Consider the following 70342-nt stretch of genomic DNA (forward strand, 5'->3'; position numbering starts at 1 on the left):
TAGCATACGGAAAACACACAATGGAACAGACAAACGAGTGTGCAGGAAGCTGCAGGTGCATTATTAAAAATCATGTGTGCGCACAGGCTTGTGGGTGTTCCAAGCACGCAGAGGATACATGCATGCATCCTCGAAAATCTCTGAACGAAGGACTCAGTAGGCCCAGAGCCCGTTTACGGACCTTTACTTTATTAGACATTCTCTGGTAGGCCTATACTTGATCGAATTGTAAAGCACCCTTGACATTGGAACAGTGCTTGGTGAGATTTGATGACGTTACGTCCTTGAAAGAGCGGCTTTGAAGGACCCATCCTTGACTTTGAGAAAAGCCCAAGAACAACAACAAGAAGAAACCAGACTTTGGTTACATACACAGCCTTAAGTGCGCACATACTCGACGCACCCGACCTGTAGCGCGACAATCGTCACAGAAGCGCCGTAACCATTTATACTCGCGCTAGTGGTCGCAACACTAGTTGCAATATTCTCCTGAACAGAGGTGTCGCTGTTGTGAAAAGATTAACGCTAACTACGTTACACAGCAGAAGAAGCTGCAGTAAGAAACAGTAGTAGCAGAGCCCGTCTACAACATTCTTATCCTTATTAGACATTCTCTGCTAGTAGCTAGCTTCTGTGATGATGGTGCTTCAGACTTTGGTTGCTACTATTCACAACTACCACCATCATTATCATCTAGTTTCCAAGGTGTGCGCACAGGTAGATAGATAGATAGATAGATAGATAGATGGATATATAGATAGATACTTTAGTCATCCCGAGGGAAATTTTAATAATTTAAACAGTTTAGTTAGCTGGCTAGCTACCTAGCAGCTGGCTGAGTTTGTGTAATTTCCTGAAGTGGAAAGAGATTTTGTTCAGGCCTTAATAGATATCCTTTGTTTGAAAATAAATCGTTTTTCTTTCCTCTTAATTCCATGTGTTGCAACTCTCGCTGGTAACTTTGTTAACTTATCCAGCAAACTATTAAAAATTCACGACTGTAACAAAACACTGCAACTCTAGCTTGCCCTCGAATTAGTCCATCTTCCTGTATCCGCTTTGTCACGCTCGTCTGAAAAAAAATGAGTGGTGCGCTACCTCACGCTACTTGGCTAAAATCCTGGCGCGCCAGCAAGATCTACGTCATTTTGACGTCACGTTGTCGCGCTACCGGTCCGGTGCATCGAGTATGTAGAACGTCTTAGGTGTATAAGCAAGGGGGTAGGCGAACGTTCGGAAAGTGGACCCCCTGTGGGAGGCTCTGAGGCTAATCGTGGACCACTTGGAGTTAGCATTCCATTGACCCGTTCATTTTGGCATCACTTTGACATCAAATAACTTTACATCTGGAGCGTTTTAAGCTTTTATATGACCAAAACGGTGGTCATATAGCTTTAGTCAGATTTTTTTTTTTCCGCATGAGCATGAGCAATTTTCCGTCAAGGATTCCCGGGACACAAAAGACCGGGGTGCACAGAACTTGGTTGGTGGGCATGTAGCCCCACAAGGATAGCATTGAACCATTGTTTTTCTGTGAATATCTCGAGAACCGTATTGTTTAGGAGGACCCCCTTCTTTTTGTATGTTGATCTTAAGGGTTCATGTCAACCCATTCCATAATCACTCATTTCATGTACAGCGCCACCTAGTTAAAAATGGAAAAGTAAAAATGAGGTGTTGTAATCACAGGTATCTGTGACCTGACATGGTCAAAACTGGACGAAATTAGATGTGTAGGATCATTATGACACCCTCTGAATGCATGCCAAGTTTAGTGGACCTTCGTTCATGGGGGGCCATACGATAAATTAATTTAGATTTAATTGAAATTTCATTTAAATTAATTAGTGTACATTTAGGGACTGTACACCAACAGAGTTTTCTGTGAATATCTTGAGAACCGTAGGGCCTAGGATGACCAATTTTTTGCGTATGTTTGTCTCCAGGGGTCATGTTAACCCATTCCATATGCACACATCAGTAGGACTCTGATGAAGATGTGACTACATCGAAACGTTAGTCAATGTTAATAATGTTCTGCACCTTTTAGTAAAGAATAAAGAAAATTAAGAAGACATCTAAGTATATATACTTTTTTGATCCCGTGAGGGAAATTTGGTCTCTGCATTTAACCCAATCGGTGAATTAGTGAAACACAAACAGCACACAGTGTACACACAGTGAGGTGAAGCACACACTAATCCCGACACAGTGAGCTGCCTGCTACAACTGCGACGCTCGGGGAGCAGTGAGGGTTTAGGTACCTTGCTCAAGGGCACTTCAGCCGCGGCCCACTGGTCGGGGCTCGAACTGGCAACCCTCCGGTTACAAGTCCAGAGTGCTAACCAGTGGGCCACGGCTGCCCACACATCTGAGCTGCACCGGTGTCTCTCCTCCACTTAATTATGAGTTATTTGTACACTATTAGCACTTGTGGTTTTGTGTCTTATTCCATATGAATAGACCATCTTTGATAAGTATTATTAGGGGTGAATAACTGTTCTTGTGGTACTACCACTTTACAAGCCCCATGCTAAGCCATGCATATTTAGGTCATAATTCATATGCAACAACTTAATAACTATGAATAAGGGGAACGAAAAACAATGGTTCCATGTCATCCTTGCAGGGCTACATGCCCACCCATGACAGAATAGTCTTTGAGCATAACATGTTTACCTTTAAACTCAAAGGTCCTCCTTCTGTCAAGATATTCACAGAAAACTGTGTCTGCCCTACCCTCCTTTCGGGGGTCCAGTCCAGCCGGGGGGCTACAGATCAAAACGAAAAACGATGGTTCCATGCTATCCATGTGGGGTTACATGCCCACCAAGTTTCGTGTACCCCGGTCTTTCAGTGTCCCGGGAATCATTGACGGAAATTTGGGCATGCGAAAAAGAAAAAAGAAAAAAAAATCTGACTAAACCTATATGACCGCCGCTTCGCTGCGCGGTGGTCATAATAACCAAACATCACACATTTCACACAGCGGTCAAATTCTAGCTACTTTAGGTAGCCGTTGGAAGATTTAGTTAGCACTAGTGAACATTTTTTGTGAATGCTACTTTGTTAATATTTGGGAAACTATGAGTAAGGGGCTGCTGAAGTGCCATGAGGGTGCAGCAAATGAACTTCAGAAACAAACGATATTCAGAATACCCCAAAACGTTAACGGCCCACCGGGAATCCTCCCGAAGCTCCCGATTAGCCACGTCGAGCCTCCATTCAAAACATTAAAGAATCAACAGATACTGCAACTGCATGCAATTAACAGTTAACTAGGCCTATATCATGGGGTTATTTAAAGCTAGTTCCGAATTAGTCATTGCATTAAAGACTTTACTTTGTTAGATAGAAGCTAACAACCTGTTAAAATGTACCAGAATTCAGGAAATTGCATCTAGTTCACACAATGTTCATCTGGACACGACATACATACACATATACCACAGAACACGACACATACATACACATATACCACAGGACACGACACATACACCACTGAACACGACACATACACACACATACACCACAGGACACGACACATACATACATACACCACAGGACACGACACATACACCACTGGACACGACACATACACCACAGGACACGACACATACAAACATACATACACCACAGGACACGACACATACAGTACATACACATACACCACAGGACACAACACGTTACATGGGCACCATGGAGATATTTAGGAATATGTATAGATGGTTATGTGTAGGTCAGATTAACAGGCTAACACTGCCTTTCTACAGGACCTTTTTATTTATTTGGTCAGCACACACCATGCTGCGTTTAGAAATATACCACATATACCATGAGGCCAATCTTCATCAGATGGCATATGAATGGAAAAGTGATCCACATACTTCAGAGAGCCGCCAGAAACGTTTGCATAGACTACTCAAACTGACAGGGACAAAACAGTAAAAGTAAAAAAAGTATCTCTTTTTTTTTGCCCAAGGGGAGAATAGTTACATGGTGTAATTTATTTTATTGTTCTTCAGTTTGAGATTGTGGATTGGTGGCATGCCAAACTTCTCCCTCAGGATGTCCTGGGCCTCGGCATCTGTGATCTTACGCATCTCCATCAGGTCAAACTCTTCCTGGTAGCAAAACGTGACCTCACAGTAAATCAAGCCAATCAGAGCTCTGTATCCCGTGGCCGTGGGCAGAGAGCAGATTGATTTGTTGGTATAGAGCGAGTCGGAGGCAGTCTGGAGGAAGTGGGCGGCGGCATGAAAGTCACCCGGCTGTCGGGGCTCCAGGGTGAAGCAGAACACAGGGCTGGTCAGACTGCGGTCCAGGAGGCTGGACTTGGCGAAGGCCTCGTTGGGGATCAGTGGCGTGCGAGACGTTTTCTCCAGAACCCACGTGCCACCGTCCTCCTTCAGGCGGAACGTTCCGGCCGGCTGGGGCTGGTCCTTCCCTGACACCAGCTCCAGGGGCTCCCAGATCTGGTCTGCCAGACCGAAGCTGACGTCAGCAAGGTAGGAGCGTCCGGCCACGTCCACCCTGTTGATGAGGTGTCCCTCGCGGGCACTGAAGTCCTGCTGCTGTGGGTGGTAAACGCGGGCGCCCAGCGCGGTGTGTGCGTATCCCATCTGCCCCAGCGCCCAGGAGAAGAGCAGGTTGCTCTCGCAGCACCAGCCCCCACGCCGCTGATGCACCAGCTTGTTGAAGACCAGCGGCAGCTCCATGCTATTCTGCTGGCCGCTGTGCAGGCTCAGGTTCTCAAAGGGGATGCTCAGCACGTGCAGGCGGTGCACCAGCTGCAGAGAGGCCAGGTCCGGCTTCTCAAACGGACCGCTGAAGCCGATCCTCTGGAAGTACTCCTGCAGGTCCATTCTACACCTATAGCACATGCACACACACACACACACACACACACATCATCAATGGCTTGCTCGCTGGCTCTGCTAGTTTGCCCAGGACTTTTTGCATATCATCTTTACTCTCCTAATGTCCACCATTAGTTGTTCATTGTGTCAGTGTGAATGAATGTTGAGAGTGTGGTCCTTTTGACTTATTTAACTGTTAGCCTATTGTATCAGTTTTGCATCTGAATGAACGCAGAGCCATTATTTTCCCTGTATCAGGTGAAAAACTTTTATACGGGTCAATGCCCTAAAACTTATACCACTTGCCACAATGTAATAATATATTTAGAAATATATTGTATGCATTTCAAGATGTTTACTATAAAATCCATCAAGTTATTGCAGCATATGTGGAGCAAATATAAAATACAGAATTGTCTGACAGCAAACACATTCAATACACACCGCGAGTCAAACTTCAAACTTCCACACAGACACACAAATTCTCGTTAAGAGAAGCAGACATACATGTACATAGATAGATACATAGATAGATGTACAATAGATGGAGATTTTACTACAGAAAACAGCTCTTCTTACCACGAGAAAAGAACAAGAATCAAGTCGTCTGTCTGTTGGTCTTGATAGAAAGTTTCAGTCTAAATGAACTCAGTTTAAATCAACTCTGGGTGAGTTCCTCATTCTGTTATTTAGAATCACTGGTTCCTTAATATAATCTTGTGATTCAGCTGCTCTTGCAATAGCAATCCCAACCGACTGTGACGTACACATTCTTCAATAACATTAGTGAAAATGCACATCCCAAAAGAAATAGTTAATTGGATCCATCTGTCTTGTGAGTCCGCTCACATAAGGATTTTTATACAGAAGGCAGAAGGTCACCATATCTCAGTCCTCCAACATCCGAATTCTTAAGCTAAGTTGTTTCCAACACATGTTAAATACTCTCACAAACAGAAGAATCTCAGCCACTCAGCAACTAAAGTAGCTTCTTCATGTATAACATTTGTCAAGTCAAGTCGGCTTTATTGTCAATTTCTTTACATGCACTGGTCATACAAAGAATTGAAATTTCGTTTCTTACTTTCCCATGCAGACATAGACATACGTTAAATACAGACATAGACATACTTTAGACATAGACATAGCCATAGACAATAAAAAATAGAAATATACAGACATACCACATACAGACATTAAAGTGCGAGACTGAAATATAGAACATATATCAAAATATAAAAAAATAGAATATATATAACAAAATAGAGGTAGTTGTGTTGTATATTTACATAGTCCTAGCGTAACCTTCTGACAGAGTAGTAGTAGCAGCAGCATTGTGGCAGAGTGATAAATAACATTTACATGAAGTTTAAACTTGTGCTTGTGTGTACTGTATATTTACATTGATATGCAGTCATTTCAAGTATATCAGGCTTGATATGAAGCAGCAACACGTTAGGCTGCGCAATCACAGTGCAGTTCCACAGGGCGGTCCTGGGGAAGTGTTGGGGGGGTTTAGGGTAGACAGGATCCTACTGTAGGTTCCTAGGTTCCTGGCTGGGTGGGGGGGCTGTCAGTGATGGGAGAGTGGGTAGAGTGTTCAGCATCCTGATTGCTTGGTGGATGAAGCTACTTGCAAGTCTGGTGGTGCGGGAGCGGAGGCTCCTGTACCTCTTTCCAGAGGGCAGGAGTGAAGTTTGTGTGCAGGGTGGGTTGTGTCCTTGACAATCATTAGTGCTTTGCGGGTGAGGCGGGTGGTGTAAATGTCCTGCAGGGAGGGGAGTGGTGCTCCAATGATCCTCTTAGCTGTGTTAACAATGCGCTGGAGGGTCTTCCTGTTCTGATCTGTGCAGCTTCCGCCCCACACTGTGATGCAGCTGGACACGATGCTCTCGATGGTCCCTCTGTAGAATGTGGTCATGACGGGAGGCGTGGCACTTGCCTTCTTCAATTTGTGCAAGAAGTAGAGGCGCTGCTGGGCTTTCTTCGCCAGTGATGCTGTGTTGGTGGTCCAGGAGAGGTCGTCGCTGATGTGCACCCCCAGGAATTTTGTGCTGCTCACTCTCTTCACAGCATCTCCGTCGATGGACAGTGGTGGCAGTTGTTTGTGGCCTCTCTTAAAAGTTGACAACAATCTCCTTGGTCTTGCTGACATTCAGCAGGAGGTTGTTGTCTTTGCACCATTTGGCCAGCAGGTCTACTTCTTCTCTGTAGTGAGCCTCATCGCCCTTAGTGATGAGGCCCACCAGTGTTGTGTCGTCCGCAAACTTCACCAGATGGTTGGAGCTGTGAGTGGTTGTACAGTCATGTGTTAGCAGTGTGAAGAGCAGGGGGCTGAGCACACACAGTGCTTGAGGTGTTGTTCCCGACACGTACTGCTTGTGGTCTCAACAGGAAGTCCAGCAGCCAGTTGCAGAGGGAGGTGCTGAGTCCTAGCTTGTCCAGTTTGCTGACGAGTTGTTGTGGTATTATGGTATTGAATGCTGAACTGAAGTCTATGAACAGCATTCTCATATATGAGTCTTTATTGTCCAAGTGGGTGAGGGCTGGATGGAGGGCAGAGCAGATTGCATCCTCCGTGGATCGTTTGGCTTGGTATGCAAACTGGAAGGGGTCCAGGGTGGGGGGTAGGGTGGCTTTGATGTGTGACATGACTAGCCGTTCGAAGCACTTTATGATTATGGGCGTGAGTGCTACAGGACTGTAGTCATTGAAGCATGATGGTGATGATTTCTTTGGCACGGGTATGATGGTGGCAGCTTTGAAAAGTGATGGGATGACTGCTTGCTCCAGAGAGGTGTTGAAAATGTCTGTAAAAACATCCTTCAGCTCTTCTGCACAGTCCTTCAACACTCGGCCTGGAATGTTGTCTGGGCCTGCTGCTTTGCGTGGGTTAATGGTGGCTAGTGTCCTCTTAACGCTGGCAGAGGACAGGTACAGTTGTTGGTCGTGGGGGGGAGGTAGGGTTTTCTGTGGGTGAGTGTCATTTTGTGTTTCAAAACGGGCGAAAAAACTGTTCAGGTCATTGAGCAGAGAGGTGTTGTTCTCACAGCTCCGTGGCGCAGGCTTGTAGTCAGTGATGGCCTGTATGCCCTGCCACAGGCTCTGTGCATCTCTGCACAGCAAATTCACGGGTGTTATATTTCTGGTGTTATGACAAATAAACACTGTTGCAGTGATAGATGTTAAACTCTCAACACTTTTGGTGTAGATATGATACAAAAGCCAGTGTTAATTTGCGGCGTTCCGATTAATAAACACCAATTGGGTGTAACAAGTTCCATCCGGGATATTTTGCAAATTGCTCAAACTTCCAGCGCAGTCCGCCATTTCTCAACCCCCCCTGCAGGATAGCAGACTTCTCTTCAAGCTGTGGACAATTCTGTGTGGTAAGTTATTAAATTAATCTATTTTTGGCATTCGTTGATAAAATATGTATATTAGACGTTGTGTCTCAGACCTTCTTTATGAAACTGTAGACTTAGAAGTTGCTTTCCCGCCCGTTGTCAACGTACTGTATAGCTACCTTAGCATTGAGTGAGACATTGTCCAAACTTTTAGCTGATAACACAAAATTACATTATGTGTGTTTGACTTAGTGTGGTGTAATGTGTTGTCCTTGTTTTATTTATTTTATTTATTTATTTGATTTTGCGATGTCTACCTACGTTTAATCTAATCTACATCACCATCCTTGTTGGTTAAGCTTACAGGCTGCTAACGTTATTAGCTGTAACGTTATGGTGTGCTAAACTAGGTAACGTTAGCTAACCAGTTATTGAAATGACATTCACGTGGTCAGTCAGCTAACGTCAACGTTACCGACGTAGTTGCTAGTAGCTAAGATAGATAATTTAGCTAGCGAACAAAGTTACCTAAAATGAAGAATGTGAAATTGTTTGCCTTTTCCATCAACAGATGTAACATTACCTAGAAGTGGATGCGATGATTGTCAGGATATGTGAGCCATGCTTGGATAATGTTCATCATGGGGTAAGTTTGATAGTAACGTTACCAGAGCCCGTTTAGCTGCTACGTTTATTAGACATTCTCTGATAGTACCATGCTAGCCTACTAGCGAGTAAGCCTCAGGTAGGCAAACGTTATCGTACGACTACGAGGTGACAACATGATTTAAAGTGAAATGGTAGACTGAAGGGGATGATGTTAGCTGAAATTATCTAACGTTACTGTCCTAGATGTGCAGCATAGTAGGCTACGTTTCACGACTGTCTCTACAAAAACAGAATGTGAGCGAGTGTCTGCACAGCTCCTTAAAAGGGGGAAAAGACAGCAGTTTTTCATTTCCCAATTTCGCCGTCTGTTCGTTAATAAATGTAACTTTATGCAGAATCCATCCATCCATGCGGAAAGAACGACAACGACGTCCATTCATTTTTATGTTTGGGATCTATTCAAAGGAAATTAAAATTTTCACATTAGTGTTCCATTGAATCACAAAATGATTTGCATCGTATGGTATTTATATGTGTACTAACATTTACTTTTTTAAATTGATAGTGTTTGTTGTTAAATGCTTCTAGGCAAACAATATTGGAGTTGGGCAGAGAAATGTCAATGCTGATTTCTATGTAGTATGTGCTCTACAACAGTATATTTTGGATAATACTAATATATTTATTTATTTATGTTGTAGCCTTGGCAAAGTTCTCCATAAATGAAGACAAAACCTTGACAGTGACTGAGGAACGGAAGTGGATGCTGATGTGTTTCCAGAGCTGGTTACCAAGGACATGTGCTTAGTCATCCATGATTCTGATAAAGGTATTTTGCTTGGTTTGGGGTTTTATACAGTTGCCTTGCAAAGGCACAGAAGAAATTGTGGAGCTTTTGTTTATTTTTGCAAATGTACATGAATGTGTTGCATTTTCCCTCTTTGCTAGAGTCGCCTATCCCTGAGATTTAATCTAGCCTAACGGATGTGTGTGTGTGTAATTGCTGACAAGGTTGTCAATTTCAACAGTGTTCTGCTTTTCGCCCCATTCTAAGTTGTACTGTGTGTTCTTTAATGTTTCAGGTTCTTCAAGACTTCAGCCTTCTCGTTGGATCTGAAACATCTGCAAGACATCTGGAAAGATGGCCCTCATACAAACCCAAGCTGATAAAAGAAAGACCTGCACTACAAGCTACCAACACCATTGCTGCAACACCTATTGCAGTCTGCCAGGGACAAATGGACTTGTCTGTAGACAACTTACAAGGTAATTGTATGGAGTAATGGAGTTTAACATTTTAGTTGCCATTTTAGGAAATTACCGGTATTTCTGGATATTAATTTGAAGTTAAGTTGTCAAAATACCTTTTTTATGCATGACTGTTCAATCTGAATAATTAAATAGTTATTTTATGACTCTCCTCCAAACCCCATCCTAACCCAGGCTGGGACAGTGATATATCCACTTTACTCCTGCTGATGCACATCCTGTCACCTGTCATCTGGTAGAAAGATGAGGACTCGATTATAATCCTTTCTCTTATGTTTCCTCCAGTCATGCCAGAGTCTTGATGAGCACTTGAATGAAGATGAACATCGGCAGCCATATCTGCTAGCTTTGGGAACCTCCAAGCGAGCCATCAACAGTTTCTACATAGCCATGGATAAGAAGCCCATTCCATGCCAAGGAAACACCTCTCTGGCAGCATTCGACAAGCTTTTCAAGGTTCATTTTGTTTTCAGTTTGAGTTGCAACAAATCTCTTCGCAACTTTTTTACATTCCTGCAGACCACCAAAGAGAGCCCAAAAGTAAAGGCATTGCGAGCAAAGTTGATGAATGATGTATAGGTGTTACGTTTATGGGACACTGCATGGCAATAACTGGTGCCAATAATTTTACAAAAACACAACATGCATTATATTCTGATAGATATGGAGACCGTTTATTCTGATGGATATGGAGACTGTTTATGTCCAGCATCTTTACGCTTTTGAGGTTTAAAGAACTTAATTTCATCATTTTTATATTGTTAAAAAAGATGATTTGCAGCATTACAAACCGTTTGAACTTTAGATATCATACAGCTGTGATTTGTCGTTTTATATAGTGCCTGACTGTTGCATTTTGTAATGAACTGAAGAATGTTTTGCTGTTTAATAAATAAATGTACTACATTTTTACATATAGTGCATCTGAATGTTGTTTTTTTATTCAGTTTAACAGCAATTCTAAAAACTACTGTATATAACTGTATACAACACCTCCTTTACTCTTCTAGAGATTAAAACAAGAAGCATTATTTGGCAATAAAGTAATAATATACATGCAATCATCACTATACTAGTGTCAGTTTAACACTGGGCTTAAGTTAAATAGCAACACTTTTGGAGTTGTTTTCAAGAAAGAATTAACAGTCCTCTGGTGTTAAAAATACTCCAACCTGGTGTTTCTGTGTAACTCTCTCAGTGTAAAATGGTAACACCTTGTTAGTGTTGTAACTTTTAACACTTACAGAAGTGTTAATTTAACACTTTTGTGGTGGTCCCCATATATACACCCATATAGTGTTAGATTTAAATCTATCAGTGTTAAAATTCCGATTTCAAATTTGCTGTGTGCTGTCTTTGAAGTGTGTTGTTATTTGGTCTGTGTAATCCTTTTTTGCCTTCCTGATGCCCTGGGACAGGTTAGCCCTCGCTGTTCTTAGGCCAGCTACATCTCCAGCTCTGAAGGCTTTGTCTCTGGCCCTCAGCAGTCTGTGGACGTCTCCTGTCAGCCATTGCTTCTGTTAGGCCCGAGTGGTGATGTGTTTTATTTCTGTAACATCATCGATGCATTTGGTGATGTAGGAGGTCACAGTGTCTGTATATTCCTCAATGTCAACGTGGTTGTTGGCTATAGATGTCACTTGAAAACTCTTCTTATTCTCAGTGGTAGGGGACTTGATTACTAGAGGGAAGCACCACATTTTTAGCTTGGTTTTATGACTCATCAGCACAAACCTTGGAAAAGTTTGAATACGGAACTATACAAAGTGAAGTATCACATGATTCAAAATGACTCATGTAATTCAGATCATTGCGCCGTTGTCTTAATGTTTCACACACATACACACACACACACATACATAGCCTAGAGAGAGAGCAAGAGAGTCTTTCTTTTACACACACACACATACACTAACACACACACAAGTGTATGTGTTGTGTTCTTGGTAATGGTTTTAATCTACAGCGTTCAGAAGACTTATGCCTCTCCCCACTTCTGAGGAGAACCAGGATGGGCATTTAAAATACATTATTAAAAAAAATAGTATTATGAAATGTGTATTGTATTGGGTTGAAGTAAATGGCATCGTATTTTGTATCAAAATACTTCGTAGGTTTGTATTTTTGTAGTTTAAAAATACTACCAAATATTTTTGGTAGCATAAATATTTAACATAACATATTTATCCCCCTTGGCATCAATATAACACCATTTAGCACTTACACAGTACCCAGTCAGTTAAAAAAATAAATACAAGGGTGATCCTTCCTGATCAACAGTGTTACACAGTGCAATATCAAGCAATCTGGGCATGCATTGATAATGTCAGGAACTTGTCTTAGCATTTGACAAGTTCAGCTGTGACTTTTTGAGTGCCTCTCTGATACAGTATTTATGCTATGAGATGTAGAGAAAGATTGGGAGCTCATAGGCAGAGACAAGCTGTTGCTCTCAAACACTGTCCACTGGAACCGTATGTAAGATTGTGGCCAAAACTGGTACGGCAATCACTTTCAAATTACTGTAGAGTGGTGTATCCCCTCCCCCTCCCCCCTGACTAGCAGAACTGGCACCCTGGATGCGGAACACTACAGACTTCGTGATTAGTACTAGATAGGTGGAGGGTGGCGCATCAGGCCAAAACACAACATGACAACATCAACATCAGTTGAGGGCTGCAACTTCACTTTTTAAATGACAATATCCTGGCCGGACTACTGTTGTCAGTGATATAAGTATTTGAAATGAACATGATTTCTTAAAGGAACACGCCACCCAATGTCAGCAGTAATATATGTTCTTACCTTAACTTTCACGAGTTGAGTCATACCTCTCCCGTGTCCGTACGTGCACTCAAACGCTCTGGTGCGCGGCTGGACTGTGTTAGCATGTTGCTATGCTAGCGGGCTTTGACGGCAACTAAGCGTAGAAGTAATCAAAAACATCCACGTTTTACCGACTTAAATACAGTTGCACGAGTAGTTGATAGAAATGCTACGGCCACGCAACGTGAAACGTGGCGATTTTCCAAGCGAATAAACCGGAGAACTACAATGTGTGGCGCAATAGCACTTGGGAGTACTTCGACCTAGCGTAGTAGTATTGTTAACACCTAATTGTAGATCCTATCCACCACAGAGTTTAGAATCCATGCTGGATCGACCCTCAGCCTCTCCCTCCCCTCTGAGCGAGAGAGAGGCACACACACTAGAGATGCGCTGATGGGCTATTATTTCAACCATAACTGCATAGCAAAACTTATCATCCATCAGCCATCCATCAACACCAAAGTTTTTTGACCAATTTTCGAAACGGCACCCGCCGACCATCCGCTGGTTGTTTTAATGTAGGCTATATGGGTGATACAGCGCTGCTGACGTGAGGCTAGAAAGCCCTTGGCTGTTCTAGGAAGACTGATCCAATGCAGCAAATATATTAAAAGGCTAAAGTCGTACATTGGCTATGTTGTAGCCTATCCCCAGAATATCAGCAGCAAACTCAGTCTCTGTCTCGCAAAACAGTCTCCAAATAAAACGCACATCGGCCTGTTGCCTTTTCTGCCAGCTTGTGAAAATATATCGTCCAAAATGCTTGATTGCATTGCATTCTCCACATTTTTAGCTACATTTTCATGTACCACATCAGCATTTTTGTTCAGTGAATCTTTTGTAAATTGCTTTAAAATGAATTGCGCTGTCTGTCTGAAAAAGACGCGCTCGTGCAGTCAAAATGAATGGGAGTCTTCAGAACAGGCTTTCAGTCACCCTGACATAACAGTGTGTAAAGTAGCCTATAATGTGAATGACTTGTTATTTTATCAAGGATTTCTTTCTTTTTGCAAAAAATAAAGTACAATAGGCATTAATTAGTAGGCCAGGAGCATGTTGAAATTATGTGGCAAATTGCGTTTTTTATTACAATGATAAAATTGTAAAAGGACGTGACCGAAGCTGAGGCAAGCCAGGCAATAGGCCTATAGGCCCGACGGTAATTGTAAAGCAATTTACAAAAGATTCACTGAACAAAAATGCTGATGTGGTACATGAAAATGTAGCTAAAAATGTGGAGAATGCAATGCAATCAAGCATTTTGGACGATATATTTTCACAAGCTGGCAGAAAAGGCAACAGGCCGATGTGCGTTTTATTTGGAGACTGTTTTGCGAGACAGAGACTGAGTTTGCTGCTGATATTCTGGGGATAGGCTACAACATAGCCAATGTACGACTTTAGCCTTTTAATATATTTGCTGCATTCGATCAGTCTTCCTAGAACAGGCAAGGGCTTTCTAGCCTCACGTCAGCAGCGCTGTATCACCCATATAGCCTACATTAAAACAACCAGCGGATGGTCGGCGGGTGCCGTTTCGAAAATTGGTCAAAAAACTTTGGTGTTGATGGATGGCTGATGGATGATAAGTTTTGCTATGCAGTTATGGTTGAAATAATAGCCCATCAGCGCATCTCTAGTGTGTGTGCCTCTCTCTCGCTCAGAGGGGAGGGAGAGGCTGAGGGTCGATCCAGCATGGATTCTAAACTCTGTGGTGGATAGGATCTACAATTAGGTGTTAACAATACTACTACGCTAGGTCGAAGTACTCCCAAGTGCTATTGCGCCACACATTGTAGTTCTCCGGTTTATTCGCTTGGAAAATCGCCACGTTTCACGTTGCGTGGCCGTAGCATTTCTATCAACTACTCGTGCAACTGTATTTAAGTCGGTAAAATGTGGATGTTTTTGATTACTTCTATGCTTAGTTGCCGTCAAAGCCCGCTAGCATAGCAACATGCTAACACAGTCCAGCCGCGCACCAGAGCGTTTGAGTGCACGTACGGACACGGGAGAGGTATGACTCAACTCGTGAAAGTTAAGGTAAGAACATATATTACTACTGACATTGGGTGGCGTGTTCCTTTAATGTCTAGTGACATATCAGGGCCATTTTATGATTATTGGAAATACATTTCTTACATACAGTTCCTTTAATCAACAGAGTCAGTGTACTGATGAAGGAGTAGACTAAACAGACATATATGGAAGGTTTGCAAAGTGATTTCATGCTTCCTTTAAAGAGTATTTTTAGTTTTCAAAATATAGAAATACAGTATTTTATTTTGATACATGGTGTGGCGACTGTATTTTGTAGTTTAGGCTATTTTGATACACTTGAAATTAGGATATTTGATATTTTATTTAAAATATATTTTGATGTATTTTTGCCCATCCCTGGTTGGAACTCCTGCTGCTGCTGTCCAGTCAAACTACAGTTAGCATTTTTGAAGTGCAACTCTGCCACCTAGCTGCCATTCGTAGCACATTTGATGAGTGAATTTTGAATTGAAGCAAGTGACAGAAAGAAGATTAGCCTAGGAATCTAGACGCACCCAGCGGCAGCCAATGTAATGGCTCTAGAAGATGGATTTCTAAAGACATTAGCCTATCATGGTTATCAACACTCTTCTGTGTGTGCATCTTGATTCTTTGTTTCAGACATGATCATGCTGAGATGTAGCCTGGCTACAATAAGGAAATGACAAAAAAGACATTGCTGCTAGTTCACAGAACCAACATCCATCACATGGGCTGAAACACAGGTCTCCTGTTAGCCTACATGTAATGTTCTAATTTGTGTTGTCTTATATTTCAGACCTTGGTCTACACTAAATTAAATTACATGTATAGCCTATATAATATAAAATAAAATGATTTATTTTTGATATCATAATTTAACAGGTAGGATGACGAGGTGTACTTGGGTAGGATAGGCCTATAGCCTGTAGGTGTCTCTGTGGAGCTGCCAGTCGTATCAGACTGCTGCCAGCTTTTAATAGCGTTGCAGCACGCCCACCGCTTCTTTCCTTTCCCTCGGACGCGCCAGCAGGACCCTATCCGCAGCTGACCGTAGCCATGGCGCTGTTGAAGACCAGCAAGCTTGTCTCCGCCGTCGGAGCTTTCTCCCCGTCCCTGGGGATCTTCCCCTCTCGGGCAAGGTAACCTTAATGTTGTGTTTGCTCACTTCCTCACGCATATCGTTGCTTTCAAGAACATGGCGTGTTTCACGGTGCGTCTGAGGTCCTGTAACAGATCTCTCACGGTCGGCTTTAACGTTACCGAATGAAGGGTTGGCGGCGCCGTTGACCTTGCCGTGTAGCTCGAGGAGGCTACAGGCACGCTAATAAATGCTTCAGCTGCTCGTGACTCACTTGCTCATTGTGTTGGCATTACTGATATTTAAGTAGAACGTGACATTGTAATCTAAGGTTGCCATGTGGAAGATGCTGGAGCCCACTCTCAGTGCGCGGAAGTTATCATTGAATGATTGCGATGTGGCTGTGGTGACCGTGAGGTGTAATCGTCTTCATGATCACAAGACTTTATGATGATGTTTTTCATTATTGTGTTAGTTAAGTGAACCGTGCGCCCTTTGGCAACTTAATGTTTGTAGGCCTATCTTAAACTTGAGCTGGGAATCACTATTCGGGCCATTTTTTTGGTCTGAAATTGAGAAGGATGTGCAACTTGAGAGCTGCTCTAGACACAGGGGCCGTTTTGTAAATAGCTACAGACAATAAACAATATGCCTCTTTTGTAAAGCGCCCTTTCTTGTTCGCCAATGTAGGCCTAAATGCATTATTGGTTTAGGAATGCTGTGGTTTCGGCGTTGCGGGTCAGAACGTGTTCTACTTTTTGATCCGTAGAGGACACCGTACGTGTGCATATCTAAGATATGATTGGCTAATGTGTGTTGCCCTCTAGTCACCGATTGGTGAGATGTTTTCCGCTTCTCCCTGTAGCGTAATGACTGATGCTCGTGTCCTTTTGAGAGGATCCTAGAGGACAAACAGCCTGCGCTTATAATTCCGATCAGTGTTATTTGAACACGACTGATATTGATTACTGTGCCTCTAGTGATGTACACACTACACTGAAAGTTTTTGAAGCATCCCGTATCTCCCATCGCACGCGCAGGCAGACCTAGCGTAAAGCGAGCTTCCATTCTCTGACGCCATGAAGATGCATAGCAACCCACACGCAGGCCATTCACGAGGTGTGTTCAGTCACGTCTCTAAAACTAGGGGCCGCATGAATAAGTAAGAGTGCCGGTATGTGCGAGATTTAAGAGCTAGCAGTGGTTTGATTAGCTTAGACGACTGCTTATAGTTGCGTTTCAGCACTAATCTTATCCTATTAAGACATGACACTTGAGAGATCCGATAAAGATCCTACATACTCCACCGCCGTGACTACCGCAGATGTCCTTATCGGACTATAGTGGACTTTGCACTGATAAAGGAAAAAAAACGGCTGATCAAAGAGATACCATGATGATTTGCTTCAGTTGGACTTGGGCACTGTGAACCAATATCTTGTTTACTCTCAACTAACCCAGTACTACATGGGCGAGCAGAAACAGCTGAGTGTCAACTGTGTGTAGGTAGGATACCCAGTGCATGGATTCGAGTAGTGTCCACGCACGCGCGGCTGCGGTGCTTGTAACTCAACCCCAGAAGTGACCTTTTCTTCAGCGGCTCTTCCCTGACCTCACACAGATGCACCTCGCTATACATACACACGCCTGCAGACACATCCTAAAAGTGTAGCCTACACACAAAACACACATTATTATAATTTATGCATGCTCAAATGCTTGCACATCACCAGACATTGTACATATACCGTAAAAACTCTAAATCCTTTCACCAGCCTGTTTTTGTACAGGTTTGACAAATAAAGGCAGGTCTCAATTAGAAGCCTGGTCTGTTTAAAGTTGTATAAAAACCCCTTAAAGCCCAGCAGATCACGCTTAGTTCACGCACCGAAATGTCAGAGTAGATGGCACTGCTCAAAACATGCATTTTCATCTGATGAAAGAGAGTTCATTTGCCAGAGTTCTGAAATGTTTTAACTTCTGTCAATATAGACATGTTATACAGCATTAGATTGGTTAGATTCTTCGTTCAGTTCAGTTCAGACCATGAGCACCAAATTAGGCTACGGTCAAATTCATTCAGATTTACCAGCATGGTAAAGAGAGGCAAAAGAGAGTGGAGGAGTAGTGACTCCTACCTCTGATGGCTATAAAGTGAATATGCTTTCATTCCTCGATCATTTATACCGTTATCAGTTTGATGGTATTTCCCATCTTTGCTGATCAAAAGTTTTGTGTATAGGACTGGCCCATGTAGACGCCTGTCCCAAATATAAGCAGGTTGAGTTCAGCGATTAAAGGAATTAAACGCCTTGGCTGAACAACTCGGGTTAAGTTCCTTGCTCAGTACAGTAGTGGCCGCTAGGAATTGAACCCACAACAATGGCACAGACCACCCGTAACATGTACTTGCACACTGTCTTGTTTCTGCCTGTCTGGGTTATTTTGCTTGTCTTTACCTCCTGTTAGACTTAAATGGCTCTTGCTGCTGTGTAATGTTTGTGTGTGTGTGTGTGTGTGTGCGCCAGCTCCTGGTGGACCGAGGTGCAGATGGGACCCCCAGATCCCATTCTTGGGGTGACAGAGGCGTTCAAGCGCGACACCAACCCCAAGAAGATGAACCTGGGTGTGGGGGCATACCGTGACGACAACGGAAAACCCTTCGTGCTCAGCTGTGTCCGCAAGGTACTCAGACGCATTTGGCAAAGACACACGCACGCACACACACACACACACACACGCACACACACAGTCCAGTATGCAGAGCAACAGGCACACATCACAGGGCCGCCTGTGTCTTTTGACCTCTTTGTGTTTGAGACCAAGAACTGAGAACCTAAGAGATTTTTAAAGCACATAGCCCATGCATATAGTCGTTTTACTAGTGGTAGGTAATGATCTCTTCCTGTTTCTGTAGAATGTCAGTGTTGCCTGAGATTGCTGGTACTGGCATTTGCTGGTTTTGGTGAGTGAGAGACGCATACATGGTCAAAAAGCTACAGGGCAGAAAGGTCCAAAGCCCATTGCAGAAGAGGTGTGTGTGTGTGTTTGTCCTTCTAGGATTGGCTGCATGGGACGGGAGGATCAGAGGGGTGGGTAGGAGGCGAGGCGCAAGTGTGTGTGTGTGTTTGTGCGGGGGTGGGGGTGGAAACATTGGCGATTTGGGCTGTGTTAGCATGTGTTTTTGATTCATGCTTAACTATTAACATATGTTTTTTTATTATTATTTATGGCTAAACTGCAGAGTCATGCTTAGCTTTGCAAACTCAACACACACACACACATGGCTCTGCTGCCTTATCCTGGCCAGAGCTCCTCTCTCTAACACGCTTGCTCCCTCCTTCTCTTCCTTTACTCTCGCTCGCTCTCCTCTCTGCTCTCTCTCCATCTCATGCAGTTGTTTCAGTAAATATCACACTCGCGTTGCTGTACCAGGCTGTGTTCCATGGTATGAGTGTTAGGTCTGTTTAACCCTTGTGTGTAGTGCTGGGCGGTATGACCAAAAATGTATATCACGGTATTTTTCAAAATTCTTACGGTTTCACGGTATATGACGGTATTTTTTTTCATGCATAATCAGATGTTCACAGCATTTTCTACAGGTTGAGAGAGGAATTGCTGCAGTACATTGACTAAGGATGGTCTATTTTACTGTCATGATGTAGAATAACTCCACACAAGGGGTAATGCAGTTTTGCATGGCCCCAGAAAATGATGCTGTTTACAAAGAGCCACTCATGATTCTAATGAAGAATTTAATCAGAATGCAAAGACAATTGCAGTCAAAATACAGAACTTTTACTGTGCAAATCACAAACATCTTGTATAAAACCAATACAAAAAGTAGTGCAACTTGCAATAATATACTTTTTTGAAAATTATACAATTTAAAATAAAACCTCTCTGCTAATATGCTTACTCTGTCAAATAGGACTATCAGAAACATGCCTTATTGTTATTGTGTGGTTTACATGACGTTAGTGGTAGGCTAACGTTAACTTAATGTGGATGTGGATGTCTTGTTAGCCTGACATGAGCTTCGGTTCGTTTCGCTAGGCAAAACATTAACAAAAATGTCAGGATCAGTCAGGATCATTTCTAACTAGCCAGCTAGTATTGCTCAGTTCATGTGTATAACATGCCTTACTTGCTACCTGGATAATTTCAGCGGATTCTTAAGGTGAGATGAATGATATACATTAAACTTCACTGTGTTCGGTGGGTTGCTAACTAACAACATCACCTACTAGCCAGCTAGTTACAGCTGTTGAACAATCTCAATAGAATTTTTGTGACTGTAAATCCCCTTCAATGCAGTATCCCTTAACGTTTTTCCTTAACTAAAGAAACAATTTAAGGTATTCTGTGCAACACCCTTAAATAAACCCCTTACCTAAGGAGAAATTAAGCCTTAAGGGTCATACTTCAGGGGAAAAACTTAAGGTGTTCTGTGTTTACCCTCACCATGCCTCGCAGTTGCACCATGCGTGTGTGTGAAAAAAGTCCCGTCTGAAACACTGTTGCGCGGCGCAGCGTTCCAAACGTTGTGTAATCAAATACACCGGTATGGCGGTATATTAAAAATTCATATCATAACGAAAATATACACCGGTATACGGTGTGTACCGCCCAGCACTACTTCTGTGTATAAATGTGAAGGTGGTGGAGGAGGCCTATGTGTCAAGGCAGAGCCCCTCATCACTTACAAACAGCTCGGTATGCAGAGCCCGGCACAACATAGGTTACCGATGTAAATATGACCAGAAGTGTGTGTGTGTGTGTTTGTAGGCAGAGGCTCTGATTGCCTCTAAACAGCTGGATAAGGAGTACTTGCCCATCGGTGGTTTGGGGGACTTCAGTAAGGCCTGTGCTGAACTGGCTCTGGGATCCGACAGCGAGGTGCTCAAAAGCAAACGGGTAAGTGCGTGTTTGTGTGATGTGTACTCCATCTGTGTATTTGTAAGACGTGTAATCCATCTGTGTGTTTGTATAGTGTGTGGTATCTCTGATCCATTTAGCGGTGTTTCTGTGGTATCGTGTGTACATGTGTGTGCTATGCTGTATGTGTGTCTTGAGGATGTATACACCTGTGTGTGTGTTGAATATATTGCATATGCACTAAGCAGTATTTTGTGTGTTTGTTTGTGTCACGGATGTACTGTATACACCTGTATAGTAATTGTTTACTTCAGTTGTTCAGTGTGTTTGTGTCTGTTTGTCATAAGGATGTACTGTGTGTTTTTCACCTGTGTGAAGCAGTGTTCTTTTCTTCTTTGTGTCTCAGACCATAACAGTTCAGACCATATCAGGCACTGGATCACTCCGGATCGGATCCAACTTCCTGGTATGTCACTTCCTCCTGTTGTGTCTTCCTGTATCTTTATGGTGTATGATGAGATATTATGCCACATCAGGTTCTCCAGTTGCTTCCTCCTCTGGTAATAGTATTGATTGATGTAGTATTAAATGGTCTGGTCCTCTGCACTGTAGCTTGAATGTTATTACTAATTTTTGTAAGTTGCTTTGGATAAAATGTCTCTCTCTGACTGTGCTTGTGTTTGTGTCTGTGCTTGCGTCTATGATCCCACAGTCTCGTTTCCACACGGTGGCGAAGGACGTGTATCTCCCTAAGCCGTCTTGGGGGAACCACACCCCCATCTTCCGTGACGCGGGCATGCAGCTCAAGTCCTACCGCTACTACGACCCCACAACCTGTGGCTTCGACTTCACCGGGGCCCTCGACGACATCTCGGTACGTCCATCTCCTATAGCGCAGCTCTCACTCAGGAAATGTGTCGAGTAGGGAATTGATGATTTGATTTGATCAATGTTAATGCCATTGTTGATTCTGCTTATTGGTCCGATTATTATGACCGCCGCGCAGCGAAGCGGCGGTCATATAGGTTTAGTCAGATTTCTTTTTTTTTCTTTTTCTTTTTTTCTTTTTCGCATGCCCAAATTTCCGTCAATGAGTCCCGGGACACTGAAAGACCGGGGTACACGAAACTTGGTGGGCATGTAACCCCACATGGATAGCATGGAACCATCGTTTTTCGTTTTGATCTGTAGCCCCCCCGCTGGACTGGACCCCCCGAAAGGAGGGTAGGGCAGACACAGTTTTCTGTGAATATCTCGAGAACCGTAGGGTTTAGGAGGACCATTTTTTTTTTGTATGTTGATCTCAAGGGGCCATGTCAACCCATTCCATAACCACTCATTTCATGTATAGCGCCACCTAGTTAAACACAAAAAAGTAAAAATGAGGTGTTGTAATTGAAGGTATCTGTGACCTAACATAGTCAAAACTGCACGAAATTGGAAGTGTATGATCATTATGACACCCTCTGTATGCACGCCAAATTTTGTGGAATTCCGTTCATGGGGGGCCAAACAATAAATTAATTTATGTTACTATACACCAACTGGCCTGTAGGTGGCCGGAGACGTTTTTCGTTTTGATCTGTAGCCCCCCCGCTGGACTGGACCACCGAAAGGAGGGTAGGGCAGACACAGTTCTCTGTGAATATCTTGAGAACTGTAGGGACTAGGATGACCATTTTTTTCCGTATGTTTGCCTCCAGGGGTCATGTTAACCCATTTCATGTACACACATGTGCACAAACAGATACACACACACACACATACATTCACAGTAATCATACGTATGACACATACTCACACAGTAGACATATGTACGCTTGCACAGGCACATACGCAGGCACACACACACACACACACACACACACACACACACAACATAAACATGAACATGCACACATGCACACAATTGAAGAATTTCTCAGAATTATGAACAGGCAAGATGGAGGTGGGGTTGTATAAAATGAATTTTACATGTGAAATCTATGAACGAATCATGTTTTGGTACTTGTTGTCTAGCAGATATCAGTGAGAATTGAGTACGTGTGGATAATGCAATTTAGTGAGACAGTTAGAATCATATAGGCCTTTCAGCGTGATTTATTTTTGTGTGTGTAAAAAGTGGTCCCTTTGCAGCATCTACACCAGGGGTGGGCAAACCTTTTGGCTCAAGGGCCACACTGGGTTTTGAAAATTGGCCGGCGGGCCGCACAACAAGCAGCCTGATAACCAAATGTAATGATCGGGGGGGCCGGATGAAAGTGCTTGGCGGGCCGGATCCGGCCGCAGTTTGCCCACCCCTGATCTACATGGTTGTTATCTTCCAGTCTAAATACAGAGCAGAATGTATGCCGAATTTACAACATCTTTGTTTGGGCACATACATCCTTTATTACCGCTTCAAAAAACACACTTATGATGGTGAACTCTATCCTACTTTCGTGGTCACTCTCAGAAAGAGCCATTGACCATAGTCTGAAAACCATGTCTGCATTGACGAGAAGAATCGGTTCTACTCGATTCTCGATTCCCAGCCCTAGTGTCGATAGTGAAACACTATCACACAGGCATGTGGAGGTCCTCATAGATAATCAGATCAGTGAGCTGTTCGCTGGATGCCAGTTGTTGTGTCACATGATCATTTGATTGGTTAGGTCATTGAATTAATTGATTAAAGGTGAAAAAAGGGATGGAGGGAGAGAACGAAAGTCTAGAACATGGACAGATAATGAAATTAAATTAATGAATGGATGGATGACCAGCAGAATAGTGAGTTGGAACACACATGGAAGTAATAATAAAAAATAATCGTGATAATGATTTTTGAAATAGTCGAGCAGCCCTTCATGAAAGAATGATCTCTAAATGTGGTTGTTATTGTTCTTGTTCCAGAAAATTCCAGAGCACAACGTGATCATGCTGCACGCATGCGCCCACAACCCCACGGGGGTCGACCCCCGGCCGGAGCAGTGGAAGGAGATGTCAGAAGTCATCAAGGTGTGTGTGTGCGTGCGGTCGTGAGATTATCTGTCCTATGTCCTATGATTAGTATTCATTCTTGTATCATGTATGGCTTACATGAGATTTGGAGCCAAACGTATCACAGACCTCTGTTTGGAGCATATGGAGATTCATTTGCAGCTTTGTGTATGGAGGTTTGTTGAGTTATTCAGGACAACAAATAATTTCATGTATTTCTGTAGTCATTGTGCACAACATATGCTAGTTTGAGCCATGCAAATGACTTAAATCGCCATCCAGAACATGTCCACTCATACAGTATCTCCAGATAGTTTGAGACACAAACTTTAAATTGGTTGAATTAGCATGCGTCAGGAACCCCCCACAGAGTTTGTGTGGCACCGATGGAAGAACTTTTAAGTTCTCTGCAGGTGTTCTGGTGGATTCATTAGGTGAATTAACCGCTGTTTGAGTTGTGTGTGTAAAGTTAAATTAGGACTGAAATGCTAACAAATGAAGGTGAAATTAATATATTGACTATCTATCAATACCCCCCCCCCTGCAGAAGAGGAAGCTGCTGGTGTTCTTTGATATGGCCTATCAGGGTTTCGCCAGCGGGGACATCGACCGCGACGCCTGGGCCGTGAGGTACTTCATCGAACAGGGCCACAACGTCCTCCTCTCCCAGTCCTTCGCCAAGAACATGGGCCTCTACGGTCAGTATGTCAGTGTGTCTGTGTCTCTTTGTCTGTGTGGCTGAAAGTGTTTAACCCATTTAGTCCTAAAATGCCTGCTAAAAACGCCTATAGAATCCTATGGCATTCTAGACTAAACCTTATTTCCTGAGGGTTTTCTGAAAACATACTAAAAATTGTCAACGTCTACCAAAATGTAATATCTAAGCCTCTGTAGCACCTAGAAACATGAAATAAAAAGCATGCTGCGCTACGCAGCATCCAGCGGGAGGGTCAATGTTGCGCTACGCAGCATCCAGCGGGAGGGTCAATGTTGCGCTACGCAGCATCCAGCGCGAATGGGTTAATTGCTGGAGGTGAGCACATACGCTACCTCCAGACCGCTGCGCTCCTCAGACGAACGACGTCTAGCTCTACCACCAGTACGCTCAGGCCAATCCAAACTTTTCTCATCTGTTGTTCCTCGTTGGTGGAACACACTGCCAGTTCCTACAAGGGCAGGGACATCCCTCTCCATTTTCAAAAAACTCCTGAAGACCCAGCTCTTTAGAGAACATCTCCTCTCATAGCAACACTTAGTCTTGCTGATCCTAGCACTCATCAGCCGTCTTAAACTGACACGTAACTGTTAAAAACAGCACTCACTGATGCACTTATTCTTACTGTACTCTAATGTTTTTTAAATTGTCCTAAAATTGTTGAGAATTGCTCTAAAACTTAAACTGTTTACCATGTTGTTAGTCGCTTTGGCTAAAAAAGCGTCAGCCAAATGTAATGTAGTGTAATATGTTAGAGACTCATTGTGCATGTGTGTGTTTCGTTGCTGGCAGAGTGCACATTTATTTACATGTTTGAGACTGTGTGTGTGTGTGTGTAAGGTGAGCGTGTGGGAGGGTTCACAGTGGTGTGTGCGGACGCAGAGGAGGCTAAGAGGGTGGAGTCTCAGCTGAAGATTCTGATTCGTCCCATTTACTCCAACCCGCCTATGAACGGAGCACGCATCGCCTCCACCATCCTCCACACACCTGAGCTACGCTCACTCTGGTAAACACACACACACACACACACACTCTCTCTAGTAAACACACACGCATCGCCTCCACACACCTGAGCTACGCTCACTCTGGTAAACACACACACACACACTCTCTAGTAAACACACACGCATCGCCTCCACACACCTGAGCTACGCTCACTCTGGTAAACACACACACACACACACACACTCTCTAGTAAACACACACGCATCGCCTCCACACACCTGAGCTACGTGCACTTTGGTAACCACACACACAAGCACGCATCGCCTCCACACACCTGAGACTCTGGTGCGCGCACACGCGCACGCATGCGAACATGCGCAAACACGTGCACACACACACACACACACACAAACACTCTCATCACTTCCACCATCCTCAACACATCCACACCACCTCCACCACCCTCAACACACCCGATCTAAGAGCACTTTGGTAAACACACACACACCTACACCACCATCCTCAACACACCCAATCTAAGAGCACTCTAGTAAACACACACACACACACACACACACACACACACACACACACACACACACACACACACACACACACACACACACACACACACACACACACACACACTACTTCCACCACCATCCTCAACACACCCGAGCTAAGAGCACTCTGGTAAACACACATGTGCCCAGGCAGGCAAATTGTCCTCACTTACAACTCACAAATACCATCAACCGTATATAGCTCCTCAGGCCTGTCTGGTGAATAACCTTGTGTGTGTATGTGCGTGCGTGCATGCGTGCGTGCACGGGTGTGTGTGTATAGGCTGGACGAGGTGAAGGGCATGGCTGACCGCATCATTAGGATGAGGGAGATGCTGGTGACCAACCTGAAGAAGGAGGGGTCCACACACAACTGGCAGCACGTCATTGACCAAATTGGCATGTTCTGCTTCACTGGACTTAAACCTGAACAGGTAACACACACACACACACACACGCAATCACATGCAGAGCAAACTTAAGTGTAATGAAAAGGTTGGAGTTATCTCTTGTAATGACCTAAAATGAATCTTGTGTGTGTGTGTGTGTGTGTGTGTGTGTGTGTGTGTGTGTTTCAGGTGGAGCGCCTGACCAAGGAATTCTCTGTGTACATGACCAAAGACGGACGCATCTCGGTTGCTGGCGTGACGTCTGGGAACGTGGAATACCTGGCACATGGCATCCACCAAGTCACAAAGTAGAGCAATGCATGCTGGGAGGGGAAGTCCAGTCAGAGCCACACACATCATTTCCTGTTTTCAATCCTGCATACAGCAGCCGTCTGATTGGCTGCTGGTTCCCCTTTGACCTGGAAGAGATGCTCAGCATTGTGTGACCTCATGAAATGTTCCATCATACAACCAGTTGCAATCTCTTAAGCAGAAAAATAACATCCTTTTAAACTCATCTGTTTCTGTACAGCTCTTGTTTTGAGTGTTTGTGTGTGTGATGAGATTATGTGTAATGTGTAAATTATGTGTGATTCTGTAATTTGACCCTCATGATTCTTTGAGATTTTCATACTGACAGTCATTTCCTGCTCTTACAAAGGGTCACGCTACATCCTATCTGTTTGTAGTCCAAGGAATGTACACACACACACACACACACACACACTAATGATGCTCCTCTCACACCTCTACCTGTACCACACACACACACACACACACACACACTAATGATGCTCCTGCCACACCTCTACCTGTACAACACACACACTCTCAGAGCAGAGTGTATGTGCTGAGAAGTGGTTTAAGGGTCTGCTGTTGACGGTGCCTGGTTCCCTGGGGCTGCTGTCCCGCGTTTCTCTGGTTTACTGTACCGCACTTTACCTTTGGCACTTAGATGATGTGGTTTTATCTCCTCTTTCTGTGGCTCAGCTGGCGTTACAAAGGCAGGGTACACCTCAGTCATGCTACACACACACACACGCACGTACGTGTATGATGAGGTTAACGGTTTCAAACAAAGTGCTTGTATGTTTTTGTGAACATGCGTGAAAAACACACACACACATACACACACACTCATAACTGTTTGTACTCATCAGTTGTCAATAAACTACGCTCTGGTACTGTTGTGTCTGGTAGTTTTCATCCCTTTTACATAACCAGTGGCTTGTCCTCATGCACTCTGAAACACACAGACACTCAGGAGCGTGCAAACTGCAGTCGATATTTACTAGGGAGGTATTTTAAGAGGCCAGGTAATTCTGAAGCTTTCTCTGAGTGAACTTCCAAGGGTTTGTAAACCACGTACTCAGGTGTAGAACCCCTCAGGGTTGTCTTTCAAACTGGAACACACACACATGCAGTAGAGAGCACTCAACGAATGTTTTTCGACCTACAGAGAACGCAATTCTTGAACCGAATTCTTTGATCTTTGGTGCTATCTAGTGAACCAGACCACATTTCCACCAGTTTTAAACCGAACCAAGCTAGTTGAGAAAAAAATACTTAAAACAGAGCACTGTGACATCTGTGTCTAATTTATTAAACTTTGGAACCACGACTCCATCGTTTGAGTTTTGACAGTGATTAACAGGTGATGACGGGTGGCATGTGACAGGTTGGGTCGAACCATCCTGGTATGGGGGGGACTCTGGGTTTTAAGGATAATGAAATTGAATAGCCTACTGAAATATAATTTTACTAACTTATATTTTCCTGAAATATTTATTAAATAATTGTTTTTAAAGTATATTTGCATCGATTGTACTTTTTAAATCTATGTATTTTAACCCTAAGCTGTTTTTAGGGCATTTTCACTACCTTCATTCATAAAGGATTTATTCTGGTCATTGTAAGTGCCACACACACATATTATATATTGTTTTTTTCAGCAGAGTCTAGGCTATCCAAATCTAATTTTGCATTTGTGGATCACCAGCACACACAGTTTTCGTTTTCGCATTTGTGGATCACGTAGTTTTGAGACAAATTTTGCGGCAGAGAAGCCACCCAGATCTAGCCTAGAAATCTAGATGCGCCCCTAGCGGCAGCAGGGCTAGTCTAGCAACTCTCCGTTGGCTTGTGAGCTCCAGAAATCGAAACTTAATCAGGCCATTGAAATCGTGTATAGAGTCGTTTGGTGGGCTTAACATAATGATTGATGGCAGAGTTGCAACGGTTTGGCTTGAATTCCCTGCTACTTGAAAACAAATATCCCATTGCTTGCAGAGGGAATTTGAAAGACAACTGATTATCCCGCCCCTCGGACTGAGCACTGCGAACGGTGAGTGCCCAGACCCTACATTTTAATGTGGGTCTGGCTCGCCAGGCTAAGCCAGATCCACAAGTAGCCTGCTGACACTTTCTAATCCAGTAGATGGCAGTGTTGTTCAATGGGACTCATAACCAAAGATTCTTTGCTCATAACACACAGAGCTAGCGAACCTAGTTCTTAAATCTAACAAGTTATGCCTTTTTGATGGAAAAGTGGTGTGTCCATAATCTTTGTTTAGTAAATGCATAAAACCGTCAGTTTGCAAGCGAAATCAAGAATTACGATCTTTGAGTTTGTTTATAGTTACCTAGCAACCGAGGCTTTAAGTGTTAAAACCAAAGATTCTAGAACAGAGTTATGAACATCAGACCTGGGGCCTCATTACAGAAAGAATCCTAACTGCTCATCCTAACTTAAGTTAGGAAACCAAAGATAGGACAAATCCTAACTTCCTATTACAGAAGCAGTGCCTAACATTATGTCCGTTTCTTATCTTATCTGTGGCTTCCTATCTTATCTTTATTTATGAAATCCTAAATGTTCTATCAATCTGATTTTTCGACGGCTATCAACAGTTTATGTCTTTTTCTGCACTTAAAATGTGCTCGAGACTGATAGAACGCATAACTGTACCGACAAATGAGCCTAAACGTTAACGTTAAAGCTATAACCAGAGACGGTTGATAAAGCGGTGGAAGACAGGAAAACTGTATTGTTCGGAAAATTTTCAATGACCGTAACGGCGCAGTCTAAAGACAGACACTGGAAAGAGGTGGCGGACTCTGTCTCAACGGTTTGTGGGATGCTGAGGACGGTGGAGAGTACTAAGAAAAAGTGGTCTTCTCTAGCAAGTGATGCTAAGATCAGGGGGGTCTTACAAAGGAGGGACCAAGCAAAGACGGGGGCTGGTTTGCCCGAAGTGAAGCCCCTAACCTCACTGGAGGAGAAGATCCTGGCCGTCATGGGTCAAGTTTACACCGAAGGTAAGTTGATTTCAGCACTAGCTTCCATCGCAAATTAGCCAGCTGCTAGTGCTACGATGTAACGATGATAATCTAAAATGTAGCAGCGTAGCAGCTACCTGCTAGTGCCAGCGCTATCGATAACTGGCTTGGAGGAGTGGCTACATAGTAACCCTAGAATAGGGCCACCAGAAGCTACATGTTACTTGTGTCGAACCAGACAAAATACAGTCTATGTAGGCCTATGTAGACCGCAAAAGAAAAGCCAACGCTGACAACTCCCTAACGTGAAATCATTTGTGTATCATAGGCATTGCAACCGGCACGGAGGTGGGACTGGATGAGCTGTGTGAGCAGAAAAGTGGCGAGGTGTGTCAGTCGACATCGTCTGACCCTGAGTCGAGAAGGGTCATATTAACGCTGATGGATTCAGAGTGTGACACTATGAATCTGCCACCAGCAATGGTGATCCCATCACCTGGTAAGTCGAATTCAACGTTGATGGTAATTTAAAATAAATAGGCTATGAGGTGCATTTTCACAATGATGCTGTCTCAACTGTAGGCTACTCCTTAAGAACAGTTGAGGTATATAATGTCCCGTTTAGTCTATGCGGTTCACTGAAAGGTGCCTATAGGTTCTGAATCTAAGATTCACAGTTTTTGATTCTTCTCTACAGCTAAAAAGAAGAAGCACATAGGCCTACAAGAGGAGCTTCTGGAGTTGGAGAAGGAGAAGCTGTGGGTAATGAGAGAAAAGGTCAATATTGATAAGGAGAGACTGCAATTGGAAAAAGAAAAATTCGAATTCATGAAGGAGTATGTAAAAAATCGAGGGAACAACATTGTTGATCTCTTTGAACTATAAAAAAAGCACACTTATTTACATTTATTTATTTAATATTGTCAAAAATAAATATTTTAAATCAAAACTGCAATGTTTTGTCTTTAATTATCTTGTAAAATAATGTGCAATTAAGTTGTTTCTGGCGGTTCTGCCAGTCTGTGCACCATCATGTAGGCCTATGCCATCATGGCCTTCCTCCTCATCTTCAACCGGGATGTTTTCAGGGTCCGGGAGATTAGCCATCCTGCATATGTTGTGCAGCACAGCAGTGGCCTTTACAAACATCACCACTCTCTCAGGGGAATACTGAAGATATCCCCCACTCTTATCATGGCATCTCCATCTACAACAACATAAATTAACCAGCAGTGCACCAATTAACCAGTTAGTTTGTATTGCCATCATGGTAACATGCTTTACTTTTTGGTATGATGTTATAGTCCATATTAATATTAAATAATATTAAACTTATACATTTGCTACATTGCTTTTGAAATGTATAGTTTAACACTAGCTTCTTCTTCAGGGTTACTACACACTCCTTATCTACACTATTGAATGCAACAAAGCAGTATGTCTCACCTTCCTTTCCATATACCATAAAGCCTCTCCTGACGGCTACGGCACCTTTGTGTGCCACATTATACTTCCTCTCTGCCTCTGTCTGCTCATTCATGACTGGTGTCATTAGGTAGGGTTTCAAGGGGTATCCCGAGTCTCCCAAAAGCCATCCACTTGCCCTGCCCTCACTCAGGTAAGCATTGATATCACTGTAAATGGGCACATTTCATATTTTAAATAGTATTTGAGTGGAGCCTATAATGAAGTCTGTAAAACAATAATTTATGTTAGTGTCAAGGACCTACCTGGTGTTGAATATGAATGAATCGTGGATGGATCCAGGCCACTTTGCCAACAAATGCCGTATAACCATATTTTGGTCCCCTATGGCCTGAACGTTAATGGCATGGTATCCTTTACGGCACACGTATGCCGGCTCACTTGGGCCACTTGGAGCTTTGATTGGAAAAAGTGACCCATCTATAAGCCCAATTACCCCTGGCATTCCACTCTGTTGTAAAAACTCCTCCTTTATCCGCAGAAGCTCTTCTCCACGCGGAAACTGAATATAATTTGGTGCCAGATTGCAGATGGCTTTGGTGACTTCCATGAGGTTGCGTGAAATACACGGCTGTGACACCGAAGACAGGCTTGCAACCTCAGTCTGGAAGTCACCCTTGGCAAAAAAACGCAGAGCATTTGTTACCTGCACAAGCACTGGCAAGGCTCCATGTCTCCTTGTAGGCCTCTCCAGAACTGGAAGTAGTTCTTCCACCAAATTCAAAATTAAATGTCTTGGCAGACGATAAAATGAAATTAAAACACGGTCCGGAAAATGTAACACATCATTATGCGGTCTAAGTAGCCTTTCTGCCATTACATTTCTGTTAATGTGTTCATCTTCATTGTCAAAGATACCTACAAGCAGTGCTGCTGCCATATTTTTTTCAGTTAGTGACAGTTATTTTGATTTAGGACAGGGTGAATGGCAACCTAACTTAGGCATCCTAAGTTAGGAATTTCCTAACTTAGTATGATTCTGTAATGGCTAAATTCCTATCTTAAGATAAGATAGGATCTCATCCTAAGTTAAGTTAGGAAACCTGCTTCTGTAATACCAAAACCCCTAAATGCCTTCCTAACTTAAGTTAGGATAGGATTTCAGAGTTAGGAAGTTTCTGTAATGAGGCCCCAGAGCCTTATAGATAGAGAGTTGCGACAATGGGTGTTCAAAATTCGTTAAGGTCACGTGGTTCATGTAAACTTCAAAGAGTTCCCGGAAGTGATTGACAATGGATTAGAGTGCATTAAATAGGCTACTGTTCAATGATAGACGGAGCCACGATTTTAAGTAATTGACAGTCAATAAATGCATTGATATACAATATTTATAACACAGTGTAATTGTTGTGTAAACTGTGTAGTTATCCTACCATTACAACAATATTAAATTAAATTCCAGACCTTATATTGTAGCCTGCTAAATATAGGAAGGTGACCTTTTTTCTCCCTTTTACGTATGTGTCACTTAATATTAGGCCTAATTTCTGTACAAAACCAAGACGGGAGATTCTTTAGAAAACGCAATTGCACCCACCCAAGTGTAAATTATCGTTATAAAAAAATGACCTTGTACAGTAACTCGAAAAGCTGTAAACAGTTTTTTGAGACTGTGTGTAGCCTACAAAAGCGCATGGAGCTCCAGTGAAATTTTGATTTTGCAACTAGAAACTGTAACACAGCTAGTCTAACATTAACTTGTTTGAGTTTTCTCCCCAGCGTTTGGTAGTCACTGATCTGAGCTAATGAGCGTATTACCTGAAGTAGCCTATCGTCGCGGGAGAATAAAAAAAAGTTTTTTAACATCTCTCCAGTGTAATGGTGGGCATATTAAGTTAACCGTGGCATTACCTACACACTAACCCCATGGTAATGCGAGTGATCGTAATAAAATATAAAACGTGACATGTAAGTCCTTCGATAAATAACCAGGCTATGAACTCAAACATGAACAGCATTGGTCATCGTTTGTCATTCACCGTGCTGTGAACAGCATTACGATGCTAGGCTAAAGAGCTTGAGATTCAGACAGGTTAGCACCTGGGAATGGTTGTGCATCGTGTCAGAAAAGCAATTTGATCAGTGATCATGCATCATATGAGCGCAAGCTTGGTTTGAAACTTTTTGGGGATGGGGATTTTACACGATCCTTCATCACTGGGCTAGTGTGCCCTGCTGTGTTAATATGACCGTGCTGATGCTAACAGCTGCAGCTCCCTTAAATCTAGGTTCTCATGCAAATTAGGCTAGCTTTTGCCAATGAAAATGAATGCAAAATAATAATAAAAAAACCCAGCCCTGCTCCAAACTGAAGAAACGTTTACGTTACCAACAACAACAAACTCAGCTTCACTGCTAGGGGCGCGTCTAGATTTCTAGGCTACTTCACTGCTGCAAGTAGGCCTACAAAGTTGGCTGTAAATATGCTTCGCCATATTTAACGAACCAGCTAGCTTTGTGATAACAAAATCTTACCTTTTATGTGTTTAGTCCACTTAAAGTTATCCACATATCAAACGATTAAATCCACAGTTATGAATGAACTGTTTTGGGGAGGCAGTTGCACTTTATCCCATTTTTGCTGCCCTTTTTAAAATTAAACACTTAAATCCATAGCCTAGATGAGCATTGCACATAACGTTACAACTATGTTGACATGATGATAAAGCTAAATGCCCAAAACACGTCACGTCATAAAGGTTGTAGGCTACAAATGCAAAAACTTAATGACAGCTTGTTCGTGGTGTAGCCTAGTGCTGCCTAATGGGATAGGCATCTTGTATTAGGTTATTATGTGTGGCAAATGTATTGGGCTTTAGCCTCTTTTAATTTATTTCATAAGAACTGATAAAAACTGAGCAGCAGAAAAGCTGTCATAGTCGATACATAAATAGTTTATTATTATAATTAGGTTATTAATACTATTACTTTACTACTTTATTACTGTTATTATTATTATTCGGATGAGCCAATAATGTAACTCTGAGTCTGAAATGTTGGCTACAAACAGTCTATACTGCTGTAACTGTACTGCTGCTATTATAAATTGTTAACTTCTGGGAACTATTTGAGGCTTCCATTAGCCGCCATTGTTGGAAAAAAATGGAACATTAGCGTCAATGGAGTTGTCGCAACTCTCTATTATGGCTCTGCATCAGACGCTTGAGTGAAATCTCACGAAGCTGAAGTTGGCCGCACATTCAGAATGCGGTGTAGTCAAGTTTCCGTTCCACCTTAAATATTGCAATTTTCTACCGACAGGGGGCAGTGCTGACTGCAAATACGCGATGACACTGGCATTTGCCTAGTAGCAGACGAACATAGGCTACTCCTCACAGACGAATAAAAGCCTTTTTTTCTGGTGACTCCATTGTCGACCAATCTTTAAGTAAATGATACATGCTTTCTGTCAAATAAATCGGTTCATATTGCACTTGTTTTGGGGGGGCTTTTCTGTTTCTTCTTTACATGAGCTATATTTCATATTTTACAATTTATGCACTATATTTGATACCCATTGCTCACACATGATTTGCCGTGAGATATTACACCACATCCCGATACAACAGTCTCTGAGCTTTCATTTGACACCATGTATGGCCAATTTCGTCGTGAAAATTCACCCTTTTATTACAATTGAAATTCCATGAGCTGTTTTTCATATTCCACAATGTATGCACTAGACTTGATACCTATTGCCCACACAACATTTGCCGTGAAATATTACACCACATCCCGATACTACCGTCTCACAGCGTTCATATGACACCCAGCATGCCAAACTTCGTCGTGGAAAATTGCCATTTTTGTTACATTTAAATTACATGAACTATATTTCATATTCCACAGTATATGCACTAGATTTGATACCTATGGCCCATACATCATTTGCCGTGAAATATTACACCACATCCCGAAACTACAGTCTCTGAGCTTTCATATGACACCTTGCATGCCAAATTCCATCGTGGAAAATGGCCATTTTCCTTACATTTAAGTTACATGAGCTATATTTCATATTTTACAATTTATGCACTAGATTTGATACCCATTGCCCACACATCATTTGCCGTGAAAAATTACACCACATCCCGATACTACAGTCTCTGAGCTTTCATTTGACACCATGCATGGCCAATTTCGTAGTGGAAAATGGGCCTATTTCATAGATTTAATTTACATGAGCTATATTTCATATTCCACAATTTATGCACTAGATTTGATACCTATTGCTCACACATCATTTGCGGTAAGATATTACACCACATCCCGATACTACAGTCTCTGAGCTTTCATTTGACACCATGCATGGCCAATTTTGTCGTGGAAATTTACCCTTTTATTACAATTGAAATTACATGAGCTGTTTTTCATATTCCACAATGTATGCACTGGACTTGATACCTATTGCCCACACAACATTTGCCGTAAAATATTACACCACATCCCGATACTACCGTCTCACAGCGTTCATATGACACCCTGCATGCCAAACTTCGTCGTGGAAAATGGCCATTTTTCTTACATTTTAATTACATGAACTATATTTCATATTCCACAGTATATGCACTAGATTTGATACCTATGGCCCATACATCATTTGCCGTGAAATATTACACCACATCCTGAAACTACAGTCTCTGAGCTTTCATATGACACCTTGCATGCCAAATTCCATCGTGGAAAATGGCCATTTTCCTTACATTTAAGTTACATGAGCTATATTTCATATTTTACAATTTATGCACTAGATTTGATACCCATTGCCCACACATCATTTGCCGTGAAAAATTACACCACATCCCGATACTACAGTCTCTGAGCTTTCATTTGACACCATGCATGGCCAATTTCGTAGTGGAAAATGGGCCTATTTCATAGATTTAATTTACATGAGCTATATTTCATATTCCACAATTTATGCACTAGATTTGATACCTATTGCTCACACATCATTTGCCGTGAGATATTACACCACATCCCGATACTACAGTCTCTGAGCTTTCATTTGACACCATGCATGGCCAATTTTGTCGTGGAAATTTACCCTTTTATTACAATTGAAATTACATGAGCTGTTTTTCATATTCCACAATGTATGCACTGGACTTGATACCTATTGCCCACACAACATTTGCCGTAAAATATTACACCACATCCCGATACTACCGTCTCACAGCGTTCATATGACACCCTGCATGCCAAACTTCGTCGTGGAAAATGGCCATTTTTCTTACATTTTAATTACATGAACTATATTTCATATTCCACAGTATATGCACTAGATTTGATACCTATGGCCCATACATCATTTGCCGTGAAATATTACACCACATCCTGAAACTACAGTCTCTGAGCTTTCATATGACACCTTGCATGCCAAATTCCATCGTGGAAAATGGCCATTTTCCTTACATTTAAGTTACATGAGCTATATTTCATATTTTACAATTTATGCACTAGATTTGATACCCATTGCCCACACATCATTTGCCGTGAAAAATTACACCACATCCCGATACTACAGTCTCTGAGCTTTCATTTGACTACTCCATGCATGGCCAATTTCGTCGTGGAAAATGGGCATATTTCATAGATTTAATTTACATGAGCTATATTTCATATTCCACAGTTTATGCACTAGATTTGATACCTATTGCCCACACATCATTTGCCGTGAAATATTACACCACATCCCGATACTACAGTCTCTGAGCTTTCATATGACACCCTGCATGCCAACTTTCGTTGTGGAAAATGGCCATATTTTATAGATTTACTTATTTCATATTTTACCATTTGTGCACTTGATTTGATGCCTATTGCCCAAACATCATTTGCCGTAAAATATTACACCACATCCCGAAACTACAGTCTCTGAGCTTTCATATGACACCCTGCATGCCAACTTTCGTCGTGGAAAATGGCCATATTTTATAGATTTACTTATTTCATATTTTACCATTTGTACACTTGATTTGATGCCTATTACCCAAACATCATTTGCCGTAAAATATTACACCACATCCCGAAACTACAGTCTCTGAGCTTTCATATGACACCCTGCATGCCAACTTTCGTCGTGGAAAATGGCCATATTTTATAGATTTACTTATTTCATATTTTACCATTTGTGCACTTGATTTGATGCCTATTGCCCAAACATCATTTGCCGTAAAATATTACGCCACATCCCGAAACTACAGTCTCTGAGCTTTCATATGACACCTTGCATGCCAAATTCCATCGTGGAAAATGGCCATTTTCCTTACATTTAAGTTACATGAGCTATATTTCAGAAAAAAAGAATAACTGCACAATGGATGTAATTACACGCTCCTCGTGATCATTGTCAGATTTCAACAGTTATGACTGACAGTAGAAGTGTGAAATAAGAGAGCAATTCTCATTTATGCTATACATGAGCACACATAGAATTTGTGAGATTTTTTAAGTAGTGCAAAGTCTGTTGTATCTGGATGTGCTGTATGTCACGCCAAATAGGGATCAAATCTGCATAAATCGTAAAACATGAAATATAGCTCATAGAATTTCAATTGTAATGAAATGGGGATTTTCCATGACAAAATTGGCCATGCATGGTGGCAAATGAAAGCTGAGAGACTGTAGTATCGGGATATGGTGTAATTGATGTATGGGCAATAGGTATCAAATCTAGTGAATAAATTGTAAAATATGAAATATAGCTCATATAAATTACATGTATGAAAAATGGCCATTTTCCACGATAGAATTTGGCATGCAGGGTGTCATATGAAAGCTCAAAGACTGTATCGGGATGAGGTGTAATATTTCAGGGCAAATGATGTGTGGGCAATAGGTATTAAGTATGGTAAAATATGAAATATAGCTCATGTAAATTAAATCTATGAAATATGTCCATTTTCCACAACGAAATTGGCCATGCATGGTGTCATATAAAAGCTCAGAGACTGCAGTATCGGGATGTGGTGTAATATTTCACGGCAAATTATGTTTGGGCCATAGGTATCAAATCTAGTGCATAAATTGTGGAATATGAAATATAGCTCATGTAAATTAAATCTATGAAAAAGGGCCATTTTCCACGATGGAATTTGGCATGCAGGGTGTAGGAACGCTGTGAGACATTAGTATCGGGATAGGGTGTAATGTTTCACGGCAAATGATGTGTGGGCAATAGGCATCAAATCTAGTGCATCATTTGTCAAATATGAAATATAGCTCATGTAACTTAAATGTAAGGAAAATGGCCATTTTCCACGACGAAATTTGGCATGCAGGGTGTCATAGGAACGCTGTGAGATGGTAGTATCGGGATGTGGTGTAATATTTTACGGCAAATGATGTTTGGGCAATAGGCATCATATCTAGTGCATACATTTGTGGAATATGAAAAACAGCTCATGTAATTTCAATTGTAATAAAAGGGTGAATTTCCACGACGAAATTGGCCATGCATGGTGTCAAATGAAAGCTCAGAGACTGTAGTTTCGGGATGTGGTGTAATATTTCACGGCAAATGATGTGTGGGCAATAGGTATCAAATCTAGTGCATAAATTGTAAAATATGAAATATAGCTCATTTAACTTAAATGTAAGGAAAATGGCCATTTTCCACGATGGAATTTGGCATGCAAGGTGTCATATGAAAAATCAGAGACTGTAGTTTCGGGATAGGGTGTAATATTTCACGGCAAATGATGTGTGGGCAATAGGCATCAAATCTAGTGCATAATTTGTCAAATATGAAATATAGCTCATGTAAATTAAATCTATGAAAAAGGGTCATTTTCCACGATGGAATTTGGCATGCAGGGTGTCATAGGAACGCTGTGAGACGGTAGTATCGGGATAGGGTGTAATATTTCACGGCAAATGATGTGTGGGCAATAGGCATCAAATCTAGTGCATAATTTGTCAAATATGAAATATAGCTCATGTAACTTAAATGTAAGGAAAATGGCCATTTTCCACGACGAAATTTGGCATGCAGGGTGTCATAGGAACGATGTGAGATGGTAGTATCGGGATGTGGTGTAATATTTTACGGCAAATGATGTTTGGGCAATAGGCATCAAATCTAGTGCATACATTTGTGGAATATGAAAAACAGCTCATGTAATTTCAATTGTAATAAAAGGGTGAATTTCCACGACGAAATTGGCCACGCATGGTGTCAAATGAAAGCTCAGAGACTGTAGTTTCGGGATGTGGTGTAATATTTCACGGCAAATGATGTGTGGGCAATAGGTATCATAACTAGTATTATAGCTCATTTAACTTAAATGTAAGGAAAATGGCCATTTTCCACGATGGAATTTGGCATGCAAGGTGTCATATGAAAGCTCAGAGACTGTAGTTTCGGGATGTGGTGTAATATTTCACGGCAAATGATGTATGGGCCATAGGTATCAAATCTAGTGCATATACTGTGGAATATGAAATATAGTTAATGTAATTAAAATGTAAGAAAAATGGCCATTTTCCACGACGAAGTTTGGCATGCAGGGTGGCATATGAACGCTGTGAGACGGTAGTATTGGTGTAATATTTTACGGCAAATGTTGTGTGGGCAATAGGTATCAAGTCCAGTGCATACATTGTGGAATATGAAAAACAGCTCATGTAATTTCAATTGTAATAAAAGGGTGAATTTCCACTACGAAATTGGCCATGCATTGTGTCAAATGAAAGCTCAGAGACTGTAGTTTCGGGATGTGGTGTAATATTTCACGGCAAATGATGTGTGGGCAATAGGCATCAAATGAAGTGCACAAATGGTAATATATGAAATATAGCTCATGTAAAGTAAATCTATAAAATATGGCCATTTTCCACAACGAAATTTGGCATGCAGGGTGTCATATGAAAGCTCAGAGACTGCAGTATCGAGATGTGGTGTAATATTTCACGGCAAATGATGTATGGGCTATAGGTATCAAATCTAGTGCATAAATTGTGGAATATGAAATATAGCTCGTGTAAATTAAATCTATGAAATATGGCCATTTTCCACGACGAAATTGGCCATGCATGGTGTCAAATGAAAGCACAGAGACTGTAGTTTCGGGATGTGGTGTAATATTTCACGGCAAATGATGTATGGACCATAGGTATCATAACTAGTGCATATACTGTGGAATATGAAATATAGTCATTTAAATGTAACAAAATGGGCATTTTCCACGACGAAATTTGGCATGCTGGGTGTCATATGAACGCTGTGAGACGGTAGTATCGGGATGTGGTGTAATATCTCACGCAAATCATGTGTGAGCAATGGGTATCAAATCTAGTGCATAAATTGTAAAATATGAAATATAGCTCATGTAAAGAAAGAACAGAAAAGCCCCCCCAAAACAAGTGCAATATGAACCGATTTATTTGACAGAAAGCATGTTGTATCATTTACTTAAAGATTGGTCGACAATGGAGTCACCAGAAAAAAGGCTTTTATTCGTCTGTGAGGAGTAGCCTATGTTCGTCTGCTACTAGGCAAATGCCAGTGTCATCGCGTATTTGCAGTCAGCGCTGCCCCCTGTCGGTAGAAAATTGCAATATTTAAAGTGGAATCGAAACTTAACTACACCGCATTCTGAATGTGCGGCCAACTTCAGCTTCGTGAAATCTCGACCTTATTAGTGATTGATAGCCTATCTTATGCGCTGTGTTTAAGCAGGCCGTGAAGTGTCAGCAGGCTACTTGTGGATCTGGGTGGCTTCTCTGCTGCAAAGTTTGTCTCAAAAATACGTGATCCACAAATGCTGATCCACAAATGCGAAAACGAAAACTGTGTGTGCTGGTGATCCACAAATGCTAAATTAGATTTCACAAAGGCAATTTTCAGTTTTACAAATGCCATTTCATTACAATTGTGAAAACCAATTTACAAGTTACAAATATGATTTTTTTTATTTGTGGATGTCAAAACACGAATGCAAGTCAAGAAATATTTGTGGATGTCGCCATCTACTGGATTGCGATTTCTGTGTGCCGGTGAATTAAAGTAGGCCTTTCATGTGAAGAACGTCTCAAAAACACGTAACTTTGGAAAGCGAAGAATGCGTGTGCTGGTAATCCACAAATGCAGAATCACATTTCACAAATGAAATTTTCGGTTTTACAAATGGCATTTTATTTACAAATGCACATCTATATTTGTAAAAATCCATATACGAGTTACAAATATGTTTTTTTTTTATTTGTAGATATCAAAACACACATGCAAATCAAGAAGTATTTGTGGATCCCCCTCTGCGCATATACAAATATTATTGAGACAAATTTAGCTCCATAGCCTACAAGTCACCCCTACTGCAAAGCTTATCATGAGGGAACACAAAATAATAATAAAAAAAAATTTCCGACATCAAAAGAACATTTTTAACTGAATCCCATTGGGAGCTCTGTAATTCTCAGCTCACAATGGTGGAAAGTAGGCCTAACTACTACCTCAAGTTCTGTACTTAAAGGTATACTATGCAGGTAGGTAGGCTAGGCTATTTTGGCGAGTTTAGAGCTCCCTCTAGAGTCGTGATGTATTTATATGTTACTCTGCTATTGTATAGCAAACTTCTCGTGACTTATCCCCCCTGTAGCCTACACAATGCAAATGCTTTTGTTGCGAAGGTGAAGGATTAACAACAGGCAAAAACTATCTCCAAAGAGCTATATCTACTGACAAGGTGTTTCAGATTCTCGCGAGTTTTGGCGGGGCGCCACTCTTGTAAGTTGCATGGCTGGTTTTCTCGGTAGGGACTCGCTACGTCTCTGCTGTATAGCTATGCTAGGTGAACAATTCGCCTGTTACAAGTTCGTTTACCATCAAATTGGCTTCATAAAGGTGAAAATCTTGCATAGTGTGCCTTTAAGAACAAATATGTAAAGTTTATATGAATATTTTTTTTCTTATTGTCTACATTGACCATATTTCAGAGGGAAATATTGTGTTTACTGTGCATTTAACAGTTCAGATCAAAAATGGCCACAGCAAAGAAGAGGAATTATCTAATGTGTTGGTATTTGTTGGTAGAGTACCCATCATGAGTGTGGTGAAGGGTGGTGGCTCTGGGACGCCCTCTGGAGTTGTCATGGGCAACGATGAAGGACGGTGCCTGCTTGATAGCCACAGTGACATGCTCTTGAAGGCTGCTCTGTTGGTCATGTGTTTTGCCCACAAAGATTGCCGTGTTGGTGATTTTGCGTTTGATGTTAAATAGATTTGGTTGTTGATTGACCGCAGTGGGAAATCCCCTACCTGTAGCACAAGGAATTGAAGACCTCTCTTGTGTATCTGAAATCCTGGTTATTTTGCCTAACTCCTGAAGAGGTTATACAATAGGATGTGTTACTTGCAGTATTATTAGTGTGGTATAAAGTAAAGGATCTGAATTCCACCTCCATCACAAACTGAGCGTCAGAGTTTTATTTCCCAGATGGCAGTATCAGTGGAGGCCGGAGTACATTTCTTGTTGTATTTAGATTTCAGTGAAGACGGTCCTGGTATTTACATAATGAATATGAACTGCTCTCAGTAATATACAACTTCTGACTGTTTTCATTAAAGGCCTCTGAGTAGAAGATGTAAAACACAGTAGTCTAATCAATTCTTTTTTAAGTGGTTTATATTATCTTAATCTTTACCATTTTTCTAAAACAGTAGACAATCTTCTAGCAAATATGCAAATGTACGTTGAATCAAATAAAATATAAAAAGCAGTAAATCTATTTTTTACAAAAAAATATTTACAAAAGTCTTCAGTAATATATTATTGTCAGATTACTGGCTCTGGTCCTTTTCAAATACTTTCTTCTGCTTCAGATAAAGAAGCTGGTAGATTTCAAACTGCGCCTCCATGCGCTCAGGAACTGGAAGCTTGGCCAGCATGTCCGCCACCATCATCCCAAAGCGCTGCTCCTCCCTCTGACTCTGGCTGTCTCTGGTGCGATCGTTCTGTTGGAGCAGGCGGAGGAGGGCGTCCTCCATGACGCTGGACGAGGATTTCCTCTTCCGGGACGTGGCGGTGGTGGAGAACGGTGAGTCACCGGTGGACACTGAGGAGGCCGGGCTGAGGGGCGACTGGGGGGAGGCTGAGGCGGAGGTCACAGGCGGTAGCCCTGCTGTTGGAGGCGCAGCTGGAGATGGAGTCACTGGCAGCAGAGATGGAGTAGAGTTCCCTGGGGAAGAGAACAGAACTGAGGGCATGCTATCATAATGGAGGCCAGATTTATTCAAACATGTACCCCCCCCCCCCCCCCCACAGCACACACAAATTACAGTGTTACCTGTTAAAACCTGTTTAATTTCATAGCCAATCACATAGACATCCTGTCCCCTTCCGATACAAAATTATTAATTGCCAATTACATTAATTATTCCGTCAATATAATTTATCAGTGATGACTTCACCAAAGTCCACAGCAACCTCATCAGACTTTCCAGGTAACAGTGTACAAACAGAGTCAAGAAGAAGACGTATGAAACTTATTCAGCTGTTTCAGTTCAGTTCAGATCAGCTAAGTGAATAGACTGCATGCTATACCACTATAAAACGTGAGTTGCGCTTGGGTACTTTCAGTTTGTCAAGTCTCAGAGAGAAAAATGTTCCCTCTGAGGTGATGTAACCTTAAGCCAGGGGTCTCAAACTCCCGGCCCGCGGGCCAAATCCGGCCCAATTCCGGCCCGCGACCTATGTCAAAATAATAATGTAATCCGGCCCTTGAGGGGATTTTTAATTGCGACAAACAACGATACTGATTAAAATAGACGATAAATCCAAGTACGGTGACAAATCTCATTTGTACTCTCCTCCATTGCTAGACATCCAGAGCTTGATTCAAACCAAAATCGCTGCACAACGTTTTCAGGAAATACTATTACACGCGAGAAACACGAAGATTTGTAATGATGCGAAGCGATGCAATGGTTTTGCACAAATTGAAGCAGACATAGCAGGCCTACACCAACTGATGAAAAACGTTCACGTGTGATGAAGTCTTGGGTAGGCTATGTTATTCACCTATTCTGATTCTGAAGGAGAATATCCTGTTGGAGATTATGATCGATCGTCTATTGACAGTGATGGTCACGATGTGAATGGAGGTGCGTCTTTTCGCGTATACCACGGTGTCCACTACTAAGCATACCATGCTTATTTCGACCCTCTGCCCAACATAGCTTGGAGGTTGCAGTGGTAATCGTGATGATAGTGTCCGTAATGGACGTGGTACAGACAGCAGGGGTTGTAGAAATAGGGCTCTGAAGAACTACAAAGTCACCCGCGATATAGGAACTGATTTGACCAGGATACTGTACTTTATTGTAGGCCTTGTGGTTATAGGCTAGTAGTTTACTATCATTGGTATACATCTTAGGTGTTTTCCTGTTAATTTGTTATGTGGGTAATATGACAAAAAAGAAAGTAAATCTGCTCAAATATGTTCATCCAGTATTTACTGAAAGGTGCATAATTTGCTTGCCATCCAGTGGCAAATTAGATGGGTAAATGTACAACTTTTGTTTATACTCAAAGATTTTTACATTTACAGTAGGACTTTATCTCTGACCACTTTCAAGCCATGGCCTTTTGAAATTTTGATATAAAAGTCCAATGGTTGCTTTCTTATCCCTGACGCCTAGTTTGCCAGGTTTAAAACAGTTGAAAGGAAAATATTTTTATTTGGTGTGAAACACACACATAGGCCTACCTGTTTTTTGTTTGTTTTTATAATTTGTATTAATATTTATTTAATCATTTTATTTATAAGCTAAGGTTTTCTAGCACAGGTGTCTAAAAATAGATCAAAAGTCCTGCACTTTCTGTTTGTAGTTTTGTGTTTGAAAATAAAGTATTTGAAAAAAAAAAACATTGCATTGAAATAGCCGTTCTTTTTTGTATTATTCTTTAACACTGACGTGGCCCTCCAACGAGATGCCATTGGCAGAAGTGGCCCCCAGCTCATTTGAGTTTGACCCCCCTGCCTTAAGCATTTCCTGACTTTTGGGAGACAGAGAAATGTCTTGTCTGGCTTATAGGGCATTGCCAAATTAGTTAATAACTCTTTATATTGTGTATTTGCATAGGCTACTGAATCTTTTTGCCCATGCATACAATTGAAACAAAACAAAAATGATAGGCTATGCTACCAAAAGTTACACATCACAAACCCAACATTATAGACATCAATTTGATTCACGTAGGCCTACCTCTGGTCGAACGCCGGAACTCATGACTTCGGTCCCGGTCGCGGTCCCGGTGATTCACAAAATCGGAGAGCCAGCTCAAAAGTGAGAACATGCGAGGAACGTTCCCGTCATCGCTACTTCGCCCCCTGAGCTTCTTCTTTGCCTTCACAAATCTGTCTCTTAAATATTTCCATTTATTCCGACACAGAATCTCTTCTCTTCCCAAAGTCTGAGAAATTTCCCGCCACGACTTATTGCATGCCTGCAAGTCTTTATATTGTTTTAAAGACGGATTGTACAGGTGCGGATAGCGACGGACCTCCTCACACAACTTCTCATCAAATTCAATGTCCATTTTGTTTAAGAAGCGCAAGCGCACGTTGTGCCCTTGTAGCGTAGTGGCGGGTAAGCACACGCGGACATCCGCATCGAGCCTTGCGCACATCCGTTGATGAAGAGTTGTACGTCACTCGTATTTGCGATGCGTCCGCCCTTGTTAGAGCATCAGTAGACTTTATTAACTTGGTCCAGTTTTATTTTCCACACTCAACGGACGCAGAGACCGAATTGATGCGCGTTCCTGGTAAATTCGTAGGCAGCAGACGATTTTAAATAGGCAATTCGTAACAGAATACATATTCTGGAATTTAAAATACAAATGAGTATTTAAATACAGGTAGGCTATAACATTTAAATGGGTGGTATTCGGAATACAGTTAGCCTACATAGACACATTTAAAGGATTACATTTTAAATTATTATAACATGAAGGCCAAGACTTTTCAAACTCAAATGCAAATATTATTTTAACCGCACCATATAGGCCTATATGTATCTCTCAGATGGCTCATTTGTATTTCCTTCTCTGATAGCCTAAATGAAAAACCTCTCAGAGAATGTAGAATATACATTTTGGGCATTCTGTATTCTGTAGTGGAATACATTTTAAGTAACCTGGCTATCCCACTGTGAAATCAAAGTTCAGGGCTGACTTTCGGAGCCAAGTGTCCATATCGGCATGCAGAATGTTGCTCAATACAACCAAACAATTCAAGCTATTAAAACAACTGCCATAGGAATCGGTTGCAACACATTTTTTGGTGCTGTCCATTTACAGTATGTGCCACAGCTGTCCCAGCATTTTGAACTCTTACAGCCTCACAAACAATCACTTATCAGCATGTTAAAAGTCGTTGATGGTTCAGGTCGTGCAGTGTTTTATTTGTTTTCTTTAAACTTGTATCCTTATGGATTTATATTTATTTAATTGTTTTATTTTATTTTATTTTGAAAATGTATCAGGCTTTGGACTATCTGATTTTGCTGCTTTTGTAGGCTACAGCACTTTGTAACTTGTTTTTTGAAAAGTAGGCTATACTACATAAATAAAGATTATTATAGGCTATTTAGTATACTGAGATGTTTGTCATATCGCACAGCGCTGTTATCTGTATCCATGCCTAAAGCAGCACAATCACCAGACAATGATCATCATGCATGTGGCTGGTGACAGTCATGGTTTTTTTTATTTTATTTATTCATTTTGCAATAGCACACACACGTCTCACACACACACACACACACACACACACACACACCAGTGGCGGCTGATGGTTAAAAAAAATAACGGAGGAAGGAATGTCTGCCTGATTGGCGTTAGTGGCAAATGTGAGGTTGTGATGGCGTTTATGGCATATGTGAACAATAGAGTATGTAGGCCGCCTACCCAGACACATTTATAGCAGCAGTATGTACTATGTAGCATTTTAACTGGCAATGTTGTGCAATAAATGCTGTTCTGACATTCTCGGGGGGAGGGGACAATTCGTCCAGGGACAATGGACTTTGTAATATAATTTAAATATATAAGTCACTTTGGATAATAGTGCTAAATTAATAAATGTAAATGTAAATAAATGTAAATTTAGGTCTGGGAAGTCAGGGAAGATATGTAGGTGTAGTTATGAAATACTGTTTTCCAGATGTGCAAAATTACGGAAAGTCTGGAGGTTTTGCTCAGTGTAATACATTGGCAGAAAAGTCTATAATAATAAAAATAGACACTTGTTTTATAAAACCATGTAACTATTTACCATTAAAAATAGACCTTAAATGTGGTTATTTGTAACATGCTATTGTTTTTAAAGCCAAATCGCTATAATTTAAAGACAGGTTATAATAGCTAAGTGGGAATTTATGAAAGCATACTCGAAAGTCAAATGTTATTGAAGACGTCATTAAAGGAATGCATCATGGTCTGAAACATTCATTAACAATGTTACCATCCAAAGATACATTTAGAACGGTGAAAACAAGAACATAACAACAAGAACCTTATTTAACAATTGTTTAGTTAAGGCATAACTTGGATGATTATAACAACGCATAACTATCCAAAAATGTTTTATCACCAAGTGAACTGTCCACGTATGTGACAGGCCAGCAGTAGGCTATGGCTGATTGTTTTCTGTGCTAACGTTACCAGTTAGCCATGAGTAGCCTATCTGTCTGACTATGTAGCATTCAGTAGCCTACACTTACCATCTTGTTTTTTTTTGGAATATGAATTTTTGGAGCTGGTCTTCCTGCTTTGATAAACATTATCAGTGTATTTGAATGTATAAAAGATTTGAGATTGTCCTCTGATTCCATTGTACTGTTTATTTCACGAGCAAAAAACAAGCTTTCCGTTCAACATAAGATTCGTAGTTTGACTGCAGATAACATTCTTGAACCGTTGCCGCTAAAAACAGCACCCCCTATCGCAATTGAAAATTACTGTACGGAGGAGCTTCCTCCCTTGGCCATTGAAAACGACGTGATTCACGAGCCGCTGGGGTCCGAGGCGTTTATAATGGACTTCAATGAGGGGCTTGAGGAGGAAGCTCCTCCATACAGTAATTTTCAATTGCGGTAGGGGGTGCTGTTGGCATTTTGACCTAGGGGAACGATTTTGTTCATTCAAAGTGTTAAAAATAGTAATATTAACAGTAATTTATCAGATTAGTAATTCACTTTATATATTTTTTATTTTTCTCTGAAATTTTAGGGAGGGTGTTCCTCCCTTTCCTCAATGAAGTTGAGAAGCGCAATAATAAACAAACTAAATATGTGTCTTTTGCAACAAAGTTGCAGTGTTCTTGCCCAAACAGAAACTTGGCTGTTTTACAAGCAATAAAACCTGCTCAGAGTGCGGCAGAAGTGTGTTCGCCCTATTAGTATTATAGGGGCCACTGTGGATCAACAGGCTACACGCCCATACCATGAGCTTCTACAGGTCCAAATGTCTATGGCCACCAAAGTTCGAATCTGACCTGCGGTCATTTCCCGATCCCACCCCATCTCTCTCTCCCACTTACTTCCTTCCTGTCAGTCTTCACTTTCCTATCTGAATAAAGGCAAAAAGCCCCAAAAAAGAGTATGTGTTGTAAGAGTATTTAAAAGTATATGTGTTATTTTAAAGTAAAAAAAAAACTCTTCAGGGGGCCTTTAAAAAACCCTGTGTGTTATTATATCTACAGTCAATGGCTGTTGTAGCGTACATTATGCAGATGGATGACATTCTTTCCACTTGCCAGATGTTATTTATTCATCCTTGTTATTCTTCCCTCTGCATCACATTATATGTTATTATATAATAACTTTGAGTTGGGTTTGGGAACATATGCGTGTTTTGTACAGACCCAATCAGACTCACTCATATGTGGATTTATATGCGTTTTGTTTACTTTGCCACCTACGTTCTCAGACAGGTGACTGATTAAATCACTTCACAGAAGTGATCATCACCCTTTGCGGACTTCCAGGTATCACCCACCAGAAACCCAAAGAATGGCCAAACCGGAAACGGCTTGCATTAGTCATGTTTAATCCCCATGCATCCTCCTCCCCAGACACACACACACACACATACACATACACACACACAAACACTCACACACTCCCTCTCTTTCTCTTAGACACACACACACACACACATTTGCTGCACAATATAACTAAAACATTCCTTGTTTGTTTACGCAAACCTGGCCAATAAAGCTGATTCTGATTCAGATTCAGTACCGCTCAGTATGTCCATCAACAAGAAGAGGCCTTTAGGTCTGTTATGGTTTTCCATCCAATCTTAGGGCCATGTGACAAACATCATGACAATCACCATTCTATTGAGCTCTCATCACATTCCACTCAGAGCCACAAAAGCACATTCTTGATAAACTATCCCGTTAGGGGAGGATATGGGTCTAAAGTGTCCATTATTCTTTCAGACAGGTTGTCTGAAGTTTGGCCTAAGTAGGTGTGCTAGACCGGGCTAGGCCATAGGGTAAGTTTATCGTTTTTCCTTTTTGAGCGTTGGCGTTTCACTTCAAATTAAATGCATTCACACGTGTGAAGGAAAATTTAGGCCATCTAGATCAATCATGTAGGTTGTGAAAGTTGACACCTATCTAGGCTACTTTCGGCATTCTAATGATGATGTCACCGACTCTGAATCACATGACCGTTCGTCACGTGTTGCGGTGCTTTATCAGCAGTAGTGGCACAGCACTTCTCAGATTTAGCGCTCTGGCGAGAATTTTAACGTCTGTGTCCTAAAACATTCTGTCAACAACCCCTTTTACACGTTTGAAACTCTAGTGACTTTGACGTTGCTGCGGTGGAGTTGCTGTGGGTCCCGTGGGAATACGAGACTGGCTGATTATTGAAAAAAGGAACAGAACAGACCGACTTGGCTGCTTCGCTAACAATAACAAACGTCTCGCTCGCAGAAGGCACTAGTGGATGACAGTCTGGTCTTGGTGAGATAGATCAGCCAGGACTTCTGTTCCTATTGGCATTTCTTTACCCGTTTTACTGGTATGTATGAACTGAGATAGCTCTGTAAATGTGATAGCTGTCATGATAGAGTTGTTGATAGCGATGTGTTGTCCTTCATTGGTTGTTGTTTGGGTGGTGCATTGGGCGGGCGGTTGTAGCAGGACCGTAGTGATGCGAGTCAAATCAAGTTTATTCATAGCGCATTTAGGTCATTCAATGTGCTTTACATAAATAAAAAGCATAGAAGGACAATAGTCAAAGAATAGTTTAAAAGGTAAAGATCATAATAAAAAAGAAAACATGAAATGCACAAGGTAAAATCGTTTAAAAATAAAGAATAATTAAAAAACAAAATAATAGACACAAGGTAGAATAATTTAAAGGCAAATTGTAACTCAGTGAAGTTAGCAGAAGGCATCTGAGAACAGTTTGGTCTTTAAGTCGAGATTTAAAACTGGCTACAGTTGGGGCCTTGATGTCTTCTGAACCGCATAGCTAAAAGCTGCTTCACCGTGTTTAGTTCTCACAGCAGGTTTTTCTCCTGAGACCTGAGAGGTCGAGAAGGTTGTGTACCGCTGAAGCATGTCTGGGTATTTAGGTCCTGCTCCATTACTGATTTATAAACAAGCAGTAGTGCTTTAAAGTCAATTCTGTTTCTTACTGGAAGCCAGTGCCGGAACTTAGGAATTGGACTGTGGTCAGTTCGTTTAGTTTTTGTGAGAACTCTGGCTGCTGCATTTTGTATCACCTGAAGCTGTTTGATAGTATTTTTAGGAAGGCCTGTGAAAAGCCCACTGCAGTAATCAACTCTGCTGGAGATAAATGCATGAGTGAGTTTTTCTAAATCATCTTTGACATCAGCCCTCTAAATTTGGCAATATTTTGAGGTGGTAAAAAGCTGATTTAGTTATTGCTTTCATGTGGCTGTTGAAATTTAGATCACTGTCAATGAATGATTTTTTTAACAGTATCCTTTGCTTTCAACCCTTTTGTCTCAAGGAGAGTGGCAACCCTAAGTCTTTCCTTCTTTTTACCAAATATAATTACTTCAGTTTTGAGACATCCAGTTGTTGATTAGTTTGAGAGATCAAACTGAAGGGATGGCTGGTTAAGTTTGACCCGAAAACCTCACTTCATGTAAAGTCGTAAGTCCAGTCTTATGAAAACAATCCCACTTTATAATGGCCCCATTGCATGATGATGGACTCAGTGTATTTTGGTAGCCTATATGTGGTGATAACCTCGGCCATTTCGCTAGTGCGCTCATTTGTCCAGGGAGTCCTGAGTTGCAGCAGAACGTCATTGCATAGAACTTCTGGGTGAGTTATTTGGTGTTCATCTCCTGACACTCGAGATGATAGATTTACTGACTGCAAAGTTGCAGTTGCAGGGCTAGCGCGCGTGTGTCTGTCAGTAGGCATTTCAGATCCAGCCCTCGTGTGCATCTTGCCCGTGCATTCCGCGCACGGTAAGATAGTTGCGTGATAGTCACGCATCAATGTTAATTATGCCACTTCGAGTGCCCCCGTGACATGAGTTTCCGTTTGTCAGGGGAACTGAACCTGACAAGAATGTCGATATGGCAGTTTGCAGAACGAGCCAAGTCGGCTAAATTATGTAATTGTAGCGTCCAGTAATCAGTGCAGGAATGCTTTGTGTGATAAGGTGAAAGCACCCCCTGTGTTCACTGTCCACTTTATAACTATGTGTTCTCTCCCCCTTCTCTGCTTTTCCACAGGACGTTGTGTCTGTGTCTGTGTCTGTGTGTGTGTGTGTGTGTGTGTGTGTGTGTGTGTGTGTGTGTGTGTGTGTGTGTGTGTGTTTGTGTGTGTTGCCAGATTGCTCTAAAGAAGTCGCCCTTTGTGTGCGTCAGGTGTTTGTGTTTGTGTGTGTGTGTGTGTGTGTGTGTGTGTGTGATCCAGGTCCCAGCCCTATAGCAATGTTTTGTCTCCATGGTAAAATCTCCTGAGCGTTCCTTTAGACCTTGACTCATTGCAGACTGACCTGAGCACCGCCCCCACCCGGTTTGGCCAAAGCCCTCCCTCAGCACCTCTAGTGTGTCTGTGTGTGTGTGTCTGTTGTCCATCATGTCGCGAGCGGACATGGCTGTGAACAGCGAAGGTGGCGATTGGCGACTGAGTGACGACGCTGGTGAGAGGGCGCGGCTTCTCCAGAGTCCCAGCGTGGACAGAGAGGCGCTGCCCATCCAACCAGAGACCTGCAGGGGCGGGACTTCTGCGGTGGCGGCCGTCTTCATCGTGGTCAATGCTGCGCTGGGGGCGGGGCTACTCAACTTCCCTGCCGCTTTCAACATGGCTGGAGGTATCGGCGCCGGACTGATCACGCAGATGGTGAGAACACACACACACACACACATACACACACACACTCACACACTCACTCACTCACTCATTCTCACACATACACAGGTACTCGCCTACTCTCACACATACACTCACTCACTCACTCACTCACTCACTCACTCACTCACTCACTCAAGCACACATACTCACACACACACACACACACTCACACACACACTCTCTCTCTCACACACACACACAGACACACACAGACACACACACACACACAGACACTCTAATACATACACACACTCTCTTATTCTATCAGGTACTTCTACTCTATTTGTCTATCAGGTACATCCTCTCACACACACACACACATACACAAAGAAAGAAGAGAAAATGTACTGCCACATGCACTGATCTGGCCCTGGTCTGACCCAGAGTTTGGCCTTGTGTGAAGGGCCAGGCAGACCCTGACCTTCAGCGTGTGTGTGTGTGTGTGTGTGTGTGTGTGTGTGTGTGTGGGTGGGGGGGTGTAAGGGGTATGCTCACACAAGCAGTTTTGCTCTTGTGACATCCACACTACTTCCTCTCGCGAGGTTTCCGGTGGGTAGGAAGCATTTGGATCAGCAGTAGGTGTAGACAGTAGACAGACAGACAGACAAGACAGACCAGACAGCCACACAGACAGACAAAGAGACAGACAGAAATGTCATAGTCAAATGGGTGTATAAAAAGAATTAATGATGACCTCACTACCTGTTTACAGATCATGATTGTGTTCATTATCACTGGACTTGTCATCCTGGCATATTGTTCACAGGTGAGTATGTATACACACACACACACACACACACACATACACTTATATACACACACACACACACACACACACACACACACACACTTGCAGCAGTGTGATTAATGAGTGTGTGAATGTGCAGGTCAGTAATGAGGGCACATATCAGGAGGTGGTGCGGGCCGTGTGTGGCCGCTTCATGGGGGTGGTGTGTGAGGTGGCCATCGCCGTCTACACCTTCGGCACCTGCATCACCTTCCTCATCATCATCGGGGACCAGCTGGACAAGTGTAAGACACACACACACACACACACACACACACACACACACACACACACACACACACACACACACACACACACACACACACACACACACACACACACACACACACACACACACACACACACACACACACACACACACACACACACACTGAAAAACCTCTCAGTACAAAATAGTCAGAGGATGTACAGTAAGAGCTGTGGTTTCCAAAGGAATTGCTAGCCTGGACATCCAGACCCAAATCCGAAAGATTAAGGGTCTGGCTACGAGTAATAAAAATGGCCCAAATCAAAGGGCGGCACCAAGCATGCATTTGCAAATAACATTGCTCGCAACTGGGTAACACTACGCCCACTTCTTTCTTTTCTTTCTTTTCTTTTCTTCCTCTTTTCCTTCTCTGATTACCTACATTCTGTAAAGCGCCATGATACATGTGTAATGTTTTGCCGCTCTATAAGCACAATAAATTGAAATTGAAATTGACCAATGTTTACTGACTGACAGTACAGCTTCCTTCTAACATGACATTGTTTAGAGGTAGTTAAAGTGAAACAGGTCTAAAACTGTTTCTCTCTCATTCAGGAACTCAACTGCAAGTGTCTGTGTGTGTGTGTGTGTGTGTGTGTGTATGTGTGTGTGTGCAGTGATCGGTGCGATTGTGAAGGAGTCTGATGCAGTGGTGAACGCTCACTGGTACACTGACAGGAAGTTTACCATCGCCATGACAGCAGTACTGGTCATCCTGCCACTGTCCATCCCCAAAGAGATTGGCTTCCAGAAGTATGCCAGGTACGACACACTCTCTCTCACACACACACACACACACACATACATGCTCCCTGGACTGCCTCTGAGCTGACCTGACGTTTGGAGAGGATCTCTAGAACACTCCTCCTTTCCTGCCCTGGGGTGTTCTATTGTGTTTGCTTCTCTGCTCTGTGATTGGCCAGATTTTTTTGTTGTATTGATGTCACTGGCTGACTGGACCACTCTGTTGTTTTCATCGCAGCACACTGAGTGTGATTGGCACTTGGTACGTCACCATCGTGGTCATCGTTAAGTACATCTGGCCTGATCCTGAGGTGACCCCAGGGTACATCCCTACCCGGTAAGAACCACATTTCCCATAGTTCTCTCCAATACTGCCTGGTGCACAAAAGTTTATGGGAATTGAAGTTGAAATCTCATTCTTTTTTTTTTCTTTTTCAGACCGTCAGACTGGACTGCTGTGTTTAATGCCATGCCTACCATCTGTTTTGGCTTCCAGGTGTGTGTGTGTGTGTGTGTGTGGGGGGGGGGGGATTGCCACGTGTGGAGAGAACAGCACCTGAGATGCGTCTGACTTGAAATGACATTAAGTGTGTGTGTTTGGCCATTAAGTACTGCATGTGACTGACTGGATGTCACTGGTTATTGAATAACACACTGTACTGTTTGTCTCCTTGATCTCTTGCCCTCTCTTTTTCTCTCTTTCCCTCTCCCTCTTTTTCTCTCTTCTCCCATATCACTCACTCTGCTGTCCCTGCTCCCATATATTTTTATATTCTCTCTCCCTACTCTCTTATATTCTCTCTTTCTTTCTTTCTTTCTTTCTCTCTCTCTTTCAGTGTCACATCAGTAGCGTTCCTGTCTTTAACAGCATGAGGAGGCGGGACATAAAGCCCTGGGGGGGCGTGGTCACAGTTGGCATGATCATCTGCCTCTTTGTCTATACCGGCACAGGTGTGTGTGTGTGTGTGTGTGTGTGTGTGTGTGTGTGTGTGTGTGTGTGTGTGTGTGTGTGTGTGTGTGTGTGTGTGTGTGTGTGTGTGTGTGTGTGTGTGTGTGTGTGTGTGTGTGTGTGTGTGTGTGTGTGTGTGTGTGTGTGTGTGTGTGTGTGTGTGTGTGTGTGTGTGTGTGTGTGTGTGTGTGATAAAAGCAATTGTGTGTGTGAGAGAGAGAGAGAGCAAGTGTGTGTGTATGCGTGTGTGTGCGCGACGTGTGTGTGCGCGACAGAAAAGCAAGTGTAAGCAAGTTTGTGTGTGTGTGTGAGCAAGAGGGAGAGACCGAGTAAGAAAAAGCAAAAGTAAACAAGTTTGTGTATTTGTGTCTGTGTGCATGTATACATGTGTGTGGGGGATGACAGTCCTATGAGGTGTGTGTGTGTGTGTGTGTGCGTGTGTGTGTGTGTGCGCGCGCATGTGTAAATGAGTGCTTATACGTGTGTTGGTGTACTGCATGTTGTATTTAATTAGAGTGTGTTGTGTTATGTGAGGTTTTTCATGGTGTACTGCATGTTGAATTCAAGTTTGCTCGTGGGGCGGGGCTTGATTTGCAGGTGTGTGTGGCTTCCTGTCATTCGGCTCCAACGTCGATCAGGACGTGCTGATGTCATACCCTTCTAATGATGTCGCCGTGGCAATTGCCCGAGCGTTCATCGTCATCTGTGTGGTCACTTCCTACCCCATTTTGCACTTTTGTGGCAGGTAAGGGCAGGTGTGTGTCTGTGTCTGTGTCTGGCCGTGCGTGCGTGCGTGCGTGCGTGTGTGTGTGTGTTACACATCTGTGCCATAGACCTCTGAAGTTCGCCTACAAAAAAGCTGCCATCTTTGACATCCGGTATCTGGCGATTTTTCCTATGGGAAAATAACATGGGGATTTTGAATTATCGCACCTGCTAAACTCTCGCGTGGATGAAAAAGTCTGAAATGCAGACGTTTTCCTGAACACACTTTTGTCCTCTGCCTTCGAGTGGTTATTGTGATCTCCAGTACGTGAAGGCGGCACACTTAGATTTTTGCTACCCCAGAGCTAACTTTCAATGCAACTTGCCATAGGTAGTTAGCTTCAATTAAGAAACGGATCTCCTTATATGAGCAAAGATGGCCGTTTTGGTTCTTTTTTGTAGGCGAACTTCAGAGGTCAATTGACACTGAATACAATGTTTAAAGAAGGACTAAAGAGTAGTGTGTCATACGTAGTGAAGAATGCTATTCAAATTGTCTCCTTAATTCCAAATGGAAACACCGTTGACAGAGAGTAGATTCCAGTATAGTTAAGAGCAGGTAAAAACTTGAGGCTGGCTTGCGAAAGAATAGTTCTTTATTCTGGATTTAACAACAGAGTTCCGTAGCTCTGTTGTATGCACAGCACAGCACAGCACAGTGTTGCACAGTGAAGCCAAGGTAATGAACGAAGCCTAGATCTAAGATACTAGTGGCTAATTAAAATGGCAGAATATACATTCACGACTCTGGGGTCAAATTGGAGGGGGGAAACGGGTAGTGATATGGCCTTATTCAATTAAGATGTCTCATTGGGGTAACGATTACAGTAGTTAGGTACACTATTTGCTGTTGTAAGGTGACATTCTGTCTGCTTACAATAAACGTCCTGTTCCCGCCGTTCTGTGTGTGTGCGTCACCTACACTCTGGAGGGCCCTAAAATGAGGGTTTCACTATGACTTGGACGGACATATTTTCCTCAAAAGCTACCTTTTATATATGCCTAGAGTATATATCTGCATGATAGCAATTTGGATCTAGTAGCTTTGTGAGTTTACAGCTCTTAAATAGACCCCCTCTTCAAAATGAGTTGAATATATATAGTGAGATTTTCATGAGCATGTTGGAGGATCTTCATCAAACCTGGCATTCTTAATCACCATAAAGGCCAGAAGATAGGTATTTTCAATGTCATAGGAGTAGTGAAGTTGTGATCATGCAAAAATGTACTCTAGACATACATCCAGACAAACCCTCTTTTGTGTGTGTGTGTGTGTGTGTGTGTGTGTGTGTGTGTGTGTGTGTGTGTGTGTGTGTGTGTGTGTGTGTGTGTGTGTGTGTGTGTGTGTGTGTGTGTGTGTGTGTGTGTGTGTGTGTGTGTGTGTGTGTGTGTGTGTAGGGCGGTGCTGGAGGGGCTGTGGCTGCGTTTCCATGGCGAGCAGGTGGAGGTGGACGTAGCGCGTGAGCAACGTCGGCGTCTACTGCAGACGTTTGTCTGGTTCTTCCTCACACTTGTCCTCGCCCTCTTCATCCCCGACATCGGCCGCGTAATCTCCCTCATCGGCGGACTCGCTGCCTGCTTCATCTTTGTCTTCCCAGGTGTGTGATCATCATCATCATCATCATCTTGAGAAGGCCATTAGTAGTGATGTGCTGCTGTCTCTGCTTAGCCAGTGCTCTATCCTAATAGATGTAAAACAATCTCTCTCTCTCAGGTCTATGTTTGATTCAGGCTAAGCTGTCTGAAACTGATGCTAGATCAGCCAGGTAAATCTTACCTTTTTTAACTATCCAAACACACACACACATACACACACACACACTCACGTTCACACATACAGTATGTTATCATAAGCTTTCCTTACGGCCTTGTCTTGTCTTGTCTGACATAATACACACAAATTATTATCATTATGGGAATTAAATAATTTATTGTTTATCACCTCTTTTTTTGTCTGCTCTATCCTTGAAGTTGGAATGCTCTGGTGGTTTACGGTATCGTCATGGTTACCCTCGGAGCCTTCATCTTTGGACAAACCACTACTAATTCCATCTACCATGACATCATCGACCATTCTGACGGCTCATAGGCCAAAAGCACTGACCTCGTCAACATGCTGCTGATTGGTTGAGGAAGCAGGAACTTCAGAGTAGGACAGTTCACAAAGAGAAGAGAGGCATCAGCAGACTGCTGACACACACACAAACACAATCTGCATGCAGCATGCCACCCTTTGTCAAATGTCTCATTAATGAAACACACACGCACTAAAGGAGACTGATAACAGAGAATTGTGGCATCAGTTACTTTTTAAACACTATTTATCTGATTTTAATGTTTACTAAAGTGAAGACTAGTAAGTATTTTTAATCCTTGTCTGAATGTCCAAACATTACAATGGAGGAGGAGGAGTTGCCTTGGGTGTTTTTACATGACTTTTTGACCTCAGGTCCAGCATGTGTTGACCCTGAGCCCTACCACAGTCATCACACACACTGCTCTTTCACCTGTGACCTCTGCACCTATTCATGTGTGAGTGTGTTTTTGTTTTTGTATAAATGCATTATTGTAGGGGTTTTCTCCTCCAGGGCCAACAGGAGAAGTGGGGTGTGTAATGTACAGCCAAAGTGTGTTTTTACTGAGCAGTAGACTTGACTGAATCATGTTTGTCTAGCGTGGTTGAAAGCAGTGGTTTCCCTGGGGAAGGGACCATTATTCATTTTAATCAAAGGGATTTTGTCTTCAGGGGCAATATTTGGTTACCATGATAACCGATAATTATGTAATAAGGAGATGAATAGTGATTGGTTAGTTTAGCATTCCGATACTAGTCAGTGGAGGGAAAGTTCTGCTTCCAAAGGGGTTGAATGACCTCATTCTTACAAATGATTTGACTGTTGGATGTAAAAGCAATCAGTGGAACTCTCTGGAACCAGTGTCTCAAATCTCGACCTAGGCCATCATGGCCGTGCTGAACATTTATTTTTTATTTTTGTTTTGATGAATGTTAGTCTGCACTTTGCCTTATTTTAACTTGAAACGGTGGTAATGACACACCTGTTGTTTCCCCTCCTTTTTGTGGAAGGAGACTCAGAATCATTGACACTGCACCCCAACCTGTACATCAGTGTTGATACTCAGAACTCTAATGTATTATTGAATGTGTATGTGAACCAGTATTGGGCCTTGTATTGGTCTAAATGGCTTTACAGTTTCTATGGGAAAAATCTAATGACACTTTGGGGGGGTGGAGGATTGAAAGAATAAAAAAAACCTGATACCCAACAGTATTGTCCGTCCTTGTTTCTAGCTCTGGAGGAGTCATGAAATTGTCAATTCAGTGAACATTAGAAAGATTGTGAAATTTGATTTTATGTAGTTGTAGTTATTTGCATGCCTTTGGATAATTGTGTGGATGTGTGCAGCATGATAACATGTCTACTTGACATAGCCAAACTTTCCTATTAGAGGCAATAAGCACAGCCTCCGGTGTAATGGACACCATTATACACTAGGTTGTAAAAGTTCACATTACAAGCCTATTCAATTTTAGACCTAGATCACTGAACCAACCTATAGGTGCATATTGTGGAAAAGTCCCTTGCCCTGCCCATAATGGAAAATGAAGGCTCAGGAAACCATTGTTAGTGTTTTAACTTAATTAGTTGATTACAGCTCTTCTCGGGTTGACATGTTACAAATTCTTTATTCTAATATTTTGAGGTACCGAATTTGTGATTTGAGCTGTAAAACTAGTGATTAAATAAAATAAGGCTTGGAATATTTTACTTTACGTGTAGTTAATCTAGATCACATGAGTGTCACTGGGAAAGTAAACTATGGGAAAATTAATTTCAAAAATCATTCAAATTTTTAGATGCATCTGTATATCATTACTGAACAGACCATTTGGTCTATTGATGAGCAAGTCAACTGAAGTCAAGGCAACCAAAATCTTTTAGAAAGACAATTATTTTATCAAAAGCTGAGCACATTCAGAAAACACAAATCAATCCCTTTACAGCATCCAGTGCTTATACAATCACCTCATTCACAAGGTCTCAAGCCCTTCCTCTTCCTGAGAAAAAGGACCAATCAGTGGACAGGAAGGGCATGAGCAGGAAGTGGTTGTTTGGGGGGGGGGGGGCAAGCTCAGTAAAGGCCATCTTTCAAGAAGCTCTTCAGCATGGAGAGGGCGGGGCTTGGAGCCCACTGAGGAACCATGTGACCAGCACCCTGAAACAGAGAACATGGAGATCATGACGGGGGACAACAGGAAGGCCCCCGATACTACTCCCTTATTTCTCCCCTCTAATCGTCTGTTCGTATGAACTCCTGGCTCAGACTAGAAACAAAGCTGCTTGGGCCACAGCGTAATCGGTCCCAGCCAATCAACACATTGCTCCAGGGGCATGGAGGTGCGGAGTCATTCGATTGACTGCTGAGCTCAAATATCAACTCACCAAATTCGTTGACTGCAGCTGCAAGTTTGAGTTGTGGCGGTGCTGGTGGTGTGTGTTTTAAGAGAACTCACCTTCACTGTGAGGAACGTGACGTTGCCAAACATCTGGTAGAACCCTGCGATCTGGCCATCACACACCCAGTGCTGGTATGGAAGAGTAGTCTACAGACACGAAGATTATGAACATGATCAATCTGCACACTGAAAATTACTCTAGACATGTGTAGATATGAAGTCCCATTCATAATCTCCAACACCCTACACATGCACGTTCAAACCCACAGGAGCTCTGGCAGGAGACACGTTGGTGCAATCACACGGCGTACGCTTACCTTGAATCCAAGCTGTTCCACGAACCACTGATCTCCGAGGAAGTTGCAGGCCATGTCCGTGTCGCCGTTGTAGACCAGTGCTCGGACGCCGAGTGACAGCAGCTTCTCATACACACCCTTCACCGTCTGGTAGACCGTGATGTACTGACGACCCACTAAATCACTGGACACACACACACACAGGACAATTACGATGACCTGCAGCCTACCATCAATGCTCAATGTGCCTACCATGGGGCGGCTGAGTGTGCCACAGGAGGATTGTGGAGCCATTTGCTTTACTGCAGACATCTGGTGGTAGTGTTGTGCATACCTACAGGTGTCTAGCAACATGTGGGTGTGTGCACACACAAGCACCAAGTCCAATGGTAACAGTGTTGGGTGTGTAGATGTCCCATGGTGGCAGTGTGCCTGGGAGTGTGAGTGTGTACCTGCAGGTGTCCCATGGTGCCATTGTCTCTGGGAGTGCAAGTGTGTGTGTACCTGCAGATGTCCCATGGTGCCAGTGTGTCTGGGAGTGTGTGTGTGTCTGGAAGTGTGTGTGGACCTGCAGATGTCCCATGGTGGCAGTGTGTCTGGGATGTGCAGGGCCTTCCTCACATCTACCCTGTTGAGCCAGTTCATCTGAGCTGTGCTGTTGATGCAGGGGGGGACCTCGCCCAGAGTCGGAGTGCTGCTCAGCAACTGCACACACACACACACACACACACACACACACATGTGTAGGGTCCGCCTCAGTAACACCTCTAAGTTTACAGAGGTCACAAAGTCTCTACTAGCGGTACTTCATGCCCTTACGTTATTGGCCTGCCAGTGCTCCCTGTAGCTCTTGAACAGGTAGGACATGGTCCTCTGATAGGCTGTCTGGGATCTGGCTCCGCCTGCACAGTCCAGGTAGAGTGCATACTCATTCAGACCAGACTCGTACACGATCCTGAACGCCCGGCCCACCTGAGAGACACAGAAACCTAGTTGAGGTGCGCACATAAACACACACAATCAAACTTTTTAAAATCATGCAAAGCAGCTCTGCCCCACACACAGCATTACCGAGATGGAGCAATCTTCTTTTGAGTTGTTGTAGAAGTTACAGACACCATCTTTACAGCAATTGTCATTCAGGTCACGCCAGAGACTGAGGAGACACACAGAAAAATGATGAACAGCGACCAGGATGCCCATCAACACAAAGAGCATGAGCAGTGACTGGGTTTCTTACTCCTCTCCGAACAGGCCGTGGTAGTAGCCGAAGTAGACCAGGGACTGGTCATTCAGGGCAAAACTGCTGAGACCATTGCCCACAGCAAAGCCCTGCGGGGGGGAGCACACACACACACACTTTCAATCAATCTTTCTATGCAGAGAAGCAACACAAGGTGTTTAAGAATAGCACATGAAGGGGGGGGGTACATATAAGTAAGGGTGCATGTGGGGGGGTGGGGGTACATATAAGTAAGGGTGCATGTGGGGGGGGGGGGAGGTAGCATATAAGTAAGGGTGCATGTGGGGGTGGGGGGTACATATAAGTAAGGGTGCATGTGGGGGGGGTACATATAAGTAAGGGTGCATGTGTGGGGGGGGTACATATAAGTAAGGGTGCATGTGGGGGGGGGGGTACATATAAGTAATGGTGCATGTGGCCCCACTCACCCTGAAGTTGAGCTTGATGGCCCCCTCTGTTGCCACTCGCAGGCTGAGCGTTGGAGCATAGATTCCCCCGTAACTCTCCCCGAAGATGAAGAAGTCATTCTCAGTGAAGTTGGGGAATTTTGTGAAGAAACTTTGCAGCGCCAAATAGTTATCATCCGCAACCTGGTGACCACACAGCATTTAGAAACCCACAACTTACATCATTTAGGGATCTACAACACCAGGACAGAACACTGAGATCTAAAACTCAGGACAAAAAAAAAAAAAAAGTACAGGTTGTGTGGGACAACCCATAAGTGTGGGATTTCTGAAAAGGGTGTGGTAGAAGTGTGCGTGTATTTCACCTGGTCATCGTTGGTTTCATACTTCTGGTCATCTGAGTAGGAATACCCAACCCCAGCAGGGGACTCCAGATACAACATGTTGGCCACCAGGTTCCAGCTGTAGGAGTTCTCATACAGCGTGGCTCCATCATCATTCACCTACACACACAGGACCTCAATTACTGATGATGGATTGGTGGGCTATAGTCTTGTGGTGTGTTCATTCAGCATATAAGTTTGTATACGGTATGTGTTAGTTTGCACGTTTGTGGGTGTCCGCTCACATGGAAAGGGCCGTTCTCAGAAAGAAATCCATCCAACGAGCTGCAGCCAGGACCACCATTGAGCCAGAGGACGACTGGGTCTTTGAAAGGGTTTCCCTGAGAGGTGACAAACCTGACACACAAAGTCCTGAAGTCAGCAGACCAGGAAGACCTGTGGCTGCAAGTCAGCTGACAAATGCAATAAACTACGGTCCTGAACCAGCAGGGTTCAAAGCACGACTAACATTTCTTTAAAGGCGTGATAAAGAGTCTGTTTTTTTTTAGGGGCGTTTTCATTCCATGTCTCCTAATGTCGCAATTTGCACAAATGGATTGACAAAGTTGTGCAATGTCAAACCGCTTTCCTATGGAACACTCAATCTGCGTGATTCTCTCTTGAGCAACAATTGATGCAAGTTCCCATAACCTTTCCGCATTACAGGCTGCAGTGGACACATTGTCCATGCCCACCGCCTCTTCAATAAGGAAGTGCAATAGACGAAGCTGCAGGTTGAGGCAATATACATATAGCAAAACATGACCACGACAAATTACCAGCACCGTAGTATGCTCGCAGTTTGCCCTGGAACTCACCAGTAGTGAAGGAACTTCCCAGGACTGGCCTGCAGGTAGCCGGACCACTGTCGGTAGCTGGGTTTAAACTTCATGCCAGGCAGCTCGAAAACCTCATCCGGAGCATAGAGTGCCTGGGCGCCGTACACAAACACGGCGAGAAAACACAGCAAGCTGTACCGACACATCCCGACCTGATCCCGCCTAGAGGGGCAAATCCAGTCGGATGGAAACGGGAGACAATCTGTGGTTCAAATAACTTCCTGGCTGCGACCGGCGGATACCGTGGAGACGTATGTTCTGGTTCAGCAGCTGTAGTGAGAAACGGGAAGTCATATGACTTCGGTCATGTGATTAGGCCCGGCTATCAGGAATTATATGAAATTAGTCCAAAAAAACAAAATCACAGCTGTATGGGGGCTGTTAGTTAGTCTCCAATAGTCTCCTCCTAGTCTCCAATACTGTTTGCAATGGAATAAAATTACATCAATGCCTAAAAAATCTAAACAATTAATAGACTTGAAAAGGGGGCGTGTCCCGCTATGGATGGATGGTTGAGCTAGGTGCTTGTTTCAAAAGCTTCAGAGCTGATTCTTTGGTTTCATGAAAAACATCGACGTTACTTTCCATTCCATCTAATTAGGCGGGTCAATATAGGAAAAAAAAAACACCTAACCTCAAAACAATTGATGCAAAAGGGGTTTCAACTGATTATGATACCTTTAGATGTAGGCCTACTTAATAACATATTAAAAATCTAGTAAAATCTGACCCCAGTAAAGGGGTCATTTTCAAGATAGCGTCCAAGATGGCCACCAGAATTTGGGATATCTGAAGCATTATTCAGCCTAGGAAAGTGTTTTTCGTGTTTAATCAGATTTAGAGGTCACTGATTCATATATGTCAGACAGTTCATCATTTTCAAAGACTTATAATTTTCAAGAAGGCGTCCAAGATGGCCACCAGAAGCTAATTTTGGCTATATCTGAAGCAGATATATCTGTGTTTAATCAGATTGAGAGGTCACTGAATCATATATGTCACACAATCCTTCATTGAATCATGCCACCCTAAAAAGATGGTTGTGGCATAACAAGAGGTCATGAATTAATTATAATCTATTGAATTGTAATTAGTCCCTCCTTTTCCACAACTTTCCAACCATGCTGCCAATTCAGTCTACTTAAAGCATAGAGAACGATAGACATCATTTTATTCTACTTTTTCATGACTTTCTGTCAGTTCAGTCACATACATACAACAGACTATTAGGGCCACACATGAAGAAAACAAATATTTTTGCCATGATGAGAAGCCAAACCCAACATGTTGTTTAAAGTCGACATGTCAACATTAAACACAACATTTTGAGAATAAAGTTGAAATATCATGTCAACTTTAATCTCTAGGATCTTTGGTGTCAGTAAAAGACAACATTCCAGAAGAGGAGATTTTGTCCTTCAGTCATGTGCCAATGCCTTCACTACTCCCAATCACACAACAGAGGTAATTGGTGAATTAAGATGCCAAGTGATGGCTGTACTTTTTGGAGGGGAAGTCCACAGACTCTTAACAACATTACGGCACAACACCCTGAGTAGGAAGGTTGTCCTTGCTTCATTATTTGTGACTCCAGAATGTCTCCCTCCAACTGAATCTGCTAGTAAGCTTCGCAGCTTTTGAAAGTTATCCGCTGTAACTGTGTGCATTTCTGCAAGACACTCTTCTGTTAATGTAGATACGGATTACGCATCACTGCTGCCTGTGGAACATATCAAAATGAACAATGTGACAATCTGCACAACTTCCTTTCAGAGGACTGGAGGATGATGGATGATGATGAATAATGATATAATTATTTCTGATAACTAATAATTATATATTTTAATATTACGTTTAATTAGCTCCCCCCTTATGATAGATGCCAACATGTATTTGATGCACACAAATGCATTGCCTCTGCATGGGTTATGGTTCACTAAAGTCATAGAACAGCCAGAACTATATATATTCTAAAAGCATATACCCTGTACATGAAATATAACATCAATCAACTTATGTTCCCATCTTCTACCACACTTTGCATAATACATACTCTATTCTATAGGCAGATCTGTTGGGCAGCTGATACATTTTTGTATGTACAGTCCAGGGGAAACAAATTAAACATCCTAAACTATATATTTTCTGAAAGCATATAACCTGTAGATGAGACATAACACCAGTTAAGACATGTCCCATCTTCCTCCATGCCATGGAGATGGTTCATAATCCTGTATTGCATTTGCTCTGTATTAAAACACATCGATTTTAATATATGGCTAAAAAAAGGTAAAGCATTGAAACATTTTAAATATTACCATTTAAAATCATATTCTTGTTTAATATGACCACAATTTGACATCAATTTCACCCCTGTAGGCTGAATAGTAATTAAGATATAGCCATTTTAACCTCTTGACAGCCATTTTGGCGGCCATTTTGAAAATGACCCCTTTCCCAAGGTCAGATTTCACTAGATTTTTAGTATGTTATTTAGCATGTCCAACAGTACCAGAATCCATGAAAAAACCTTTTGTATCAATTTTTTTGACGTTGAACCCTATATTGACCCGCCTAAATGACTGGATGCCCTGTGAGCACCAGCAAATGTTTGTAATTTAATATTCAGTGGCTAGTGAATTTGCTAATTTGAGGAGATGTACATTTTTTCCAATTTAATTTCCACCCCATCCTTGCCTAGGCTACTTTCTTACAGATTTCTATTCACATTACAAGTACAGTATGATACCTCCAGAAGATTCACCCCTGTTCTGCCCAAATAAGTTGTGTGTGCTAAAAAGACTTTAAAAAATGACTAAGTTGTATTTTTCTATGTTAAGGTCATTTATGTAGTTGTATTGTTGCTATTGTGGGGCTTTTAATCCGTTGGATTGAGCCTTCAGAAAGCAATGACTGTAAGTGCTATGAGTTTTTTACATGTTTAGAGTTTTTGTATGAATGCTTTTGAGGAATTTTGATTATGAGATTACTTGCGTGTGTGTGTGTGATTATGATCGCGTTAGCATTTACTTGTAGGCTAAGCATCAATAACGTCATATGCTACTGTTGCTATATATAGCATAGGCCTATAAGTGTATTTTCCGTTTTTCTCTTCTCTTTTGTAGTTTCACTCCAATTCAATGTTGTCAAATTGACTTTATGCTACAAACAAAGTCAATAAAAGGAGCAAGCACGCTCAGTTTTCTGGCTCTTGAAAAGGAGTTTGGCTGCCTGTTTAATCTATGTTAACACTGAGGAAGTACAACACACAGTGAGAGCAGAATAACCCCAATACCCTCTTTTAGGCTACAGGTATAAAAATGTAAAATTATAACTCCTTCAATTCAACTTCACTTTACAACAAACATTTTCTGAAACTTCACACACACATGCGCACACACACACACACACACACTACATATTACAAGGCCTACTCTCTCTCCCTCTGTGGGTCATGGTCTTGTGTACTTTGGTTAAATCATCAGTGGTGCAAAACGCTCTCACTCACACACCTACCCACACACATCTGCACACACACACACGCATTCAGCATGGTGGGAGCAATGATCGTCCTGTGGCTGAGTGTCTGTCTGCTCCTATGGCTGCTGATGGGGTCGCGACCCCAGGGATTCCCCCCGGGCCCTGCGCCTCTTCCTCTGATTGGCAACCTGCTCCAGCTGGACCCCCAAAACCCCCTGAAGACCCTGTCCAAGGTACAGTAGGACACACACATACCATCACACACACACACACACATACACATTGAGACATCGGCATATAGCCACATGCTTTTAGAAATAGCTTATTACATTTCAGATTTAGACCTGACAAATCCAACAAAAAAGACCCAAACACAGGTAAATATGAGTTGTTTTACTATAATCAGCATGTTGTGGTAAATATGAGTTGTACTGTAATCAGCATGTTGTGGTATATATGAGTTGTACTCTAATCAGCATGTTGTCTGGGTGTCTGGTGGAGACGGAAGCTCATGTGGACCTGGGTCTGGGGCTGGGGTACATCCAATCTAATGTAACGCTTGAGTCCGATGGTCAGAGAACACGGCAGGAGTCGAGTGGCCAGCAGTAGCAGGGTCAGCTCCAGGTAGGCGATAATCTATAGAGTACAAAATGACAGGGCCACGTAGGAGATACTCTATAGAGTACAAAATGACAGGGCCACATACAGTAAACGACTGTCTATAGTGTACAAAATGACGGGGCCACGTAGACGATTGTCTATAGGGTACAAAATTACATGGCCACATAGAGGACTGTCTAGTCCAGTCAAATCAAGTCACTTTTATTTATATAACGCTTTTATAAGCACAGAGTGCAACCCAAAGCGCTCACCGACACACACATCTGCACTTTACTAGAGAAGAGTGCAGGTACACACGCACACACACACACACACACACACACACACACACACATGCGCACACACACATCTGTGCTTTACTAGAGACGAGTACAGGTACACACATACACACACACACACACACACACACATGCGCACACACACAGATATGGTCTGGGCCTGGGGTACATCCAATCTAATGCAACGCTTGAGTCCGATGGTCAGAGAACACGGCAGGAGTCGAGTGGCCAGCAGTAGCAGGGTCAGCTCCAGGTAGGCGATAATCTATAGAGTACAAAATGACAGGGCCACGTAGGAGATACTCTATAGAGTACAAAATGACAGGGCCACATAGAGGACTGTCTATAGAGTACAAAATGACAGGGCCACATAGACGACTATCTATAGAGTACAAAAAGACAGGGCCACGTAGGAGATACTCTATAGGGTACAAAAAGACAGGGCCACATAGACGAATGTCTATAGGGTACAAAATGACATGGCCACGTAGAGGACTGTCTAGTCCAGTCAAATCAAGTCACTTTTATTTATATAACGCTTTTATAAGCACAGAGTGCAACCTAAAGCGCTCTACGCACAAGCCTGACACAAAACACAAAAGATGCCAGACGGAGCGGCGTAGTCGCCAGCATACTAATAACAGCAAGACATAAACAATTTCACAAACAATACAATAAATATAAACAAAAAAACAAATCAACAAAATATAATATAATAATAATAATAATAATAATAAAACATTGCCATTGCGCATTGGTGACTCCTGGTATTGAACATCTATAGGGTACAAAATGACAGAGGGACGAAGATGACTGTCTATAGGATACAAAATGACAGGCCACATAGGCACTGTCTATAGGGTACAAAATGATGGGGGAACTCCACAGTAGAGTAAAAAAAAAACTTTTCAAACTGCACCAACAAAGTAACTTGAGCCAGTATGTGAGTAAAACCAGTTTCTACACAGTAAAATTTCGCCTAGGGCTCTAGTGCAGTCAGAACCAGCCCTGAGTGGAGGTCACTGTAATGATTGACTGGAGTGGGCCTGAGCGGTGGTCAGTGTAATGATTGACTGGGTAGACTTGTTTACCAAACCTGCAATGACCCCAAGGCAAGTGGGGCAGACCAGACATCACACAGGCATCTCACAATGTCCCCACACTGACCTCACACGCTGCCTAGCACCAGCCAATCACAACTCTGCATTCTTGTGTTCTCTGATCTATATTATACCATACTACACTATGTCAAAAGTATTGGGTCACCTGCTTTGACTCGCATATGAACTTAAGTGACATCCCATTCTTAATTCATAGGATTTACTGTAATATGATGTAGGTTCACCCTTTGCAGCTATAGCAGCTTCAACTCTTCTGGGAAGGCTTTCCACAAGGTTTAGGAGTGTGTTTATGGGAATTTTTGACCATTCTTCCAGAAGCGCATTTGTGAGAAATGAGATGTTCTGCTCACTCATATATCACTTTTGATAGATAGATAGATAGATAGATAGATACTTTATTGATCCCCAGAGGAAATTCAAGGGTAGACATGGGAGGGAACTTTTTACCTTGACAGCTTGGACCGATGATCGCACAATTCCGACTGAACATGCTTCCGCATCGGATGCTCTCGTGTTTCCTCGCGCATCGGCCCTTTCGCTTCTCCCCTCGTTCTCATCTCCTCTGGTTGCAATTAGATAAATGAGACTTCCTTGATAACGTAGAGCTTTTTGCAAATGGATCTTTGGTATGCAGCCGATATGTGAATACATCATGCCAATCATGTGGTAGGCCTATGTTGTGAATCGTGCCAATCATGTGTTGTGATCTTGCAGCTGGAGAGAGGTTGGTGTCGGGAAGCCTTGCGCACGCACTGTATTGCTTGAAATAGATGCCCGATAAGTGCCCAAAGTCTCTGGAAGACTTAACTCCCTCTCCAAAATGCTTGCAATATGGCCACCGAGTGGAGGGACTTGCCTAAAAGGACTTTGACTAAAGTATGAGGCAGCAAGTGAGGATTAAAGTGTGTGTTTTAGTTCTGTTTTCCATGCTCTGTACATGGTTACATGGTACATACAAAAACATCTGTAATGTGTTTCTGTTTCTAATTATGTGTGTGTGTGTGTGTGCTTGTGACATTTGTGCTTTGCATGTGACTTGATTAAACATCTGTGTTTTGTGTTTTGTGTGTGT

General features: G+C 42.5%; 7 protein-coding genes and 1 long non-coding RNA gene across 12 annotated transcripts in view; 5 read left to right on the forward strand and 3 right to left on the reverse strand.

Annotated features, from left to right (window-relative positions):
• Positions 1–3764: 3764 nt before the first annotated feature.
• On the reverse strand, positions 3765–5517 carry LOC143133128 (arylamine N-acetyltransferase, pineal gland isozyme NAT-3-like). The gene is made up of 2 exons (XM_076292901.1): positions 5439–5517; positions 3765–4872 (listed from the first exon to the last, which is right to left on the reverse strand). The coding sequence occupies exon 2, from the start codon at positions 4863–4865 to the stop codon at positions 3993–3995; it is 873 nt and encodes a 290-aa protein (XP_076149016.1). The 5' UTR covers positions 4866–4872; positions 5439–5517; the 3' UTR covers positions 3765–3992.
• Positions 5518–9515: 3998 nt separating this feature from the next.
• Positions 9516–10996, forward strand: LOC143133129 (uncharacterized). Its single transcript, XR_012988466.1, has 3 exons — positions 9516–9644; positions 9898–10081; positions 10370–10996. It is a non-coding gene; the product is annotated as an uncharacterized LOC143133129 (long non-coding RNA).
• Positions 10997–15925: 4929 nt separating this feature from the next.
• On the forward strand, positions 15926–27667 carry got2b (glutamic-oxaloacetic transaminase 2b, mitochondrial). The gene is made up of 10 exons (XM_076291972.1): positions 15926–16074; positions 18542–18698; positions 20802–20930; positions 21298–21357; positions 21604–21765; positions 23784–23888; positions 24418–24568; positions 25426–25591; positions 26377–26527; positions 26672–27667. The coding sequence occupies exons 1-10, from the start codon at positions 15992–15994 to the stop codon at positions 26792–26794; spliced, it is 1287 nt and encodes a 428-aa protein (XP_076148087.1). The 5' UTR covers positions 15926–15991; the 3' UTR covers positions 26795–27667.
• Positions 27668–29207: 1540 nt separating this feature from the next.
• On the forward strand, positions 29208–30648 carry LOC143133130 (uncharacterized). Its single transcript, XM_076292903.1, has 3 exons — positions 29208–29800; positions 30090–30260; positions 30459–30648. The coding sequence occupies exons 1-3, from the start codon at positions 29548–29550 to the stop codon at positions 30644–30646; spliced, it is 612 nt and encodes a 203-aa protein (XP_076149018.1). The 5' UTR covers positions 29208–29547; the 3' UTR covers positions 30647–30648.
• Positions 30649–42656: 12008 nt separating this feature from the next.
• Positions 42657–45837, reverse strand: LOC143133131 (uncharacterized). Its single transcript, XM_076292904.1, has 2 exons — positions 45456–45837; positions 42657–43426 (listed from the first exon to the last, which is right to left on the reverse strand). The coding sequence occupies exons 1-2, from the start codon at positions 45787–45789 to the stop codon at positions 43029–43031; spliced, it is 732 nt and encodes a 243-aa protein (XP_076149019.1). The 5' UTR covers positions 45790–45837; the 3' UTR covers positions 42657–43028.
• Positions 45838–49969: 4132 nt separating this feature from the next.
• slc38a7 (solute carrier family 38 member 7) lies at positions 49970–59352 on the forward strand. 3 transcript variants are annotated; one of them, XM_076291973.1, is made up of 12 exons: positions 49970–50288; positions 51988–52600; positions 53325–53378; positions 53500–53644; positions 54285–54429; positions 54650–54748; positions 54850–54907; positions 55248–55362; positions 55958–56105; positions 57524–57723; positions 57840–57891; positions 58097–59352. In XM_076291973.1, exons 2-12 carry the CDS (start codon positions 52337–52339, stop codon positions 58212–58214), a joined length of 1398 nt encoding a protein of 465 aa, XP_076148088.1. In that variant the 5' UTR covers positions 49970–50288; positions 51988–52336; the 3' UTR covers positions 58215–59352. The 3 variants fall into 3 exon arrangements, with proteins under 3 accessions (XP_076148088.1, XP_076148091.1, XP_076148090.1); XM_076291976.1 differs by having other exon boundaries at positions 52088–52600; XM_076291975.1 differs by having other exon boundaries at positions 49970–50230.
• A 727-nt stretch (positions 59353–60079) lies between these two features.
• On the reverse strand, positions 60080–64060 carry LOC143132441 (lysosomal protective protein). 2 transcript variants are annotated; one of them, XM_076291977.1, is made up of 11 exons: positions 63750–64058; positions 63177–63288; positions 62914–63051; positions 62570–62731; positions 62139–62230; positions 61970–62054; positions 61718–61870; positions 61467–61603; positions 60920–61082; positions 60660–60749; positions 60080–60361 (listed from the first exon to the last, which is right to left on the reverse strand). In XM_076291977.1, exons 1-11 carry the CDS (start codon positions 63914–63916, stop codon positions 60278–60280), a joined length of 1383 nt encoding a protein of 460 aa, XP_076148092.1. In that variant the 5' UTR covers positions 63917–64058; the 3' UTR covers positions 60080–60277. The 2 variants fall into 2 exon arrangements, with proteins under 2 accessions (XP_076148092.1, XP_076148093.1); XM_076291978.1 differs by lacking the exons at positions 60080–60361; positions 60660–60749 and having other exon boundaries at positions 60948–61082; positions 61403–61603; positions 63750–64060.
• Positions 64061–67321: 3261 nt separating this feature from the next.
• The window catches only part of LOC143132442 (cytochrome P450 2F2-like), a 21559-nt gene continuing 18538 nt past the window's right edge, over positions 67322–70342 (forward strand). For both annotated transcript variants that reach the window (XM_076291979.1, XM_076291980.1), the window contains exon 1: positions 67322–67483. In XM_076291979.1, coding sequence (XP_076148094.1) covers positions 67322–67483 — 162 coding nt within the window. The remainder of the gene's footprint in view (positions 67484–70342) is intronic.

This window comes from Alosa pseudoharengus, unplaced genomic scaffold (assembly GCF_046254945.1).
Source record: "Alosa pseudoharengus isolate Yale_2024_CS ecotype anadromous, Long Island Sound unplaced genomic scaffold, YU_APseudo_1.1 YU_APseudo_1.1_scf_19, whole genome shotgun sequence".
Lineage (NCBI taxonomy): Eukaryota > Metazoa > Chordata > Actinopteri > Clupeiformes > Clupeidae > Alosa > Alosa pseudoharengus.

What these genes read in the sequence shown, in the direction of transcription:
- slc38a7 (XM_076291973.1), top strand. Translation starts at nt 52,337, where the DNA reads ATGTCGCGAGCGGACATGGCTGTGAACAGCGAAGGTGGCGATTGGCGA. An exon ending in CTTTGTCTATACCGGCACAG is followed by an intron (nt 55,363 to 55,957) that starts GTGTGTGTGTGT and finishes CTTGATTTGCAG; the next exon opens with GTGTGTGTGGCTTCCTGTCA. An exon ending in CTTCATCTTTGTCTTCCCAG is followed by an intron (nt 57,724 to 57,839) that starts GTGTGTGATCAT and finishes TCTCTCTCTCAG; the next exon opens with GTCTATGTTTGATTCAGGCT.
- LOC143132441 (XM_076291977.1), bottom strand. Translation starts at nt 63,916, where the DNA reads ATGTGTCGGTACAGCTTGCTGTGTTTTCTCGCCGTGTTTGTGTACGGC. An exon ending in CTGAGAACGGCCCTTTCCAT is followed by an intron (nt 63,052 to 63,176) that starts GTGAGCGGACAC and finishes CTGTGTGTGTAG; the next exon opens with GTGAATGATGATGGAGCCAC. An exon ending in TCACGTTCCTCACAGTGAAG is followed by an intron (nt 60,362 to 60,659) that starts GTGAGTTCTCTT and finishes TCTCTGTTTCAG; the next exon opens with GGTGCTGGTCACATGGTTCC.
- got2b (XM_076291972.1), top strand. Translation starts at nt 15,992, where the DNA reads ATGGCGCTGTTGAAGACCAGCAAGCTTGTCTCCGCCGTCGGAGCTTTC. An exon ending in GGATCGGATCCAACTTCCTG is followed by an intron (nt 21,358 to 21,603) that starts GTATGTCACTTC and finishes ATGATCCCACAG; the next exon opens with TCTCGTTTCCACACGGTGGC. An exon ending in AGATGTCAGAAGTCATCAAG is followed by an intron (nt 23,889 to 24,417) that starts GTGTGTGTGTGC and finishes CCCCCCCTGCAG; the next exon opens with AAGAGGAAGCTGCTGGTGTT.
- LOC143133131 (XM_076292904.1), bottom strand. Translation starts at nt 45,789, where the DNA reads ATGGACATTGAATTTGATGAGAAGTTGTGTGAGGAGGTCCGTCGCTAT. An exon ending in GTTCCGGCGTTCGACCAGAG is followed by an intron (nt 43,427 to 45,455) that starts GTAGGCCTACGT and finishes TCTCTTCCCCAG; the next exon opens with GGAACTCTACTCCATCTCTG.
- LOC143133130 (XM_076292903.1), top strand. Translation starts at nt 29,548, where the DNA reads ATGACCGTAACGGCGCAGTCTAAAGACAGACACTGGAAAGAGGTGGCG. An exon ending in GGGTCAAGTTTACACCGAAG is followed by an intron (nt 29,801 to 30,089) that starts GTAAGTTGATTT and finishes TGTGTATCATAG; the next exon opens with GCATTGCAACCGGCACGGAG. An exon ending in AATGGTGATCCCATCACCTG is followed by an intron (nt 30,261 to 30,458) that starts GTAAGTCGAATT and finishes TCTTCTCTACAG; the next exon opens with CTAAAAAGAAGAAGCACATA.
- LOC143133128 (XM_076292901.1), bottom strand. Translation starts at nt 4,865, where the DNA reads ATGGACCTGCAGGAGTACTTCCAGAGGATCGGCTTCAGCGGTCCGTTT.